This window comes from Photinus pyralis, unplaced genomic scaffold (genome assembly GCF_008802855.1).
Source record: "Photinus pyralis isolate 1611_PpyrPB1 unplaced genomic scaffold, Ppyr1.3 Ppyr1.4_LG1, whole genome shotgun sequence".
In the NCBI taxonomy this organism is placed as follows: Eukaryota; Metazoa; Arthropoda; class Insecta; order Coleoptera; family Lampyridae; genus Photinus; species Photinus pyralis.
Window position 1 is genome coordinate 26,812,946 of NW_022170249.1, and position 72,089 is coordinate 26,885,034.

Sequence of the window (72,089 nt, forward strand, 5' to 3'; positions counted from 1 at the left end):
CACCATTAATTCCTTTTGTCGAAGCGACCGTCGCGGCGGCGGGACCGTAGTGTTAGTGCGTAATGACTATAAGTGTACCGTTACACCGATAAATGTTCCTATTATCAACGAAATGTCGTTTGAGGTGACCGGTGTAAAACTGGTAAATGATAATCTATCATTACTTTTATTTAGCTTATATCGACCACCTTGTAATGACGTCAGGTTGTTTATAAATCAGCTCGAAAAACTTTCACATTATTTTGTAAATAAAAATGCACTAACCTTTATTTGTGGGGATTTCAACATCAATTTATTAGAAAAGAACGCTCAAGCCGACGACTTCATAAACACCTTCTCTTCATTTGGACTGCATCCATGCTTTCGAGAATGCTCACGTTTGCAGGGCCCCTCTAGGACATTGATTGATAATATCATTACAAATCATGATATGACTCAAATTGCTTCTCAAACTGTTGGCTGTTACCTATCTGATCACTTTGCGCAAGTTATCGATGTCACTTTACCAAACCATATAAACCTATATCCAAGTACCATGACGTACACAAAAAGAAACTTTAGGAAAGACACTAATATAGCGCATTTTAAAGAGTTGTTTGCAAGCGAAAAATGGGACTCTGTATTCGCCCAGCATACCTTGGATGACAAATTTTCCAATTTTCTAGAGAAATTCCAATATTATTTGGACAAGGCATTTCCGATTGAAAGCGTGTACAAGAAGGCAACGACAGCATGTAAAACTAAACCTTGGATCACTAGGGACATCATAAATAGAGGCTCCCTTCTGCGTGAAATCTCTCTTATATGCAAACGTAGCGGTGACGCAAACTTAAAAATAAAATACAACTTACTCTACAAACACCACAAGGAACAAATTGAATCTGCAAAGAAAGAATATCACGACTCTATCTACGAGAACGCTCCAGTGAAGTCCAAATGCGCGTGGAAAATAATCTCGCAGGAAACCAAATGCCCTTCTAAGCATAGTGAATATCCGAAAGAATTCCGAGATGCCACAAACAACACTTTAGTTGGATATGCGGCCATCGCGGAGAATTTCAATACCCTTTTTATTTCCTCAGTAGAAGAGCTGTCTAGAACCACAAACCCTACAACTTCCAACATCGCTATCGGCACCAACTGTAAATACACCTTATTCTTAAAACCCATCGATGAATTAGAAACTGAGAATATTATTAGGTCAATCACCAATAAGTATTCTGCAGGAAGTGATGGAATTCCTTGTGCTATTTTGAAGCACATCACTAGCGATATTACACCCGTGCTGTGTCACCTAATAAATACATCTTTTGCAGATGGAACATTTCCAAAAGTACTAAAAACTGCAATTGTGATTCCGGTACACAAAAAAGGCGCCTCAAACGAATTTGGAAATTACCGACCCATATCTTTGCTATCTGCTTTCTCAAAAATTCTTGAGAAAGCGTTTTATGCACGATTAATGAACTTCTTACTACGCCACAAGATCCTGTATCCGCATCAATTTGGTTTCCGAAGAGGATTATCCACCCAAGATGCAGTCCTTTCATCTGTACGCTGTATCTTCCGAAATCTCGAATTAGGGAAAAAAGTCACTGGACTTTTTTTTGATTATTCTAAAGCATTTGATGTAGTAGATCAAAAACTCCTTTTACATAAACTACAACACTACGGAGTCCGGGGTATTGCTTACCAATGGATAGTTTCTTATTTAACCGGACGATCACAAATTGTCTCTATAGCGGCGGAAGGTAGTAAGTACAACTCGTCACGGAAAGAAGTGTGTATTGGTGTTCCTCAAGGAAGTACTCTAGGGCCTTTACTTTTTGTCATTTTTTTAAATAATTTAATAGACTCTTTCAACAATAACATTGAACTTCTGACTCTATTTGCGGACGACACTTCAGCGTTAATTACAGCTGATACGGTACAAGCGTCAACTGAAGGTGCAAACAGGTGCGCGTTAAAAATGGCGGATTATTGTCACCGAAATGGACTTATATTAAACAGTGAAAAAACTAACCTAGTGACTTTTTCCACCCAAGTGCCTAATTACAGTCTTTTAGTCAGACTTGACAATAAATGTATTCGCCAACATCAAACCATGAAGTTTTTGGGTATATTTATTGATTGCAATCTCACGTGGCACTCGCATATTGACTACTTGTGCAATATTTTGTCAAAAAAATGTTATGTGCTATGGCGCCTCCGTCATTCTGTTACTCTTAAAATATTGCTTAATTATTATTATGCCCACGTACACTCTATAGTGTCTTATGGTGTGGTACTTTGGGGTAATAGCTCGAAACTTAACAGCATCCTCATTATACAAAAGAGAATGCTACGGATAATTTGTTACAAACCTTACGGCTACCCATGCAGACAATTGTTCAAGGACTTGCACGTACTTACAGTGCCCTCGGTATATATTTTGCAGTGCGCGATCTATGTCCGTAAACATAAAATTTACCTCTCCACCGATAGGCAGGACAAATACGATCTACGGCGGGACGACCATCTACCGATACCGGCCCATAAATACACCTTGTCGGCAAAAAATTGTTATATCATGCCTATAAAAGTGTACAATAAATTGCCTAGAAACATTAAAAACATTTTATCAGCTTCACATTTTAAAAACTCGGTGACAAAGATGCTAATTGAAAAAAGTTATTATTCCCTTAAGGAATATTTTGATGACAGATTATAAACTAATTCGAATTTGTATGCTCTATTTCTTTTGTTATTTGTGTTTACTGACTGTATTTTTATTGTAATGACTTATCCCACAACGATCAAGTTCAAGGGACGAATAAAATTATTATTATTATTATTATTATTATTTACTATCGCATATATTTGTTGTGCAAGTACTGTGGAAATCATCTCCTAGAAAATATTGCAAAACATTTACGGCGTTCATCGCGCACTCCACACGGATAGTATTATTAATTAAAGTGGTTTTTCGAAATTCAAAATTAGAAGATAGGTAAATTTCCCCTCTCAACTTATAAGTATGCAATTTTGTTGTGCCAGTTGCCAACTGTTTTACTATTTCCACTACTTGAGGTGATAACATCTGCTCCATACAAATTTGCACTACATTGCTATCACAATACGTAGTTGTTAACCCCTGTATTACGGAATCTAACGGACAAGTATCCACAAATCTGTATTTTTTCTTATTTAAATTAACACATTTATGTAATAAATTGCCATTAGTTAAAATACCGATTTTAATTTTTTTGCCTTCGGTGACATGCAGTATTTCAGGTGCTGCTGCCCCATAGTACGACTTTCGTTTCTTGACACTAGTACCTAAATTTCGCCAATTTTCGTATGCATCTGTTTCATCTGCAACAAATATTGTATCAAGTGTCATACTTTAATCAATTTTACACATTACGTACCTTTGATTGTCATAATTTGAAGTTCATCCGGTTCATCATTCTTCTTATTTTCACCCAAGTTTTCTTTATCCGAAGCAACAGAAGTTATAGCTACAAATTCCAATAAACAAGCATGGTATTAATAATTTAAGTTTATATTACATACCTTCACTTTTATTTGGTTCCCTTGTGACTTTTTTTTCATCGTCAGTCGCAAATGTGTTTCCAACTTCATCTGCAAGTAACATCAGCATTTAGTGTGTATAATTTATTAAACATGAATACTTTACCTATCTTCATTTTAGCTAGAGTCATTTGTCCTTGAATTGCCTCATAATGGTGTAAAAAAAATTTATCAACTTCCATTGGCGTGTAATAATTCTTAAACGTGCGATTTTTTAAGTCATTGAAATAACTTTCAACAATGGCAGATGATTGAGTAGCAAATCCATACATAAATGTTTTTCTCATAACACCACTCCATAAAACAAAAGTCTTAAATAAAAATCTTAAGTCAGTAGTCACATTTGGGCAATAATGAAAGTTTTCATTGTCTGTTGACATTGTGCATTGTGTTAACGATTTTTCAAATATGGCATCAAACCAAGATAAAATTTCATAATTTGAATATTCTTCGGACGTTGATTGTAAATTATGTTGATTTGCTTCATCTTCTAAATCACTTGATATCTCTAACGTGGGTAAACCAGAAATTAAGCCTTTTAACTTCAATTTTTGTACTTCACATGGAGTTAAGGTACCTTCATTGTCTGCTCCACTATATTCACTATTAGGGATAATTAACAGGCCTTCTAACAATAATGCGACTTCTTCTAAGGTTTCACATTTTATTAATAATATTATGGCTCGTACATAAAATTCATGTAGCAGTCGAGGTTTTTTAATTGAATCCCATCGGCATATAATATTTATTATGTGAGCATAATCTACTCGTAAATATACCTCAGGCACTTCACAATTTTCATTACTCAACAATTTATAACATATTTTTAAATAATTACTTAACGACATATTTAAAAATGCCCATGCAACTCCCCCTAAAAGTGCTAATGAATGGTCAGTGACTACCACTTTTGGCAAAATACATCCAGTGGCGGCTCGTCAGGTGAGGCAAGTGAGGCCAGGCCTCACCCTACAATATGTCGCCATATCAATTTTTCAACAGATAAATGTAATTCATATATTGAATATTGATATAATATCAGCAAATGAATGCAAAATTAAATCAATTGCGCAGTGGTTTCATGTTTCCATATTATTATTATGCTGCTAAATTGTAGGTAGAAATGAGCGCGCTCATTTTTAACACCAACGCAACGTAAAATCATTGAATATTAGTAAAACTAAGACATGAGGCCTTAGAAATATCGGCCTCGGGTACTGAAAAGATTAAACTACTCATCGTATTGCTCCGGCAAGTGCCGGGCGGTAGTGGGAGTCTGTTTCGTTAACTCATAGAGAGGCCGGAACTTGACTGGCTTCAGTGGTAAAAGATAAATGCGGGCGGAAACTGTAAATATAAAACTCAAAATGCAGCCAGTTAATGATGTAGTAATTTGTCTGTTGGAAACTCCTTTTTCACGACGAAGTGATATTAATAAACAGCAAATAATTACCGATGGTCGACCAACACCCCTACTAACCGTTTTGCAAGAAGAAAATCGTACTAAGAAAACGCGTACTTTTCAACTTTCCTGGTATAACAGTCACAAATGGTTATGTGGAAGTATATTTAAGCAACGTTTATTTTGCTGGCCTTGCTTGTTGTTAGGAACAACAAAAAATGTGTGGTCGAACGATGGTTATATTGATTTTAAAAAATATCTCGTAGCGCAAAGATGCATCTTATATCTAAGGACCATATAAAAAATTCTATAAACTTAAAACGTTTACAAAATAACACTGCAACTATTTTAGATGCTTTACAAGAAGGTGCTTCGCTTTCTAAAGTTTTATATAATGAGGACGTTAGATTAAATCGACTCTTGATGACCAATTTGATAGATGTTACCCTATTACTAGGTAAACAAGAATTAGCATTCCGAGGGCACGATGAAACGTCCACATCGTTGAATCGTGGAAATTTTCGGGAGTTTTTTACAGTGTTAATAAAACGAAATGAAGAATTAACCAAACAACTTGAAAAACATGCACATGTATTTTGTGGCCAATCCAAAACAATACAAAACGAGCTTATTTATTGTGTTAGTGATTATACTTTAGAATATGTAAAAAATGAACTAAAAGATGTGAACTTTATTGGTTTGATAGTCGATGATACCACTGATATTGTCGAAAAGTCTCAGTGCGCCATAACAATACGATATGTAAGAAAAAATGGTGATTTGTGTGAGAGATTTTTAGGGTTTCACGACGTAAGTAACGACCGTTCTGCAAATGCTTTGTTTGAACTTGTGACTAGTGTTTTAGAGCCTTATGACTACAAGGATAAACTTATAGCACAAAGCTATGATGGTGCTAGCGTAATGGCAGGAGAGATAAACGGACTTAAAGCTAAAATTAAAAGTGTAGCACCTTCCGCAATATTCACCCATTGTGCACATCGATTAAATCTAGTACTTCAACAAGGAAGTAAATGTATTTCCCAAAGTAGAATTTTTTTCTCTACATTATCCGGAATACCAGCATATTTTCATCATTCTGCTAAAAGGACATTTATATTGGATTCGATCGTTGGCAAACGTATTCCTACAGCCAACGAAACGCGTTGGTATACGAGGTCTAAAATTTTAATGTTGATTTCAAGTGAATGGGAAAATTTGAAAATTGTTTTTGAGAACATAATCGATGATGAGAACTCTGGAGACGAATCAATACGTGGAGCTAAAGGATTTTTAAAAAATTTCGAAGATTTTGAGTTTGGGTTTTTGACTACTCTTTACAAGGAAATTTTTGGAATAACGGACATACTTTATCAAATTTTGCAAAAAAATCTCTTGATGTTAAATACTGCTCTTCCCAGATACGGCAGACGTACCTTTTTATCGAACAATTACGTAAGGAGGAAAAGATAAGGGAAATCTTTAAAATCGCAAAGAATATAGCTCCACCAGATTTGATGAAAAGGAGGGAAAAAACGGTTACTGAAAAAGATTTTTTTAATAAGTACAAAGTATTGGCTTATGAAATAATAGATAATATACTATTTCAACTAAATACTCGTTTTGCTGACTTGGAGTTATCGTTGAAATTCTTACCTTTGGTAGACTCCTCAAAATACGGTGATCATGCCAAGAGTTTTCCAAATACTGAATTACGTTCACTTCAGGATAGCTATCCGGGAAAATTCAATTTGGAGCTACTCAAGAATGAGCTTTGCTTTTTATATACCGATGAACAATTTAGAAACAGAAGTGTTGAAGAAACTGTAAAATTATTAGTGAAAAGTGACATGTGCGATGTTATGTCTGAAGTGTTCAAACTTTTTAGTTTAGTTTTAACTATTCCAGTCACTAGTGTTTCGGTTGAAAGAAACTTTTCGTGTTTAAAGCGAATAAAAACATATTTAAGGAATACGATTGCTCAAGAAAGATTATCTGCATTAGCAATGTTGTCCATTGAAAAAGACTTACTGCATGAATTATGTTCATCAGGCGAATTCTATGACAACATCATTAATAAGTTTGCTTTACTTAAAGACAGGCGCATAAATTTAATCTTTAAAAAATAGGTATGTATAATAGTACAATAAATATATAGGTACATATGCATTTGTTACTTTTACAAAATAAGTAATATTTTTCTGGGCCTCACCCACAACAAGGGTCACGAGCCGCCACTGAATACATCCCGATTTAACCCAAGTCTTTAACCAAAAAGAAATAGAATTTGTGTCGTGTGCTTCTGACAGCATTTGACAAACGGGTATTTGATTTTTTCCTAAATTGATTACCGCAGAATACAAAAATATATGACCTGATAATTTTTGTTGTGGTCTTTGCAATTTTTTAACCAACCCCCCTGTAGCATCAATCGCCAAAACAGAAACACTTTCAACTTTATTATAATGATTATATAGTTGCAGTTGTTCTATGGTCCAATAATGTAACATAAATTTGTCTAATGAAACTAATTGTATACTAGTCATATATGGAGGAGAATACTTTAAATTTAATAAATTTTCTATAGGACTTTTAAATTTATCTAAATCATTCATTTTTTTGTCGGAAAGTTCTTGCTTACACTTTCTAAGTACATTTAAATTATAAATGGATCTTGAGTTGAATGGTAATTTTTTCTTCTGTTGTTGATAGGCTTCTTCCCTTTGCCAATTTATAGCTAATTTTCCATCGGCCAATTCTTTGCCTACTGTTGCTCGTAAATCGCCTTTTAATTTCCTTTTTTTAATGTTAGTATGCAATTGTTCATTTTTATTGCGTATGACAACGTTTATTTCTAATTCTTCATTTAAAGGTCCTTCTTCATTAATCATTTCTAACTGCGCACCGCATTCGCTGCAACTGCCATATATTCTTAAATATGGTCTTGAAGAAGCAGATATGTAGTGTTTCTTAAACCTCCAGATACAATTTCCTGACACAATAGAACTTAACTTTCTATTAATAATTTCAGTCCATCCAGCCTTTAATTTTACTTCAAACTTATTATTACGATAAAACACTTTTGTAGGTCGGATTTTTTCCCAATCGTCATTATTTACTTTAACCATGTGTTTCTCAAAGCATAGTTCTTCATCTTCAGATGTAGTACTTTCAAGAGAAGGTATTTCTTTATTTTGTTGTGCAATGTTTAAAACTTCATGAGAATTGTATCTATTGCACTTTACAATAGTGTATACGTATTTTGGCGATATTTTATGATGAAGGTATTCAGATACTTTTGACCAGACTAAAGCGGTGGGTCGATTTAAGCTAGATAAAATTTCCTCTTCGTGTGTAAGTAAAGCATCTACTATTTTTGCTTTAGACAACTGACTTTCTTTAGGCATTTTGAACTTACTCTTCAATTCTTGCAAATCCAACCTTTAGAATAAAACAATATTTATACATTTTTTAAAATGCACATATTAATATCCAGGGCGTCCCACAGTTTCGACCTTTATTTCTAGGTTTCTCTTTCTCACACAGGCCGTCGATTAATGAATGTAAAAAAATAGTTAATACAAAAGAAAAATACCTTAAAAGGTAGCACTTAATATTAATTGCATTAGGCCCAGTTGCACCAACTAAATTAAGGCGCACTTAAAGTTAAGTATAGCTTAAAAACCGTGGTAACCATTGTTGAGACAATGGTTGCTATGTATTTTTTAAATTTTATTATGCGAAATTTAAAGAAAACGCAATTTTAAAATTTAAGATGGTAATTACGCCCTCTGGTGATAATTTCCAGAACTTGAAAATATTTTCCAGCGATTATTCATGACCGATTTACCCAATAATTTTTTTTACCCCTAAGTCATACGACGAACAGTTCCCGAGATATGGCCGAGGAACAGTCTTATTGGGTCACCCGGTACATACAGTGTGGCAAGTTAACGACGGGATGTAAGTAATTAACATAGAAATTTTCTGCGATTCCTGCTCCCCATTTCAACAGAAAAAATAAAAACACTTCCGAATAGATCATTAAAATTAACATTAGATGACACTAAAAAAGTGTGCCTATGCTTTTTTAGCATTAAAGTTAAATTAAACATTCAACAATTGGTAAAAATTGGTTAGCAACCTACCGCATTTGATACCTTATTTAACGCATGATGACACTTAAATCAAATCAAGTAAGGTAACAAATGCCGTAGGAAAATCACGGCTAACCAATTTTTAACAACTTTTTGTATTCTGTACCTTCACTTTTTATGCCATTAAAGAAGGGCCTAGGTACACCCTTTTAATATTATTAAATGCCCTTGTTAAATGCCTATTTTCATTATATTTCCAACGGCGTTTTTATTTTTTCTTTATATTAAAATAGGGAGCAGGAATCGCCAAAAATGTATTTTCTCATGATATTTCCCTATGTCCCGCTGTCAACTTACCACACTGTATGCGTATGTTTTACTAATATATTTTTTTTATTTGCGCAACATTTTAATTTATAAAATGAATTATTAAAATAATTTAAGTACCTAAGCTGTAAAATTAGAACATCACAGCTGTGACACGCAATAGTAATAAAGTAATAGCTGATCCCTAATTGCTGCTAACTTTGGGTTTTCTTACAAGGAAAACTACACAAACAACAAAACAAACATTCATAATAAGTGAAAAGTAAAATAAATTCGATACTGTTTTGATTTAATAGTAATAAAGTGTACTACATATTACTTCACGGACTCGAGTGCAAAGTTTGGTTTTCGTAAAATAAGTTGAAAACGATTACAAAACAATTCAATTTTCGTACCTACGAACTACCACGCCCTGGATATTAATAATAAGAAATGTTTTTATGCAATACAACTCCTCACTAAGTTTGTTATTATTGGAACTAGGAAGTTGGCTAAATTAGAAAATATTAAGCATTTTTAATGCATTTCTTATTTAAAGAAAAAGACACTATGATCACTTTGTCGTTTGTCTGTTACTCCGCAGATTATCTCTTATTTAATTAATTTATTTCTTATTTAGTTATTTATTATTTAGTCTACTAAAAAGCTGGAAATAGTGTTATTGTATGAATGCCGCTCGAGGGCCTCCAGGAGCAAACCTGCAAATTTCAGGAAGATCGGCCAGTAGCCTCAACAGTGCAATGGAAATGCACTTCAATCTCTCGAATCATTGAGACCTTTCCCATTTTGATTGTTAATTTTCCTATCGCACTTGCCAACAAAAATACTTCATATTTGTTAATTTGCCAAACTTCGTATATTAAACTGACTTACCGATAATTTCCAATGATGTATTCACGTTATCTTGTATCAGTATTTTTTCAAGGTAATATATAATGAATAAATAAAAATACACACGTCTATACTTTTTAAAATAAAAGAAGTCTTTATCATTCGAATTAGTTAAACCTACTGCACAATCTTGTTGCAACAACATACCAATACCAGTATGTACTACCTATAAATTATTACATTTGTCATGTTACTCATGTTTATAGTTTACATTTATTAAGCAAAACAACCCTATAAACGAAGGAGAATGTTTTCAAATTCTGAGTATATGAGGTTTGTTTTAATTGCTCTTGTTACTACAAAACGTCAACGGTCAACTAAATCATAATGTCTATACTAAGAAAAAAGCGGTTTTGGCGTTATTTTATCGTGTCGTATTAAATTATGCTTAGATGCCATGTAAGCCTGCAACTCGTAAAGGAAATATCAAGTTATATTTATAGAGTCGATAATTACTTTGTGTAGGTCCATATTATTCTTCATAAATAAGTAATAAAACTCAATCTACACTAGAAAACGTATTTATTGCTAACGTGTTTCGACAATTTCCATTGTCATTGTCAAAGCAAATTAAATTTTAATTTTGAAACAAGCATATTTGATTTCTTGAAATTTGGAAAATATGTAAGGTGATCTTTGGTATATTGGTAATCATCAAAAATGAAAATGATATACACCCCTACAACCCGTGATAGAACACGTGCGTCAGGCGGCACAGATTAAAAATCATAATCAATCATTATCAATTGTTGTATAAGTGCAATGTTATGAATATACAACATGTGGTAAAGCATTTACTTCAAGGTCTTTTTTTGTATTTATGAATTTGAAATCCCTCAAGAACATCCAATTTTGATTTATAATTACAAAAATGTAAAAATTTAATATTGTTTTGTGATGTCATAACATGTTTATGTTCAATTAAATGTTTAGCATAGTTAGATTGGTTTATGTTGTGATGTTTATAACAACTTACGTGTTCTTTATACCTAATATCAAAATTTTTTATTGTTTGTCCTATATACAGGGTGTCCAAAAAAAACGGACAGGCAAATTGCGACGCTATGGCTGATATTTTTTAATAAGCAACAGCATGGTTGGATATAGCTTTAATATGACTATAATTTGAGTAATAAATAATTTTAGCCGTACTTCCGGTTTAACCGGAAATGGCCCCTACTTTCGATTTTCAAATGGAAGGTATATGGTTTCTATCTTAAAATTGAATTATCAATTCATTCTCAATACAACGATGTCTAATTTTTAATATTTTATGTAATAAACAAGCAATTAATCGCAAATGAAAAATAGCACTTAAGTAGGACGAACATTGTTTGAATATGATTATTCTAGTTATCCATGACAGGACAACACTACCTGATAAAGCCTCATTTACACAACACCGGCCGGCGCTGACCAGATGGGATTAGATTACATTTAAATACAAATGCTAGCCGGTGTCAATCGTAGTAATATAAACACTTGCATTTGAAAATGCATAAACAATGATGAATCATCGAAATATTATCTGATTCAATCCCGTCGGCGCCAGTCGGTGTAGTAGTGTGAATCAAGCTTTAAATGTCATCTTGACGGATAATGTAATTTTCAGTCAAGGATAACTACAGAATTAAAATTCAAATTCTCAAAATCGCCTACTAACGCGTAATTTTTCTTTTACGACTAATCGGTTATTCGTTGTGTAAAATAAAGAAAATTTGACATCGCTGTATTCAGAATGAATAGATAATTCAATTTTAGAATAGAAACCATATACCTTTCATTTGAAAATCGAAAGTAGGTGCCATTTCCGGTTAAACCGGAAGTGCGAGTAAAATTTTTTATTACTCAAATTGTAGACATAATAAGATCATATACAACTACGTTATACTACTTATTTAAAAATATGAGCCATAACGTCGCTATTTGCCTGTCCCTTTTTTTGGACACCCTGTATACTGCATTACAAGAGCTACAATTTAATTTATATATACCCGATTTTAAAAAATTATCTGTTTTATCTTTAGCATTGAAAAGAAATTTAAATGTATTTAAGTTAGTTTTGTATGCTATTTTATTTGTTTTTGTTTTCTGTATAATTTTTGCAATTTGTTCTGAAAGTTTCCCTAAATATGGAAGTGATATGTAGTTGATGTTTATTATCTATTATGTTACCAAAAATTCGTTAACCTAAAAGAATTAATTTAAGCTGTAAATGAGGAAATGTATTTCTTTGCTGTAATAATTTTGTTTTATCATTTTATATTGTTTTTTTAAACATCTTTACTTTTAATTCTTGTAAAGGTTTTTACGATAAACCATTTCGTCACATATTCCTTTGGAAACTATATTCGCTAAATGAGCAGTACTGTTATTTTTGAATTACGGTTTGTATTTTAAGAAACAAAATGTGATCCTAAAACTCATAATAGAATTGAAAAATAGTGATGCGTGCCAAAAAATTTATTCCTGCACAAATGATTGACACAAACAAATTCGTTTTGTGCTTCCAAAATGGCGTAAAGTTGGCACGGAAACACGGTACCCAATATCTAAAAAATGGGTAGACGTGCCAAAAAACTTTTTTGTGCACAATCAAGTACAAACAAGGCACAAACAATTGACACAATAGAATTCGTTTGTGCTTCCAAAATGGCGTAAAGTTGGTTCGGGAACACGGTACATCATATCTGAAAGATGGTGGGACGTGCCAAAAAATTTTTTCGTGCACAATCAAGCACAAACAAAGTCCAAACGATTGACACATTAAAATTCGTTTGTGCTTCCAAAACGGCATGAAGTTGGCACGGAAACACGGAACCCCATATCTAAAAAATGGGCAGACGTGCCAAAAAACTTTTTTGTGCACAAACAAAGCACAAACGATTGACACAATAAAATTTGTTTGTGCTTCCAAAGTGGCGTGAAGTTGGCACGGAAACACGGTACCCCATATCTAAAAAATGAGCAGACGTGCCAAAAAACTTTTTAGTGCACAATCAAGCACAAACAAAGCACAAACGATTGACACAATAAAATTCGTTTGTGCTTCCAAAATGGCGTGAAGTTGGCACGGAAATACGGTACCCCATATCTAAAAAATGGGCAGACGTACCAAAAAACTTTTGTGTGCACAGTCAAGCACAAACAAGGCACAAACGATTGACATAATTAAGTTCGTTTGTGCTTCCAAAATGGCGTGAAGTTGGCACGGAAACACGGTACCTCATATCTAAAAAATGGTGGGACGTGCCAAAAAACTTTTTCGTGCACAATCACGCACAAACAAAGCACAAACGATTGGCACAAAAAAAATTGTTTGTGCTTCCAATGTCGTGCTAACTTCACGCACCTCCAAGCAGCGAATTAAGGTCTAGGTTATCGCCTACTACCAGAGCAAGAATTAAATGAACATGATAATTTCCACTGCCAGTTTGAATAAAAAGACCATCGTTTTCTAAAACTCTAATTTCTTCTATTAATGAATTTAGAGAAACATTGTTGACCCTATCTTTTGATTTTAGTAATAAAGCAACAAATATATTTTCAAGGGATGATTGGTGATGTTGCGGAATAGTTGGAAAGGTGTAATAAAATGCTGCTAAAGACTGTTCACCTGCATGGCTTCCAAGAGGGTTACTAATTTCGAAATCGTCATAGTATAGTATATACGGTATATACAATACATTGGGTTTAGCTTTCAGCAATTTGGATTTCCACAGTTCTCCATTGATAATATTTTGTATTTTGCTTTGGGTGGTTAATCTTTTTGTATTATTTAAAGTGTCTTTTAAGACATTTTCGAGTTCAAAAAATTTTTGGAATTGAAATCTTAAGGGCATCAACACACCCTTACATTTTTTTTCATCTAAAGATATTTCTGCATGTTGAACGATAGGCCCAATTTCGTTGTTAAACTGAAAAAGCACAGGATCGGCGTATAAATGTTTTTCTTTAATTACTTTCTCAAATTTATAAAATGATTTTATGTTTTTGAAGGGATCCTTGCAAAAATCTAATATATGTAACACTTCGTCTTGATTTCCACCTAACAAAATCACTTCAGAAATTTGGGTTAAAATCACAGAAATTAATTGGTTTGTAATATCTTTTATAATTACCTCAGCATCTTTTCTATTAAAATGCGGTTTACTATATAGGTTAGCTGCAAACGATAAAGCGCAGCTTTCAATAATTTTCTCTGCCAAACTAATGTCAAGTGATTTAGTATTATCGGTCGATGAGAGAAATTCAACATTGAGAAATTCTTGCTCTGGTATATTAAAGGGAACCGATTTATTCTGTTTAACACAAGAACTATTTTTAAAGTGTTTTTTAAAAGCTTTTAAACACTGAAAATTATGGGAACAGTCTATGCATTGAAAATCGTCCGTGGGTTTTAACTGATGAAAATATTTAAAATGTCAATCAATTGATCTAAATTAAAAGTCGACCCGGAATTATTTCCTTTGGATTGCACACATTTAAAACACTGATAATGATCCATTCTAAACTAAAGAAACAACTAAATACTTGAAATATGTATGATGCTTTATAACTATAGTGGCAACTAAATATCTTGCAATAGACATAATACATTTTCGCAAGGATTATCGTCCGGTAAATGTATTTCATAGAAATACTTTTGAATAAATATTCAAAACCCCTCTGCACTCTTTGGATACTTTAAATTTAAAACACTAAATAACTTAAATGTGCAGTCAAAAGCTGCTAAGAATTCCTCAAATTTATATTTAACACCATCAAAATAGACAAAATAGTCTTTAACCTCAAAAAAGGAATTTCCTATACCTATAATGAGTGGTTGAAGAGTATCACCTCTATTCAACAGCACGTTTCGTATTTCTTCCACTTTCACTTCAAAGTCATTATATGTTTGGACAAGAACGAAGAAAGCCTCTTGCGAGTCTTTAATCGTCGACTTGACTGCTACCTTTTTATTGTTTTCCTTATTATAGTGCTTAATCGTGGGTGGAATGAGTGCGTGCAGACCCAAAGCGATGGCTAGGTCCACTTTCTCTAAAAGAAGAAAAACAATGAACTTCAAATGAAACCATTATGCCCACTACTTACTTTGTGTATCATTGTTGGAATTAGTCTCGTTAATTTGTCGAAGTTTTTTTTTTTTTTGTTTATCTTTAATTTTATTATTAAAGGTATGCACTATTTTGGAGTTAAACAAAGACCACTTGGAAATCAAGCCAAATTCTTTTCCAGGGTGGACTCTTTTAAAGTCTAAATCGACCTGAAATGTAGATAGTTCAGTAACATTTTAAAAACTTTACATTTATACTAACCAAGTTACTCCCATTGGTGTTTTTAAACAAAGGCCATTCATTTATAATTTCTAGAATTCTGTTTCCTGGAGACTCCAATATTAATTTTCTTCTAATGGTATAGCTCCTTATCCATTTGTCCTGTACATCGATCCACGGTGAGCAGTTAATCTTTAACCAAGCTTTTAAATTGTTAAGTTCTGCAAAAAGAAATATTTGTCGGTCTACTCTTACAAGTGTATTCACTATACTGATTACCATCTACATTTTCATTTAATTGATCCTCTTCTGGAATTGTTGGAATGGAACACGTTGACGTCACATTTACTGATTTAGGTTCCTGCTTTTCTTAAACGTTTTGTGCAGTTATAATATTTATCATACAGTTTTCCAGAGACTTTCCCATCGGGCCCTTTTTTATAATAAATAAACTGTAAATGTTTGATTTTTTTAATTGATTAAAAATTATTTATATTACTTTGTTGTCCTGGAATTTCTTTTCTATTTCCAAAGAAATTACTTCAAAATCCTCTCTACTGATTCTTTTGCCGTTTTGATTATGCCAAGCCACGACAGCTTCGACTATTAATTTTCTGGAAGTTTCATTTAGCTTGTTTTTTTTCTTAAATTCCTCTAAGACGTATTTTCCGTTAGGAAATGTATTAATTGCACCTAACAGATCCTACAAAAAATAATTAACCCCAATTCGAAATTAAAGACAGCTTACAAAATATTGGCAGTCCGAATATAATGTACCTATTTCCCTCGAATCGGTATTCGAAGCAGCCGAGCATCCTGAGCAGGATGACTGTATTTCCCAACACTAAAAGTTTTAAGACATAGTCATAACGAAAGAGATACAAATAAAGTTATATACATTTTGTTTCTTCCAGGAGTGAAATTGTTGTTTAAATGATAGTTTTCGTCCCAGTGTTTGATCCTTAAACAGATTATCTACATCTGTATCATTAAGAAAACGTATCTTATCTACATTAATTTCTTGATCTGAAATGAAACGCAGTCAAGTAATTACTAAAAGAAGATGAATGTTTACCACTTACCTTGACATAAATAAAAGATGTCCTCCGCATTAGAGCTTGACAGCAGATTAAACAAAGGTAAATCAATTGAGTGTACCTGTCCTTGACCTGAAGCATCCAAGTTTAGATAGTTCACTAGTTCACTACATTATTCATGTCCATTATTACGAATATTAAAATTCACTATTATAAACTAAACATTTAATAACGTTGTTGACGTTACCGTTTTGTTTAAATTACGCATATGGTTTAACGCAACAGCACGGCCATGAAGCCACAACATGAACAGGTAGGTATGGGTAGGTACTTACAGCAGAACAGCGTAGTCTGCATGCGCAGTGCAAAACGCGGACATCGATGCAGCAACAATTTACTGGTTAAAAGTACCGCTGTTCTGGGTAATGTTATCAGGTACATCGGTACCTCTAACTAACAAAGAGTAAAAAAATAACTATACAGTAATTCTAACCGAAAGCCACGGTGCTTCTACTTCTTCCGACGTTAAATCAACTAAAAATTTTTAACAATTAGTAGTAGTTTAAAACAACAGGAAAGAAGTTTAAATTGTAACCACTAGGAAGTTTATATTAACCATTTGTACGAAATTGTTGTAAAACATTTTTTTTTGTTTAGTGTAGCTATCTCATTTCTCTGAGTGTAATCTTAATAATAAATAAACCGAATAATAAATATAAAAATGAGCTTTACTATTTTAACGGATGAAAAGGGTAATTACATATGGGATGAAGAACGAGAAAATGTGTTGATACAAAGCGCCGACGGTAAACATTATGCACCTAATCGCTCCAGTTCAATATGACGTGCACCTCTGGAATTACTTTGGCATCTGATATGTATTTGTCATTTATTACAGGTATGTTGACGTGCTGTTACTTTGATATTACATCTCTATTATCAGGCACAATAAATAAGCATAGACATAAACAATCTTTATTGTTCTCAAAATAAACACATAACTAATGCTTATTATATATATATATATAGACTGAGAAGATAACCTAACCCTATAAACACCACTTATCCAACAGTTCAGAAGTTTCCGAGTTACTCCTAGACAGACGTTGTGCATATAGTCAATTGGAAACAATGTTATTAGTGTAATGTATTGAATTGACTAACCCTGTATATGTAATATGTCTGAACATAGCAATGAATCGAAGAAGACACAAGCACTGTTCTGAAATAGTCTAAGCTGAAAAACTATGTATTCCTTTTTTACGATTATTAAAGTTCTTCGAAGTTCATCGTAGTTTATTTAAGAACATAACAACTAGCCCAATATTCAACTGTAATAAAGGAGAATCACTTAAGTGATGATCTTCGTCTAATTTCAATCGGAAACTCTCATATGTTCTTAAATCTGCATTAACATCTTTTAAAATAACTCTACCATTGAAATAGGATCCGACCACTGAACATTTCTCACAAGAAGAGTACCTGCCGTGTGATTTAATACATTTTAAGTATGATCGCGCTGGCGCATCACAAACGAAACAATTAATTAATACTTTATAATGTTTATTATTAAATTTGAAACCATTTGCTACTAATGAATGGAATTCTTTAATAAAATCATCAAAAAAAAATGCCAGTTGTTTGGGCTTGGATACCCCACAAAATATTGCAACAGCAAATGGTGATTGATGATTAAGATTTTGTACAAGTCCTAAAATTGACCACAATTGCACATTTGAACTCTTAAAAATTGGCAAACCATCAACATTAAAAGTAAGAGATAAGGTACTATCTAAGAAATTGGAATACCTAGACAGTATTTTATGTAAAGCGTTTTGAATGCCCAAGTAAATTAATTATCCATTTTCCAATGCCTTTACATTGAATTTTAAAGGGGTTTTCTAAAGAGTTCTAGCATCAAGAGGTAACTCCGGATGGAAAGGTGCTAATGTATGAAGAAGGGATGTGATCGCTGTATGAGGTACACTTGGATTGGTAACAGCCCAAGTTCTCAGGGCATCTGTTATTGAGTTTAAATTAAGTTTTGATTGGTTAAGGGCCGGTATTTCCATCTTCGGATAAAGTACTAGATTCGTACCTGCAAAATAACTTATACCGCCCGATATCTTCCGTTTATCTATCTGCGGGTATTTCTATCGGCGTGCGGTATAAATATATCCCGTAGATAGCTACCTAACCATAGCCAATGTTGCCGATTTTAGAAGTCTGTAATAGAAAAAGATAGCGAACGGCAGGCCCATATATTAGAGAAAGATAGCCTACTACCTTACAATTTGAACGAATGCTATTGTTTTTGAAAGAAATTAGCTTTACTTATGAGTAGGGGACACCGGGGCGGAATGGGGACCCTAATTTCTGTTTTGGAGTGTGAACGGCTTAATACAACCTTATAAAGATATGTGGTGGTTTATTAATATGTTACAAACATAAAAAACAACAGGAAATAGAAATCAAACAATTAGTTTTCTTTTTGTTTTTAACTTAAAAAAAAAGTGTCATTCACTTCGTTCTGCCCCGCTTACGGGGGCACCCGCGCTTTCCAGGCTCACAAATTTCGCAGACCAGTACCGATTCGTCGTCGTCAGTGTCTATCCCAGCACAAGAATTATGAGCCCACTTTTTGCACTGAACACATGAAACCCACCTTTCAGTTGAAGTGGAATATTGGTCATTACAGTATAAACATAAGATGTCGTCTTCCTCCTCAGATTCTTCCGAGCTTTCTCGAACTTCTGTTATCTTTTTTGGAACAGACTTTTCCTCTATGGTTACCTTCTGTTTCACACCTGACAAATTTTTTTTAACTTTGTTTATTTTCAAACGTCGTTTAACTGTAGTTATAGCGACAGTTTTATGAAGGTTTAAGTGTCACTTTTTTGACACCTATTTTGAGCGGCGTATAAGTGTTATACTCCGGCGGCGTATAACATTTATACGCCACTCTAGTGAAATCAAAATACACACTTAGCATTTACGTCCACTAACTTTATATTTCTATTTATCAAATCAAACAAAACTATACCTTTTCTGAAGAAAATTATTCTACTTGCTGTTAAAATTGAACGTGCAATTATTTAAAGTGGCATTTTGTAACATTGCGCTTGTATTATATTCTGAAATCTTCCCGAAATCTTTATGAATTTTCATTGTATCATGCAAAAGGATCTTGGTGGCAATGTCTTCTTTATTCTATAAGGATGCTTCGATATGTACCCTGCAGCAATTGTATCAGATTTCTATCCTCCATGTCTGTGTTAAAACAGGTAGGTAATAGCACCTCTGCAATCTGCCAACACAGTTGAAGAAGTCCTCCTCCAGAAATAACCAGTATATTCCTTCCCATTTGGCATCTTGAAGTATATAGGACCATCTCGGTACCGTAGACGGAGATAACTGCTTTACAAAAACTAAAATTGTCAAGTTTACTTTAGTGAAATTGTCAGTTTGAGTTATACTGTAGTCATGGATACAAAGCAATGTTATGCTGATATTATTTGCGGTACCTATTGAGTGCATCTTTACCTATTTTCTACATTATATTTAAATGGCGTTTGAAAATAAAATATAGTATTTAATTCGAAGTATAAGTTACTTTATGTGACTCGTATGAATTTAACTCACCTCGCTACGCTCGGCGTTTAAACTTTCATACTCAGTCACATAAAGTTTAACTTATACTCCTAATAAAATAAATGTCTATTTTTTGTGCTTCATTGACTTTTTTCGATTTTGTTATTGCCTCAGTCAGTTCCGCTTTATAAGGAGACTCTGTAATAATGGCGGTTTTACCTCTCTTTCTTTGCACTCGCTTAACAGTTGACTTTAGTTTCGGTAGTGGCATCAAAACTTTAGGAGAAAGGGCTGGAAAACTGGTACCGGTGGATTTATTTATTGGCGCATTAGGAGTGTCAGTAAGATGCGCTTGGTGTCGTTGAGTGAAGTAACAAAATCCAGCCCAAACCGTAATTTGACCGGACTAGAATAACATATTGTATTATTACACGAACCTCAATTCTTTCTCTTAGCTTCCAAGGAGAAGCGCTGCGGCGCGTGTTTCAATCACACTTTTATGCTAGCGTTGACATCGGTTTCCTGTGTGTTGGGAAATGAAACCTGAACTGCACCTGGAACCACCATCATTTGGTTACAATGAAATAACTTAAAAACTGATAAACGTACGTGTAACTACTTTGCATAATTGTAATGTGGAGACAGATTTCTTGTTTCCTATGGTCTCCAAAAAACTGAAACCAATGGCAACATTATTTATCAAAAGAAGACGAAGCATTACGTTCGTTTTTGTGGTAGTATCTCGACCACCAAAAGTAACCAAGTACGAGCTCTGTAAAATATTTTTATGTCTTACTAACCTATAATAGCACATTTTATATCTGTGATACGCGAGCATAAAGTACCACTTTTTGCGCTAGGGCATAGTATCACCATAGTAACTCATTTATACTTAATGACAAAACAAACAAATATTTGCAGGTCATCAAAAATTAGAAACGTCAATTATTAATTGTCAATACCTACTAAATCACAAGATTGGCCTTATTTCGTATAGTTTCTCGAACTTCTTGCTCATTCACGATAAATTGAATTATTTAAAATTAAGTTTGACGTTTGGATGGTTTCAATCACATTAACAAATGGGAACCACGCATAATCGTCAATTGATCAAACATAATGAATTATTTTGTAAACGAATTTTGAGGAAGAAAACTATTTGTACTTGCGTATGTACCACGGGCATAAACTGATGTCTATACTCTCGGGCGACTAAAAAGCTCTCGGGCCATAGGCCCTCGAGATTTAGCAGAACCCCTAAACATTATTGGCAATGAGGTAAGGGAACGAAATGCTATTCCTCGAAATTTAAATTATTATGAGGAAATAATCCCTTAATATTTGGGGGATCTGTTCGTTCAGCACTTTAGGATGTCGCGAGAATGTTTTGAAGAATTAAGTACTGTAATTGGAAATAATCAACGACTACAAAACTCGATAATACCTGCAAAAGAAGATACTGTCTACTTTGTGGGTGTTGGCCAAACCTGAATCATTCTTGGCAGTAGAGAGATCGATTCGGATTGGCTAGAAGTACTGCACATGGCATTTTTAAAGATGTTGTTGCAGTTTTTGTAGAGTTGCTAAATAGATATATAACGTGGCCAAATAATCATGCAATGCAAATAATCGGCAATTAGGGCATTTCATGACAAGTCAGGTGGATTCCCTGGAGTTATTGGGGCTATTGATGGTTGCCACATTCAAATGAAACAACCAACTGCAAACGCTAACGATTACTACAATCGTAAACAAGTGCATTCTGTAATTCTTCAGGGAATATGTAATCACAAAAAACAATGTATGGACATTATGTGGGTATGCCTGGCAGAGTGTACGATGCACGTGTTCTGCGTACCAGTCCAGTATATGGTCATCTGGTAAATAACAACACAATAATGCCACAAAATTGCCATATTCTTGGAGATTCGGCTTACCCCCTAATGGAAAATCTCTTAAAGCCTTTTCGGGACAATGGGCACTTAAACGAAGACCAAATACGTTACAATGTTAAATTGTCAACGAGTTATCGAAAGGGCATTCGGTCAATTAAAGGGAAAGTTCAGGCGTCTGAAATATTTAGACATTGCAGAATCTGACTTCGCAACAGAAATAATTACTGCTGCTTGTGTTTTGCACAACTTTACCCTTATGTGGAGGGAAGAAATGCACGACAATGAAGCAATTATAGATTGAGAAAATAATCACCAAGAAGCGGATGATAACGATGTTGTCGCCGCCCATCAAAATGGCGTAGAAAAAAGGCAATTTTATTGTAAATATTTTACATTAGAACAAACAATGCATGATATACTTCTTTCTAACATTAATTTTAAAATTTCATTCCTTTCTTTTGAATGTCATTACTCTCTCCTATTGCTTTGCGTAGCAAAGTTATTTCCATTATCCTTTCTCTTCGAGTTCGAGTTGTTTTTTTCTCTGCCTGAACAATGTGCTCATTTTATGTGAGCTGCCGCTAGGGGTTTTCGTAGGTGCGCTTTCTGCTTCACTCACTTCAAATGTTTGTGATAAGGCTTCTGGTTTATCTCTTATTGGTGGCATGCTCGAAATTGTATGTGGTATATTTACACTTTCGTCTGCTTGAAATAAATCGTCAAATGATTCATAATGTTCCCACGAAATTCTACCCCTTCCAGTCCTAGTTGTTGTATCTTTGATTCCAGTGTTAGTCCAGTCAAATTAGCGCAATTTTGGACAAATAAAAACATTAATTGGTAAAGATCTGAATTTTGGTATACACATTTATTGGGACTTTCTATTGAACATACTAAAAGTCCCTGTCAAAATCTGTTGCGCTCGAGACGCCATCTTGGAAAAACGGTACACTTTTCCAGTTTTTTGCCCATGTCTCGGCAATTATTACTGACACGAAGAAATAGTTTACATGAAAAATATAGTTTACTAAATTCCCTATAAAAAAGAGTATTTACATTTTTTTTGTATCTCCAGTACTTTAGCTGTAATCTCACGTTGAATACGTCAGAACGCGTTTAGGCCCCGTATCGTAATTATAGGAGGCCGTCTTTTTTATGACTACATCGATAGCTGTAATAGAGCCAAAAAATGAACAGAATCGTCGTGCGATAAAGCATTCTACCAATGACATAATGTTTGATGATACATCATGTTTTTTTCAAAAAGGTAAGCGAAAATGTGTAAAAGTGTTGGAGCAACGAAATGATTTCTGAAGCTGAAGAACGCCCTTATCTGCATAAGTATAACGTGCCTGCTAGTGAGAGATATTAAAACCGACATCGTTATCAGACCTTCAGAATGACCTTGACCCTGTTCGGACACTCAGTGCTCACATTGAAGATGAAAGTTCTATTGAGAGAGAGTTTTATGAGAAACCTTACTAAACGTGTCTCATACCAAGCTTGAGTGCGACGACTTCGCATATATAAGAAATACTGGTAGAATTTTCAATGAATTTTTAATGATTTGTAAAAAGTTGTAAAAAAATATCTGCGCGACTGTTTCGAGAGCTCAGGATACTTGATTCCCTATTCGATGTCCGATTATAGCTAAAGTATTGGGCATACAGAAAAATGTTAATATGCTTTTTTATGGGCAATTTAATAAACTATATTTTTTATCTGAACTATTTTTCCGTATCAATAATTGTTGCCGATATATAGGCAAGAAACTGAAAAACTGCTCCTTTTTTCCAGGATGGTGCCTCGAGCGCAACAGATTTTGACGGGGACTTTTAGTATGTCCAATGGGGAACACTAATGAACATGTGTACCAAAATTTCAGATCTTTACCGATTAATGTTTTTATTTTTTCTTATTTGACTGGACTATGTAGGTTTTCTTTAATTTCGAAATTTTCTGTCTAACATTTCTTCGGTTACCTCGTAACCTTCCTTTAAAAATTGACTTTTAATTTGTGCTTTTTTTTACTATTTACCTAAGGACGTTTTATCACGTATTTCTGGAAAATATTGGGTAAAATTATACTAAATAGATTCACCCAAGAACTTTTATTTTTAAAATATTTCAAAACACTAGATCTAAAACTAAGATAGTAGCTTTTGTTTAAGTAAAAGAAGTTGCAGACGGCTATTATTCTCAAATAGAGGGAATTAGGGGTAAAGAAACGTAATGGTCAATGTTAGACAATGAATAGATATTAAAAGGGCAAACCAAACATTTTGCTTTTACAGAAGAAATAGGGCATATTTCCACATTGTTATTTGATAAATTGATAAAATGTCTTTCATTAAGCAAAATGAATTTGCATTACTATAAGAATTTATTTTAATTTCAAAGGACTCTAATTGAATCATTTTAAATTGTGTACAATTTCGCAAATCACGAGGCAAAAGTCCATTATGATACTTTTGAAACAGTCCTGTATCCATTATATTAGTAGCTTGATAACCTATTTCATCTAATCGCTTACAAAGTTGCTGCAGAGGTTTTGAGGGAGATCTTACTAGACGTTTCAAATAACCAAGATAATTCTCAAACGCAAATGCTGAAAAGTTATCTAAAGAACCGTATAATGCTTACATCTTTAATAATAGTAACTGTTCTGGTATCCAATTTTTCAATTGCATCACAAGACGTACTTGGTCGAACTTCTGTCCTACGCCTACCACGTACCTCCGCAGTTACAGGATTAGTAATATCTGTGAAACTTACACAGTCATTGACAGACATCTCCCTTCTAAAACATAACTGTTGCACAGAAGCAGCAGCAGCTTCAGCTGCTCTTCGGTACACTTGCCTGCGCCCTACAACTTCCTTTCTCTTTCTTTTATACATAACTATAAACTAAATTAAACAGGTAAACAATCAAAAAAGTATTAATATTAAAAAAAATTCTTCAACTGTTGTCACTTCGGCAACAGTATTGAGTGGTAACTGTACAGGAATATCTAGAGGAAGGTGATTCTTTGGTAATGAAGCAGTAGTCAGAGCCACCTGTTGATTACGGAGCAAGCCTATTATTTCTTTATTTTGTTCTTTTAATACAGCAATTTCTTTACTTTGCTCTCTAATCAGCGCCGGTTTAGGAACATTTTCTCCCCTAGGCACAGCCCTTTAAGCGCCCACCCGACACGTAAAAAAATCCTTTATTAAAAAATTAGTCTTTAATAGAAAATAAATGGAATAGTACGAAAGCGCCTAAGGGTCACAAAATTATAATAAAATTATCTTTTCCAATATATTGGAAAAAAATTGAATGTATTGGGAAAAAAATTGAATATATTGGAAAAAAATTGAATATATTGCGAAAAAAATTGAATATATTGGAAAAGAACATATTATTGTCACACACTCAACACTTATGTCGGATATTGCAGAGTGAGTTGCGAGTTTAATGTGCAGTGGCGTTTGTGGAAAATCTAAATGAATAACGTAGATTTATTTGATGCACCTAGCAACGCATTACGATGAAATACTGGCTTTTATCTATTTGAGACATAATGTAGAGATGAGTTTATCAACACTTAACCGTAAATTGAAGAAGTTAAAATTGTATAGAAAAAAACATTATTCGGATTTATCCACAATCATCGATTTTATCTAAAGCCAATTAAAAGAATCTGGTCAATTATGTGGATATCGTTGGATTCATCATAGATGTATACAGAATGGATTTGTTGTGACACAGGCTACAATTATAGTAGGTAATTTTACAAGAATTGGACCCAGGAGGCGTAGAATACAGAAAACGTAAAAGACTACGCCGACGAAAATATTCGACAAATGGCCCTAATTATGTATGGCATATGGACGCATATGACCAGAGACTTATAACTAGACCGCGCGTAACGTAGATTTTGCTATAAACGCATGTTATCAAGATAGGATAGGCAACCAACTGTTCATCGCGGGGCGGACGTATACGTTCTGCAGCTTGCTTTAGCCATGTTTATTCTAAATTTTAGTAGCAAAAAAAGATAACATATCGCACATCTAGTTCAATAGTGCCATAAGTGCAAAAAATTCAAATTTTCACTTAAGTCCATATTGCTGTTCTTCTATGTCTAACGCATGCACTGCAATATAGCCATATGTAACATTTTAATATTATTCAATGCAGTGTAAGATATTTCCCTATTGCAGGTTCATAGTATTGTGGTGCAATAGAGCCGTAACTGTCAGTTGTGGCCATATGATTCTTGAATACTTGCGCATCATGGTGCGCTACCGCCGCAAACAACAGTTATGGCTCTATAGCATCAAAAACTATTTTGCCGCTATAATTATGACGCAGTTGCTTTCCTACCAACAACAGTGAAGTGTGTGTTTGTTTCCGCTGGCAACAGATTAATTTGGTGTTAAGTGAACAAATATTGTATCTTGAGCGAGTATTGCACATTCGTTTGTTATTATGTCTCGTGCAAAAAAGTTAGTAAAGTTGGCTTTAGATAAAGATAACATTGAAAACGAGGATCCGAAAGAGAGTGAGGTTCGAGTAAACAAACGCTTGGTTTTATAATCTCTAGATGTATTTGTATTTTAGAACACCTCTAAACCAAAGAAAACGTATGCTGAACTTCAAAATTGCCAGTTGGTACCTAACGTAATATTACAAGAAGTAAGTCTAAAGCGGGGTTCACATTTGTGCATTTCCATGCTGCAACTGTGATGCGGCATTAAAATGCTTGCATTTTTCCCCTTCACATTATGCATTTTTTCTTGCAATTTTTGATGCGCATGGAAATGCATGCTTTAGACCACGTTCTATTTTGTATGCATTTTTTGGCGCATCTTTAGTAATATTTTTAGGAATATTTCTCTTGCCAATAGCTAGAATTAAGTTTGCAAAGTTCGTTGACTCATGGCTGTTTATGTTTCTTAACCTTACATTTTAATTTTAAACAGTTTGGAATTGGGTTAATTATTTTATTTAGTGTTAAAAATAAACCGTGAAATACGTGCTTTTCCATGGTCGCGTACCTTAGTGGAGGACCTTATAATTTTGTACGAAGCGCAACCCTTATTGTATACAACGAAAATGAAAGAATATAAGAATAAAATGAAACGGCAAAATGCAATACAATCAATAAAAAATGAATTGATGAAAAAGTATCAGGTTGAGTGCCGCAATTTAACGGACCAAGACATAATTAAAAAAGTACACGTAATTCGGACGCAAAATTTTTTATTATGTCGGGGTAATGTCGTTAATTGGGATCGAGTTATAACTTTCTAAATAGTCTAAATAATCATTTCAGCTCAATACCAGACATTAGCTGGAAACGATTCCTCAAGGAGTTTCTGTCACAGCTCAGCTGATTTTTTTTCTGCTGGGATCACTTGCACCTGCTTGATAGACAACCCATCGTACAGACCTCGCTAAATGAATGCCTACATTCGGCACACAGGATAAGCTAGGAGCAATTTCACTGAATGCATAGGGCTTATTGCAAATTTTGGGCACAATTTAGTCTACCAACAGGTCAGTTGGTAAATGCAGTAATTTTTTTAGTAATAAAATAAGTATTAATGTTACAGGTACCTCATCACCTTTAACCCTTTGTGCCTCTAGACTTTGACTAACTATCCCTTAGCCTTTTTTTGTCCAGTGGTTGTTCAGCAGATTCCTACGAACCGAAACTTTGGTGTTTTGACATGCTGCAGTTTTTAAACGAATGCGATCCAGTGAGGGAAAGCCAATCAAATATTGAACCATCAGTAAGTATTTATTTATAAGGTTTTTAAAATAATCACATTGTAATTGATTTTAAGGAGACCCAAATATTCACGCCCAATGGTACTACAGTTACATATGATGAGGATATTGTGTTTGAAGGCACGCTGGAAGACCTGGATGAATATGAAGTTGATGCTTTCAATAACAGTCCATGCACTTCACAAACATCGACATCAAGGGCAACTACACCTACAGTATCAAAAAGCAAGAGGAAAATGCAGAACTCTGTGGCAGACCTAATCCAAACCGCTGTACAATCCCTCGAAAGTTGCAAAAAAAGGCCCCACATTGAAGATGAATTTGATATATTTGCAAAGTAAGTGTTTTAAATAGCAATTAAATAAGTTGCCAGTGATAAATATTAAAAAAACTATCAATTTTTATTATGTTGTAGGACAATCGCAACAGAGTTGAGGAAAGTCGAAGACCCTTACAAAATACGGATGTTGAAGAAGGAGATATTTACAAAAGTTGTTGATGCTCAATATGATTAGATTTTATTTTGTACATTTGTTTATTGATAATAATAATGCTATGCTAAGTCATTTTGCCATTCTACTGCTCCTATACCATTTACATATTGTACAAATTCATTTCGATTATCAAGTGCTGATGCAGTTGACCTGTTGCCTGCTTGTCGACTTAAGGTGTACTTAAATGTGAATCGCCTATCAATGTTCTGTTCCTTAACATCATAACCATTTGGGGACCTTGTTCGCAAAAAATTATGTAGCACAATGCATGCTAGAGTTAATGTTTGGGCCTTACTTGGGTCCAAACTTATAATGTTCAATAATACACGAAAACGATTTGTTAATATCCCAAATGCGTTCTCCACAACTCTTCGTGCTCTGCTTAGGCGATAATTGAATATACGTTGTTGCCAAGTCATATTACGAAATGGAAACGGCTTTAAAATATGACGGGATAATGGAAATGCTGCATCAGCAACTATTACATATGGTACTGGTTTGGTACCCGCTGGCAATGGTCTTTCCTCTGGAAAATTTAATTTGTTTGTTTCAATCGCTGCAGCAAGTGAACTATTCTTGTATACACCCCCATCTGAAATTTTTCCATTTCTACCCACATCGACATATAAAAAGCTATAATTGGCATCAACCAAAGCCAATAGTACGATACTGTGTGTGTGCTTATAATTAAAATATGACGATCCTTCATTTGCGGGAGCTTTTATAACAACGTGTTTACCATCTAATGCACCTAACACATGTGGCAAGTTCCATCTTTCTTCAAATTCATTAGCAATTTTTAACCATTCTTGGGTTGTAGTAGGCATCTAAAAATATTATTTAGTTAAACATCATTTTTATTCATTGTCGAGTGTAGCTGTATCTACCTTTAAATACTGATTTTTTAAATTATTGTAAATGGCAATGCAAACTTCTGGGATTATTCCAGCAATTGTTGATTGTCCCATTCTAAATGAAAAGGAAAGACTTTTATAAGACTCGCCAGTAGCTAGATAGCGCAATGTAACAGATAATCGGTCTTTGGCCGAAATTGCATTCCTGAATTTAGTGTCCTGTTTCTGTATATCATTTTCAATAAGTTTCAATAGATCATTGAAAGTATCTTCATCCATTCTAATAAAATTCTTGTAATTTTCTTTATCCAGCACTGCTAATTCATTGTGCAACAAATTAGAATTGCCTTGACTATTTGTTTCCCGTTGCTCAATCCATGGTCTTACCCACCACCGTCTCTTACGATTTAATAATAAAGCTGCAGATGCACCAATTATAAGTGTTATTAGAACAATTTCTTCCACATCCATACTTCAAGTATTTGAACTTTGAGGGAAAAATTTATAAGAAAAACACTTTTATTTTTTACTCCAGAATGCCAATTGAGGAGAACTGGGTTGGCAAAAAGTAAATTCCCTAACTAGTGATATTTGTAATTGCATCAAAAATTGCAGTAATCTGAATAGCTACGCGCGCATGAAAAAATGCAGCAACTTGATGCGCCATCAAATGCAGCATGAAAATGCACAAATGTGAACCCCGCTTTAATGAATCTGTCATGATTCACGACAAATAATATTGTCATTTATTTGAATTTTTATTATTTTAGTATTCTACGAATCAACCCTTTTTATTGGACTTAGAGGTAGATTTTTCGAAATACAATGATCTCATTTTTGGATTAGAGGCACATAACGTAAGTTGATTTAACTTTAAATAACAATTATGTACTTATTTTTATATTAGAACTCAACAACGCTAGATTTACCAGGATGCTCAGGGAATACTGCAGTGTCAGAGATTAGTAATGGACATGTTGTGACTCCCTTGGACGACCAGCAAGCGGAGGAGGTGACCAGTTAATATCAGAATCTTCCCATATTACACTCATTTGCGTTCTAGATTAATAATGATGCAGCCATTTTTGACTCAGATGATTCCATTAATGATAAAGATTACACACCTTCAGGTGATGATTCTAGTTCACCAGAAAACACAAGCTCTGAAATCGAAGTGAACCCTAATAATGATGTAGAAAAACGGATTATCGCTGAAGCTCAAGATGAAAAGAAAAAACCACGTAAAATAATCGCTAGGCCCGAAACTTGGAAAAGGAACGTGAAAAAAATGAGGGTAAATTCAGGTTTGCCCTATGTGTCTGAAGGTAATAGGGAGATTCCTGGAAAACGTTTAAAACCTCCTTGTACAACAAAATGCAGGTCAGCGTGTACTACTAAATTTACCGATGCTGATAGACTAACTATTCACACTTGTTTTTGGAAACAAGGAGATAATGCTCTTCAAAGACAATTTGTAAGTAGTCACATGGAAACTCTAAAAGTAAAATACCGTCGAGCCATTGAGGGAAGTAATCGCAGTGAAAATTTGTGTTATTACTTGACGCTGCGAGGAATTAAAATACAAGTGTGTAAAACATTTTTCATGAACACCCTGGACATTGGTGATAAGTTTATAAGGACAACATGGAAAAAATCGAATGGTAATGCTCTGATAGAAAGAGATCGAAGAGGAAACTTCAATAAGAGGGAAACAATCAATACTTCGATTAAAGAAAAAATTGTTGCTCACATCAACTCTTTTGAACGAATAGAATCTCATTATCTCAGAGCACAGACGACACGTGAGTACATAGACGGATCTTTAACGATAGCGCAAATGTATCGATACTATAAATCCGAGCAAGAGGCTGAAGGGTTGCCAGTTGCCAAAAAATGTACCTATGAACACATTTTTAAAACCCAATTTAACATATCATTTTTCCAACCTAAAAAGGACCAATGTGCAATTTGCGAAACCTTTAAAAATTCTGATACAGACGAAAGATTGTCGCTTCAGAAAGGATACGAACGGCACATTAACAACAAAATCAAGAGTAGAGAAGAAAAGGCTCGAGACGTCGAGAAAGGAAAACAAGATTCTTCCTTTAAAATAGCCTGTTTTGACTTACAAGCGGTTTTACCGACGCCTTGTGGAGATGTTTCCACATTTTATTACAAATGCCGTTTAAATTGTTTGAACTTCACAGTTTTTGAAATACCATCGAAAAGAGGGTTTTGTTACTTTTGGCATGAGGCGATTGCTAATAGAGGTGCTAATGAAATAGCAACTTGTATATTACATTATTTAAAAACGGAGTGCAAAGGAAAAGATGTCATCTTCTATTCCGACAACTGCGTAGGGCAAAATAAGAACAAAATGATTGTTTCTATGTATCTCTGCGCAGTTAACAAATTTGATGTCAAAAGCATTACACATAAATTCCTTACGGTAGGCCATACCCAAAATGAAGGAGACTCAATGCACGCCAGTATTGAGCGCCAGAAGCGTAGAGTACTAAGAAGTGGCCCTATTTATGTACCGTCACAATGGGCTCCAATTATCAGAGCGGCCAAGAAAGAAGGTACACCCTACATCGTGAATGAACTTGCCACAGAAGATTTTCTGGATTTTAAAAAATTTAGCGACACAATTGGGAAAAATTTTTCAATTAATTCCAAACAAGAAAAGGTTGTGTGGAATGAGATTCAAGTTCTACGCGTAGAAAAAAATTATCCAACGTCGTTTTTTTATAAAACTGACTTTGACTTCCTTGAATATGAACAAATTAACATCCAGGAAAAACTAAGGCGTTGCATTGACATTAGCGCATGTTATCCCGAAAAGGCCTTTGTAAAAGCCCCATCGATATCTCAAAAAACTAAAGAACATCTTGCTTATTTATGTGCAAAAAATGCTATTAAAAAAGTGTACCATGGGTTCTATAATAACATAATTGGTGAAAAGTAATCGTTTAACTTTTTTAGAGTATAATGAACGTGCTTTTATATACTTTTATATATTTTTTACTTTTGAATAAAAAAAATATTTCAGTTAGTAATTTACTGCAATAACGCCACAACTACTAGAAAACTATTTGGTTTTATGCACGGGTGGTTCAAAAGTGGTGGACGCAATATGGCCACAACTAACAAAATTATACTTTTAATTAATCCATTGATAATGGTATAAATTAAAATCAAAGTATCACATTAAATAATCAATGTATGACAAGGCGCACAAAAATCGATAGTAATATGCAATTGTTATGGTTGGATATCTAAACAGCACTAACTTTATTTGCACGTACTCTAACATTGTTGTGTTGGCACTTGCGGCACTATTGAACTAGATGTGCGATATAGCTGTTAACGTATTTAATCGAATTTATTGGTATTTTATTTGAACTAAATTGGTATATAACTGCCTTGCTCTAGTCCTACTTTGATTTATATGTGTATTTTGGTGGTGAACACTTATGGGAAAATATACTCTTAAAACTAAAGATGTAAGTAGTAAGATATGATTATTTAGCGGATTTTGATTCAATATATGCCTATCCAAAAACCCAAATGGGTTGTAACTGTTATTTATTTTTCTTAGACTGCTGATAACCATTTTGTTTACAACGTGGTGTGGTGTGGATTGAATGAAAAACCTGAACACATTTTCAGCAATTTGGCAAATTTTTAATGCATCGCTTGATACGTGCAACAATCCTCCACGATTTTTCTAGTTAAAAGCTTTGAATGATGGAACATTTAACAGATTTAGCTATTTTTCTTGTACAAAACCTGAAATATACTTAGTACCAGTAAGTACTTAGTTACGTCTATACCTAATAGGCAAATAGGTAGGTACTGCCGTTATCTTGCTGGTAAAGGATGTGGAATAATAGTTCTACGTTATTTTAAGTGAATGGGAAAGTCGAAAACGCTCGGTATTGCATTATTGTTTAACATCTTCGTAGGTACCTTTCTAAAATCGGCTTCATTCCCCGCAAATGCACTATGGTGGGGGTACATTTTTCTCTTCGAATGGCTCTGATCCATTTGCCCTTTAAACTTTTATCCGTTGAAAATCAGCATATTATTTAAAAAATTATCGATAGAGTACATGTTGATAGGCACAAGTTAACCTAAGTTTATTGGTTTATTCTCAACAGAATTATCTGTTCACTAATTCGAGCTAATCACGAGAATGATTAATGAACGGAACATCTAAAATAACAGCTTATTTCATTATATTGCATATCATCTCAGCGATTTTTGCCCCGCGGTGCATTGTGTGTTGCATACTGTGTCGACAACACCTTAGATACGTTAAGCGCAGTCTATGGGTGACATCAGTCCGTCCATAAATGAACTGGTGAAATTTAGTACATGCATATAAAATTGAAAGCATTTCTTTTTCGATTTGCGCATAGCGCTTTTGAGTACTAGTGAATGCCTTGGAAGCATACGCAACTGGCTTGTTATTTTGTAACAAAACTGCACCACAGCCCTCACTTGATGCATCACAAGAAATAGTTATAGGATCGTTAATTGAAAAAAATGCCAATACTGGTGCCTCAATTAAAGCTTGCTTTAAATGATTGAAGGCTACTTCGTGATTATTTTCCCAATGAAATATCACATCATTTTTTAATAATTCCCTAAGAGGTGCTGTGACAGTAGAATAATTTGGAATGTACTTATTTAGATAATTAACAAATCCTAAAAATCTCTCTACCTCTCTTTTATCCTTTGGTTGACTCATTTTATATATTGCCTTCACCTTTGTTTCATCAACTTCTAATCCCTTTTCACTGATTGTATGACCAATGTAATTTACTTTCTTTACAGCAAACTTACACTTCCCATAATTATATCTTAACCCATGCGCTTGAGCTAATTGAAACACCTTTTGAAGTCTTAAATTATGCTCCATTTCTGTTTTCCCAAAAACCAAAATGTCATCGATATATACTTCCATCTTGTCCCTCAAAAATGTCTCTTAAACGTTTCTGGAACACTTCGGATGCTGAAGCTATTCCATACGGCAATCTTAAAAATTTATAACGTCCAAATGGAGTATTAAATGTACACAGCTTACTGCTTTCTTCAGTTAATTCTATTTGCCAAAACCCATTTGAACAATCAATCAATAACACTAAAATACTTCGCCCCTTTTAATTTACTAGTTATATCCTCCAATAAAGGAATATAAAAATGTTCCCTTTTAATTGCATTATTTAAATCCTTGGGATCTAAGCACACTCGGATATCTAAATTTTTCTTAGGAACAATCACCAATGAATTAACCCATTCTGTTGGCTCTTGTACTTTTTGAATAATTTGTAACTTTTCCATTTCATTTAATTTGTTTTTTTAATTTCCCATATAATGCGAAAGGTACTTTCCTAGGTGGGTGTATTTTCGGAGCTCTATTTTGTTGTAATTTAATTTCATATTTTCACCTTTTATACAACCAATACCCTTAAAGAGATGTTTGTACTTTTCTAACATCTCAGTTACAGAGGAAGTTAGATTGACCTGATTTAATTGAGTACAGCGTTCTATTAATTTTAATTTCATGCATGCATCAAGCCCTAATATAGCTTTATTTAAATTAATTATTTGAAATTTAAGACACTGAGAAACATCATTGCCTGCCTTAATTTGTAAATTACAGGTTCCAATAGGTTTTAACGCTTCATTTGTTATTGTAGTAATTACACCCTCAGTTTTGTTTAATTCAATTTGATTTAACTTAGTCAGGTTATTATACTCTCGAAGCGGAGTAATATTACAGTCCGCGCCAGTATCTAGCCTAAATGCGATTTTTGTTTTTTCATTTACAATACAATCCTCACACCAGCTTTCTAAATAATTTACTTCTTCATTTCCAACCTCTAAATCTAAATTCCCTATAAACACATCATTATCTTGTTCCCAGTTCAATAGCGAACATCACTGAAACTTTAGAAAGAGAGGGAAGTTCTACACATTGCTATCTTTGTCTACACGTCTACCAACATGGGCGTGCAATATAATCCTAAAGTTATATTGGTACAATGGTTGTAACTAGACGTTCTATAACCTTACTTCCTTGTTTACTTTTGTCCGTTTCGTTTGTATTGTACCTTTTGCACTCGCTTTTACCCTTATAATCTTAGTTTCTGCTTTTACTTTCACACTTCCGTCGCATTTATACCTTTCTTCCTATTACCTATTCGTATTTTTCGCCTTTACACTTCCAATCATTTATTTCCCAAATACCCTACAAAATCTGTCTTTTTGAAGACAAAACTATCTAGTTCACGTCCATTTCATGTAAGTAGTACCTAAGTGTTTTTATCTAACTTGCTAATTAAATTTGTTTAGATTTGCAATAATGGCTAAATGCTTTTACAAGAATTGTGAAAATACGAAACGATCAAAGAGAGGCTGCAATCTTCGTTATCATCCATTCCCGAAGCCATTTCGTAACATGGTAAAATGCTTAGTTTGGTTAAACAATTGTGGAAACGAGGACTTAAACATACATAATATAACAAAAAATGTGTACGTGTGTGAAAGTCATTTTCAAAAAGGTTTTGCTGATCCGGTACCGTATTATTTAACAATTCCCATGGAATTGGCTAGGAAGCATAGAAGTTTCGAAGTAGCGGAATATGTAGAAGTGGCAAATGTTGAAGAACAATCTCGAGAACAACAGCCTTCTTTACACAATGACCACCCATACAACAAGGCTGTACCTACTACGTCACACGTTGATTATACTAAAGCGACTCTTAAGCAAGAACCTACTAATAACTTCATACAGGACTTTTTCCTGTATGCCTCCCTTTCGAAAAGTAAACATTTCAGTTTGTTTACTGGATTGAGCGTGAAGGCTTTTGAAATTTTATATAAATTGCTGGATGAAGAAGTAATGCCTTCACTGAAGTACACATACAAAGTGAGAACTCCAATTAGAAAAAGAAAACTCATGATGTTATCAGATAGAGATAAGTTATGCTTAACACTTATTCGTTTACGAAGAGGTTACACTATTAAAGAACTTTCAATATTTTATAAATTGAGTGAAACTTATGTGTCAGTCATATTTTACACTTGGGTGCGGTTTATTTACCTTCAAACATGTTGTTTTCGTAACGATTTGATAAAGGGATCCCGTCAAACAGAAAGACATTATATGCCAGCTGTAGTCCGAACATTTGAAGACAAAGTTACAATAATTTTAGATGCCACAGAAGTTAGGATGCAGATGTCCCGTAATTTTCAAAGGCAAGGAAATACTCATTCTGCATACAAACATTATAATTCTCTCAAGTTCTTGGTTGGAATTTCATGTAGAGGTGGGATCATCTATAATAGTGAAGGATTTGAAGGTTCCATTTGTGATCCCGAATTAATTCGTTTATGTGATCTTGAAAATTTCTTGGAAGAAGGAGACGTTATTATGGCTGATCGTGGATTTACAATTCAAGAATTGTGTAATGAAAAAAAATGGAAATTGTTGATGCCGCCCTTTTTAGCAGGGAGGACAAAACTGACTGCAGAAGAAGAAATACTTACTAAGAAGATTGCAAAGTGTCGCATCCATGTAGAACGAGCAATACAGAGAATTAAATCTTTCCAAATTTTGTCACGGCCAATAAGAATTTCAATGCTGCCTTTAATATCAAACATATTTAGCGTAATTTGCTTTTTAGTAAATTTTGAAAAACCATTGGCTAGTTAACTTTTGCTTATTTTATTAAAATAATCATTCATATAATTGTACAAGTAAACTTTAGGTCTAATAATGTAATTATCAATATCAAACATGTGTAATTAAAACCTGTTCCTATCGATTTTGTATTACTTATTCTTAATCAATTTCATAACATGGTAAGTTACGAGGAATTTTCATAAGAAACATTTCTGGAACATACATTTTATAATACATCGATTTAAGATTTACTTTTATATCAAAAAGAACTTGTGGATCAACATCCACCATTTTAACGTTAATAACTAAAATATCTACTTCTGACCATACAACAAAATCGCAACACGGTACTTCAAAGATTAACATTGATGTGAGAATCTGATAATAATATGGGTGTTTAGAATACAGCACAACTACACTATTTAGTTCACGCAAACAAAAATTGTTTAATTGTTGTGCACTTAAAACCTTCATAAAGTCTTTTGGATTTCTTCTTTCTAAAATTTTTGGGCACTTTATTTCTATAATTTTTTTATATTCACCATCTTTAACCACAAGTCCATCCACACTACATGCAAGGTGTGGATAATTCTTGTTGGCGTACAGTCCCACCTGTAAAAGTTTTTCATCTTGATTTAAACAGTGTTTTACGTAGACATCTCTTGCAACTGATTCGTTTTTTTTCCATATGCAAAGGCGGGTAAATTGTAGGAAGGCGTTAACAACCACAAATTCTTTTTTAAATAGTTGGTTTTTGCACTAATGCTAGTCAAAGAAATAGCAGTTTTTACATTTGATGCTGTAATAAAATAGGTACGCCATTTTAACCATTCTTGAGACCCCTGTACTTCTGCTCCTTTGATTGGAATGATCCCGTTGTCATGGCTGTTGAAGTAGTTTTCCATGTTCTCTTTGAATAATTGAGTTTGATCTTTCAATACCTTCTTATGTGAAGTGGTGATAAGGAAATCTTGGTATTCGATTTTCAATAATGTCTCAAACATTGTTCCCCCTAATGTCTGCAAGTCAGCAATAAATGAATTTTTGTCTAACGTTCTTACGTAACTAGATGGCCTAGGGTCAAATGTTGCTCTTTTCACTGGATGAAATCGTTTCGTGGGATATTCTTTTCTTGCAACTGCACCTGGATTTTTCCGCTTAGCACCTAAACCACAACTTCTCAACTTGCTTGTAGATGGTGTGCCATCGTAACCATATTCACTAACAAACTTCCACAAAAAAAGTAGTAACGCTGCAACATGGCTACACTTTCCAAGCGCAGATTGTTTGCACTCACATGCACCTTTTAACACACATCCTGACACGTTGTTTAAAGTAATCTCAACATTGTAACTTTGATTTTTGCGGAGGGAAGCGTAGCAACTTGCTTTCAAACTGTACACCTTAGTATTTCTTGCATTCAATAAACTGTGAATGTAATCACTGCTCACATACTGACTGCCTCGTCTAAAAGGCTTTTCTGTTACTCCTTCTGCAGTTTGGACAGTCACATCATCATCCATAGCTTCAGGTCCTGCAATGTAGATGTAGATATGCCCCTTATTGAAGCAAGGAGGCACAGGGATCGATGGAAATGTGGTCCAATTCATGTCATCGATGTTTGCTGTCGAGTGTGATGTAGACGGTGCACTAGTCAACTGCCTTTTTGCGTCGTACCACTTCCCACCATCAACACCAATGAAAATGGAAGTATCTTTTCCTGCATTGATGCAATTTTTGATCCTGAAAGCATATAAATATTTAACTTGGAATTAATAGTTAATTATAAATAAAATATAGGTAGGTACCTGTCAATTAATTCTTCCTTATTTCCCAATTTCTTGAGACCACGACATTCTAACCACCTCCTCAACTCCATGTTAGAATGGTCTTCAATACTAACACCACTGCGAAAGACTGCCCCAGGCACATCTTCTGGATTTAGTGTAACGGTTTCATGAAGATCCATAATGCTAGGTTAAATACCAAACATATAATACATTACTGATTTATTTATTTACTACTTACATGAAATGGACGTGAACTAGATAGTTTTGTCTTCAAAAAGACAGATTTTGTAGGGTACTTGGGAAATAAATGATTGGAAGTGTAATGTAAAGGCGAAAAATACGAATAGGTAATAGAAAGAAAGGTATAAATGCGACGGAAGTGTGAAAGTAAAAGCAGAAACTAAGATTATAAGGGTAAAAGCGAGTGCAAAAGGTACAATACAAACGAAACGGACAAAAGTAAACAAGGAAGTAAGGTTATAGAACGTCTAGTTACAACCATTGTACCAATATAACTTTAGGATTATATTGCGCGCCCATGTTGGTAGACGTGTAGACAAAGATAGCAATGTGTAGAACTTTCCTCTCTTTCTAAAGTTTCAGTGATGTTCGCTATTCATTTTCATCACCTTGATCTACATCAACTAGATTCATTTTACATTTACATGCTGCCCTAAAATGATTAGGCCTTTTACATTTTGAACAAATAAGCCGGTACGCAGGGCACTTATTAATTGGATGCGTACGTAAACAACGTGTACAATTTTTAAATAAATTTTGCAGTGTACTTGCATTCTGCGGTTTCCCCTTTGATTCGTCCAGTCGATTACGATGCTGTTGTGTCGATGGTCCCCTTGAATTTCGGTTGACTTCAGCGTACCCTCCTTGTTTCTTTTTCATCCAGTTCACCTCTGCCTTCTGCTCGCTTGTCATTGTTTGGATTTGTTTTTGTGTCGTCTCAGCAATACGGCAAAGTTCCATCGCTCGTTCCAAGGTAAGTTTTGGTTCCCGAAGAAGTCGGTCCTTAATGTGGATTTCCGCAATACCTAAAATTAGTCTATCTTTAATTAAACTGTCAGTTAACGTTTCAAATTCACAGGTCGCGGAAAGTTTTCTCAGTTCTGTGCAGTATTCGTCGTAAGTTTCGTTGATCCTTTTGCTTCGTGTGAAAAACTGGTATCTTTCGTACGTCACATTTTGGTTGGTATGAACTTCTCATTAAATTTCCCGATGATCACATCACAATCGTTTTTGTCTTCATCTTCTTTAAACACGAATGTATTGTAGATTTTCAAGGCATGATCTCCGATTAAATTTAGTAGTCTATAACCTTTCTTTTCTTTCGTTTCCTTATCATATCCTGCTGCCAGCAAGTAAATGTTAAATTTTTGTTTGAAAAAGTCCCAATTTTCTGACATTATGCCCTCGAAGATTAAATTTCCCGGCTTTTGCACGTGCTCCGCCATTTTTACTTATGCTGCAATAGTTTCCACTAATTTACTATTTCGTTTTTACGACTGCGCCATGTTGTAGTTTATGATTTGTCTTAATTGATTATTATTTATTAATTTAGTAGGAGCGTGGAAAGTAACACACATGTACATTCGTGATGTCATTTAATATTCGTCTCTCGTACTGGTGTCGCCATCTAACATGTATTACATTAATTGCATACATTCAAATCCCAACAGTTATTGTGGTAAATTAATAACTCCTCATCCCCTTCGACCCTATAGATGGTCTCTAGTGGTAAATTGCATTTGATTAATCCCTTACAAATCATTTCCTCTACATATTTTACAGTGTAGTTGTCATCATCTGTTAAAAACAAATATGTAATGTAAATAATGCCATGTAATAATCGCTTATTTGTCAAAAGAAACACATTCTCGTCATCTGGAGGGAAATTGCAGGTGTACACCTCCTAATTAATTTTTAAGGTAATGCTAAACATCATGTCATCTTCCATTCTGAGAATGGCAAACTTTTAATTAGCGAATGAAAAATCTTGTATTTATGTCTACGAGTAAAAAATGAAGGTCAAGTTAGCCGTGCAACTCTTGAGCCGGTCAGTTGCTGATGCAACAGTTGAGTTTATCATTCTAATGAATGATGCATTTGATACATTAAATTCCCACAAGGTAGGTTTGTGGGAATACAAGAATGCTTTATGAAAAGGTAATATTGAAAAAGTTACAGCTTTTACATCACATCTAATTGAATATGTTAGCAATTTAAAACTTTCAGATGGCCAGCTTCTAGTAGTACATTCAAATAGAAGAACTGGTTTTATAGGGCTGTGTGTTGCATTAAAATCTGTGATATCTCTATATCATAAGTTTATTGGTTCTCCAAGCCCCATTTTACAATTTCTCCCTGTTTATAAATGTAGCCAGGACCACTTGGAGTTATTTTTTGCTTCCATTCGTTCTCTTGGGGGGTCACAACGATAATCCAAGTTGTCTGCAATTTCGAACTGCGTATAAAAAGTTACTCATTCGCTCGGAAGTGCGTGATGGTGGCTTAGGTAACTGCATCCCATTAGAACAAATTAATGTTTTAAACTGTGTAGCAGAAAAAAAGATCCAGTTCTCTGTATTAATCAATGTAATGTCATTTATTTAAGTGATGCAGCTATTGAAAAAAACGAATTTAGCTATAAGTGAACATGATTATGCTTTTATGTGTATTCCGAACAACCTGTCTCTATTTGCTGAACATGTCGTAACCTACATTGCTGGTTTTGTGACAAGGAAGTTAAGTTTAGATATAAGATGTGAAACGTGCCAATTAGCTTTATTTAATGTTAGGGAAAATGTACTAGGTAGTTTAATTAATTTTAAGGATAAAGGGGGTTTGTCTTATCTTTCAAAAGACGTTATATTGATTTGTAAGCAAACTAAAAATGCGATTCGGCAAACCCTCAAAGTCGAAGGTATTAAAATTAATAGAGACAAAATCGCACTCGTAGTGCTGGAACGTTGTGGTCTCCAAGCATTCAAAGCGATGAATTTTCATAACATGAATGTTGTGGACGACCACAAATTATTACTGATTAAATCGGTCATTCTTGCGTATTGTAATATACGCATTAGATACATATGCAATAATCTAACATCAAGTGACAGAATTCGCAGTCATTTGCATAAACTTATCCAGTTTAAAGGGCAGTAAAATGTAAGTTTGTTAATCTTAATTATAAGTATTCGTAATAAGTAAACCTGTTATTGTATTTTTCCACATGAATATAGTTTTATGAACTCCACAAGTTCTATTTGTTTGGTTATGAAGAAGAAAGATCCATTGTAAATCTAAACCGAGATCTAAATCATAAATTACCACAAATAGCAGATTAATGCAAAGCTGTGATCCAAAATATAAAAAAAACCACATACATCCCATTGCAAATTTAATTTTACTACGCCACTGCCTACGGTGACGCGATTCCCCCTACATTTATCACTTCCTTTTTTCAACTTCCGTCGCGTACTCATTTATGTAAATAACATAACCTAAAACTTTGGTTTAAACTTTGTACCAACTCTGAGAAAAAAGGAAAAAAAAAGGAAAAAGGCCAACGTGTTTCATTCCTCCGGCACCCCTGACTACAGGGATACCGGAGGCGGGCTGCTCAGGGCTTCCGGGCCCTCTTCAGCCAGAGAACGGGATTGTAAGGATGGGTAAAGTTAGGGATGGGAACGGAAGGAACGGAGTTAGGGTGCTGAGGGGGAGAGTACTGCTCCAGCATTCGCCTCGTAGATTTCAACATAATGCTAGCATTATGCGAAGCTACGTATGTCTGAGGAAAACCCCCTGACAAAACCCCAGACAGAGCAGTCGGCAGCGGGATTCGAACCCACAACCTCCCGAATAGCATCGGTGAGCGCATCCACTGCGCCACGTGCCTCGGTAACTCTGAGAAAGAAATTTACATTCCATTTAGACAGTCTTATTGCAATTCTAAAGCCCATCACACAATGAAAAAAATAAGGAATAAGAAATATGAAATATGGAATAATAATTTCATTTCATTTCATTTATTTTTTCCAAAAAATAAAACGTAATTGACGGTCCCACCAAGTCAACGACTTATCGGTGGGTACCTATATGACATTATATGCAGTTAAAAGAAAAAACAAAAATCATTCATAAATAAAGTGCGTGCGCTGCGTGGGGAAGTGCAGTCAACCATAAAAAAAAACAAAAAGTATACCTATAAATAGAAATAAACAAGAACAAATTACCACTTCTTTTGAAATACATAACACAAAAGACATTGAAAACTACATTTTAGCTATAGTACAATTACAGGAATAATTATTATAATGATATTTTTGTTATGTTTTCTTCTTTCCTGATAGCGTTGACTATTGTGGCCATTAATAGCTATGTTGGTAAGTATGAATTACATACTATCCCTAGATTTCCAATGTGAGTGTGTGAATATTTATTTTATTTTTTATTTTTCTTTAGAACTCTACATAACTTCACCAGACACAGACACTAATCGTTACTTGATTTTAATCCGTGCGATTAGTTAACCAGGCTAGACCTGAGTTCTCACAAGAAACACCGACCATAATAATAGTCTTTATTTGTACATAACTGTATAAAAGTATATACATATCCTGTATTGGTAGTTAGTACAAAAGTTGCGAATAAGAAATAGTGACGCCGTACATGCAAAACCCAATACAAAAATAGCAACAGACTATAAGCCAGGGGTGGCCAAGACGTCGACCGCCAAGATAATTTCGGTAGCCCGCGAGAAAATTCATCAATTGTGTAAATAGGTATGTGTATGTACCAAACAATAGCGACAGTCGGCAACATAGCACGCAAGTACCCTGTAGACATGATCGTGTGACTTGCGACCCACACCCCACTCCCTACCCTACCTCTTTCCTCTTTATACTGGCATCCAAGGAAAAGATAAAACTCTGATAGATATGACAAGTTCTATTAAAACCTTTAAAGAAAAAATTGACATGTGTGCATCCCAATTGAGAAAAGGCCAATTGAAGAATTTCAAGAACATGGAAGAAGAGTGCACCGCAACTTTGAATGTTTCTCCGAGCAACTAGATAGGCTTAAGCAGGAGTTTGGAAGAAGGTTCGCTGATTTTGAAAGTCTCGAAGGAATAATTACTTTTATGGTGTTTCCTTTTGGAGAGGATGTCAGCATTGATAATTTATCAGTTCAGATTGGCCTTTTGATTGACGCCGAGCCTTTTGGGATCGAAGAGGAAATGGTGAACCTGCGGGGTGCCATATTTATCAAATCGAGAGCTTTCGATAGTATCGATTTCTGGAAGCTCTTGACTGATGAAAAATATTCATGTCTACGAAAATGCGCACTCTATTTGACAGCGTTTTTTGGATCTACCTACCTGTGTGAATCGACTTTTTCAACAATGAATGCGATAAAAACCAAGCATCGATCTCGCTTAACAGATGAACACCTTTGTTGCTGTTTACGCGTCGCAGTTAGTTCATATTCTGTGGAATATGAAAAACTTATTCATAATATGCAGTGCCAAACATCTACTAAGAAACCAAATGTATGAATGTTTTCAAAACATGAATTTTTAAGTTTAATAAAGTTTCATGAATTACCACTAGTGGCAGACCGCTGCTTGATTTTAAATTCTATTGTAGACCTGCTAAACCGAAAGTTTGGCCATCCCTGCTATAAGCCAATCAGAACACTCATGCCGTTTGAATTTATGACGCGCCTTACCGAATGCTTACTAACCTCATTGTTTTGTTATTATTACACAGCTAGTAGGTAAGTCCAAACTTGAATTTTTTCGTTTGTAATTGAACAATCTTCTGGATAATAGAAGACTGCTTGACGGGGGGTTGCTAGATGAGGCTGTACACCGTCACTTGTACAAATTGAAAGACTGGAGACCTCGCAACCCCAACGACTAAACGACATTCAAATCGATAGTGATTTATTGAGTATTATTTACAGTTTATATATACAATTAATTATGACGTATTTGTGTTTGTTTGACATAGTGTCCTTATTTCTTATTGCATTAGTTGGCATACGTTGCATTTTACGTATGCAATTATAGTACCTCTTTTTCCTTTGAAACTTGATGCCTTTGTAGTATTTCGCGGCCAGATTGCTGGCTTGCGTTTCACAACTCTTAATAAATTGTTACCTTATGAATTCATGATAATGTAATAACTGTAACCTAGTCCAGTCTTTCAATTTGTACAAGTGACGGTGTACAGCCTCATCTAGCAACCCCCCGTCAAGCAGTCTTATATTATCCAGAAGATTGTTCATGGTCCTTCGAGCCAACACCAGCGGCAAGGAAGTCGATCCAACAACGAAGAGGGCCCAATTCGCGCGCAGCCAATGCAGAAGAATACCAACATCGGCAATTGGAAACTGATTCTTGTGGCAGGAAGGAGCAAGCCCTACAGCTTCCGCCCAACAATAAGAAAAACACACACAGATACAGAAGCTCCAGGGCAACACGACCAGCGGCAGAGAGAACGTAGCAGCAGAAGAAGCAACCCGAAAGCTGTAAGGATTTACGCTCCTCACAGCAACAACATAACCACCATCGAATAGTCGGGTAAGAAGATTTAAAACAAATAAAGGCCGCAAGAAGCCACACCAACGCTGCAAAAAAAAAACACCGTTTCAAGAAGACGGAAACACGCCGCAGGAGCAAAAGGACGCACGGATCTGCAACGCCCGAAGGAAAATAAATTCCCGGCGGCAACAAAGAAACTGCTAGCTGATTACCAAGGTGAGGAATCAGATAATAAGCAAAAAATTTTAGGGAACGAGGAAAATGGAGCCAATGAACACCCTCGCCACCCAACAGCAGGAGCTGGGCCAACAGATGGGAAAACTGTTGGCCAACCTGAAAAAAGATCCAGCGGATAGAAAGACAGCGAATTACATAGCAGACCGGCGCCGTCAGTTACAAGGATACATTTCGGCTGTGAAGATAAACCACCAGAAGATAGTGGAATTAAAAGAACCACAGCACGAGTACCACAAGACCAACTTCATAGGGCAGTTGGAAGACGTTCACCTCAAGGCCAGCGACTACCTGGACAAGATAGAAAGGTCGATAAAAACAGAGGGAGAACACGAAAAACGCGACACCGCACAGGAGATGCGGATTAGGAAACAGGAGGTTCGTATCACTCAGATCGAACAATTATTATTTCAGGTGGAGGACGAACTCAAAAAGCAATCACGGAATAGCAGCCGAATAAAGGTGCTATGTGATAGGGCCGAAAAATGTTGGGACAGAATAGGCGAGGATGAAATAGAAATAAGGGCCAACGAAATAGAGTTCGTTCATGAATACTTTGCCACCGAGAGATACGTAGAAGCACAAAGGCGATACGATGCTTTCCAGGAGCAAATCGCCAATATGGAAATGCAGAATTCGAGCAGTAAGATAAAACTGCCGATAATCAAGATCCCCATCTTCAGGACTGGGTATGAGAATTGGACAGCATTTCATGACCTGTTTCAGAAATTAATTCACTCCAACGACGCGTTATCCAGCACAGAAAAAATGCACTATTTAAAAAGTCATGTGGATGGAGAAGCTGCCAGGTTGATTCAACATCTACACATCAGCGAGAGGAATTACGAAACAGCATGGGACATAATAACCAAGCGGTACCACAACACGAGACTAATTACATCAAAATTACTGGACAAAATACTCGACTTCCCGGTGAGCCATAAAGAAGATGCACATCAAGTGAGGATGCTTCACGATACAATACACGAGTGTCGGGAAGGGATCAACAACATCGGACATGATACAACCTCATGGGGTCCAATAATAACAAAACTTATTTCCAGAAAATGGGACACAGAAACTAACAGGATATTCGAGCAGTCTCTCAAAAATCCAACCGAGATGCCGGCACTAGAGGAAGTGATGGAGTTCATGAAGTCAAGATTCCAATCTCTGGAGGCGTTAGCAATGAAGAGAGGAGATCAACCACCATCATCATACAAGCCTAACTGGGTCGGAAATAAGCAACCAAACTGCACATACTGTAAGGAACAACACCAAATCGAAATGTGCCCAAAATTCGGCAAACTATCCGTTGCCGAAAGAATCAAAATTGTAAAAGAGCAACAGTTATGCTTTAAGTGCATACGCCATAGCTGCAATACGGACTCGTTTAAAAACTGTTCTACATGCAGGTACCCTCACCACTCGCTACTACACCAAACCTCAAGGACAGCTCCAGCCACAAGAGGAAGCCAAGCGATGTCCCACGCATCTACAGCAGCCAAACAAATGGAAGTCAAGGAAGAAGATCAACAAGTCCTCTTGGCAACAGCAATAGTACGGGCCCAAGACATCCTGGGACAACGCCATCTACTACGAGCACTGGTAGACCCAGGATCCCAAGCGTCATTCATCACCGAGCAAGCAGCTCAGCAACTGATGGTACCCAGGCAGAAAACAAGGGCAATGGTATCTGGGAAAGTGGTGTAAAATCATTAAAACATCACATGCGACGAACAATTGGCGAAACAACGTTAACATATGAGGAACTAACAACGCTAGTACAACAAATAGAAGCGTGTCTCAACTCGAGACCATTAGTGCCCATCCGAGAAGTAATGGACGAAGATACATTATTGACACCAGGACATTTCCTAATCGGGAGACCAATACTGGAACCATTGGAAGAAACAGGAGAGGATTTAAAAATAGGCCTCAGTAACAGGTGGAAAATGGTACAGAAAATGAAAAAGGAAATCTGGAAAGCATGGTCATCAGAGTACTTACACAACTTACAACAACGCTACAAATGGAAAACCAAGAACGACAACATAAAAATCAACGACATAGTACTCGTCAAAGATGACAACCTCAGCCCAGGAAAATGGCCGCTAGCAAAGGTGATAGCGACTCATCCAGCAGAAGATAATATAGTGCGAGTAGTAACAACCCAAAAGGCAGACGGGAAAACGTCCAAAAAAGCAATACATCAACTAGTCCCCCTACACTCAGAAGATGCACAGAAAAAATCAGCCGCAGGAAACAACCAAGAGATGAAGAGTTTCAGCATAAAAGCAATTGTTGTCACCATACTAATGATGATGATAGGCACTACAGTGGCAGAGTACAACATCACGCATCCAAACCCAGGGTTTTACATAGAACACATGGGAGATGGAAGGATTGAACGAGGAATTTTCCGGATCGATATTCAATACAAGAAAACACGGATAAATGAAGACATCCACGCAACGCTGCAATCAATTACACAGTTCAAGGAGCTATGCAACAAGACAGCAGAAATAGCAGAAAATTCACACTGTACCGAATTAGTGCAACTTCTCGAGGATCACGAAAATGAAATACAATGGTTAAAGGAAGAAATAGGCAGCACGATGGTTGAACGAAGGAAGCGAGGAATATTGGGGGACATACTTACAGCAGTATTCGGAGTCAACGATGAAGTATATAAGGACATCGCCTCACTGAACAAAAATCAGCAAGAAATTAGCAGTAAAACAAACAGACACTCACATCCACATCCAGGGCTTTTTTCTGGTGGCAGAGATCACAGAATATGTGATTATGAAAATTACATCTATTCCGACCAAAAATTCATTGAAGAGGAACCAGTCCTAAAGGCAGAAGACCACTTTGGGTCCATCATCAAAGAAGAAGCAGAATTACAAAACGACATACACAACACCATCTGGCGTACGGTTACGACTAAATCGGTCGCAACAAGCACCATAACTATACTTATCATCATCAGCACCATTGGGGTCATATTTGGACTCAAAAACATGGAAAACCAAACACAAGGAGGCAACTAGAAAAGAAGACCCAATGACGATGGAACCTTTGGACATCGTCGACACAGATCCATCGCCGAGTTGGCAGAATGTTTAATACCAAAAGATATTAAACAGAGGAACAAGGAAGCTGCGGCAAATACATCGCTGTCGCAATAGCATAATTAGAACTAGGTTACAATTATTACATTATCATTAATTCATAAGGTAACAATTTATTAAGAGTTGTGAAACGCAAGCCAGCAATCTGGCCGCGAAATACTACAAAGGCATCAAGTTTCAATGGAAAATTAGGTACTATAATTGCATACGTAAAATGCAACGTATGCCAACTAATGCAATAAGAAATAAGGACACTATGTCAAACAAACACAAATACGTCATAATTAATTGTATATATAAACTGTAAATAGTACTCAATAAATCACTATCGATTTGAATGTCGTTTAGTCGTTGGGGTTGCGAGGTCTCCAGTCTTTCAATTTGTACAAGTGACGGTGTACAGCCTCATCTAGCAACCCCCCGTCAAGCAGTCTTCTATTATCCAGAAGATTGTTCACTTACATTTATTTAACCTTATCTTAATTACCTATTCATATTTTAGTTAACAGGTATTTGAGTGCTATTATTCTACCCCCTTTATGTAGGTATACACAGTTATTACAAAAAGAATTAAAAATAAACAAAATTCATTTTATGAACTGCTGGCCCTGTTACCTCCGAGGATTAATAAATCTTATGGGGCGAATCCTAAGGTAGCGGAATCGCCGGGGGCGAATCTTCTAGGAGCGAATTTGTCGGGGGCGAACTTGCCGGGGGCGAATTTTCCGGGGCGAATCTTACAAAGGCGAATAGTCCGGGGGCGAATTTACTTGGGGGCGAGTTTTCTTAGGGGCGAATTTTCCGGGGCGAATCTTTCTGGGGCGAATCTTACGGAGGCGAATAGTCCGGGGGCGAATTTACTTGGGGGCGAGATTTCTTGGGGGCGAATATTCCGGGGGCGAATTTTCAGGGGCGAATTTACCGGGGCAATTTTCGGGGGCGAATCATCCTACAATCTATTCAACCATATCATAATACAAAAGCACTCTATGGAAAAATTTTATCTTCAAGGCATTAAGTTACTCCGCGCAATCGACTCACCCTGCACATGCACAAGCCTGACCTGGGAGCACTACCCACTAACACACGTAACTAGTATTCTGATTCTAATGGTGGTTTTATTAGATAGTCAAGTAATAAACCTTTTTATTTACCGTAACTTGTAAGTTGTTTTCTTGTTTTCAGAAACCCTTACGAGAAATGAGGTTAAAACGCTTTTGGTCGTCTGGAAAATCCTCAAGCTCTTCGCAATGCGAGCAGGGGTTTGCGGATAGTTCTATAGAAGAAACCAAAGTAACGTCAAACACGTTGCCATTGTTGCAGGTAAGATAGTTGTTAATATAAGCATTCGATTTATTGCCGAACAAAATTCAGTTCCAATTAGAGGAAAGTAATACAAAGAAAGTATATAAGCTGCATATATTAAACTCGCCGACACGATCCGATCTATGGGCCGCATTACTTTTATTCTGGAGCGATGTGAATGAATGAAACTACATTTCGTCTTGTAATTTTATAGTGACCAGTGTCTATTCCGTCTATATTGTTTAAGATCCATCCGTGAAGATCAGGTTGGAATGCCACTTCCGCATCAACGAAGATTGTGGTAGTTTTTCCCTAATATGGATTGAGGTGTGAGTGGGTGCGATCGGCCCTCTAGGGTAGGCAATCGCCTTATCGCCTCGCCCAGAATATGGGAGAGTGGCCCAGTGGCCCATCTCAGTATCTCTGCTAGTTAAAATCAACTTGTTTTTTTGAATTATGGGAGGTAAGGGAAACTTAAAGTAAAGTAAGATATGAGGAAAGAAGGGTAAAGAGAGAAATTAGAGAGGTGGCGGAGAGAAAGGAAGTAAGATGCGGATATAGAAGACGGAGAATCCAGATGGAGTAAGAAAGAAAAAGGACTATTGAATATAGAGAGGAAGAGAACGGGAGAGGAAAAGGTGGGATTTGGATGAAGAAATTAACAGTAAAACAGAAAACAGGGTGAGAGTAGGGTGGGGGAAGGGCAGAAACAAAAACAGAAGAAAGTAGCAAACCAAAATGAAGATGATTTGGAATGTGGCGGAGGTAACAAGTAAAGAGGTACAATTTTTGAATGGACAGGAAGAAGAGAATCGGGAGAAAATAAAGAATAGGATACCGAGTGAATATAAATGGACGAAAGGGGATAATATAAAGTTATGAGCAATAGCAGGCATATTAACAGGAGTAAAAAAAGTGGTAAAGGAATGGGAGAGGAAGTGAGTAACGGAAAATAGGTAAATATTGGAAGAGAAACAAAGATCGAAAGTTAAGAGATAAAGAATGTAACATAGAGGGAGAATTATTATTGGGATTAACAGAAAATAGATGGACTATATTAAACGGAAGTATTGAGAGAGATAGGCACGGATCATATACAGGTACCACTACTATTAATCGAAAAAGTGCTAGATGAAATAAAAGAATTTAAGGTAGGAACAAGGATAGAACCACCAGCCGATGGAAATAAGTTTAAAAGGAAAGATAAAAACACCAAGAAATGTAAAGATACAACGACGAAGGGATATACAGGTTTGGCCAAAAGACACTGTGGAAAGTTATAAAAAGAAACTAGACGAACAAAAAGAAAAATAAATAATAAATAATAGTGGGAAGGTATGAAGGAGAGTATTGAAAATCCAATAACATTGAAACAAGTAAATTAAGTGAAAGAGAGAGATAAAAGAAAGGAATGGTGTGCCAAAGAGTGTACAGAAGAGAGAAACAATGATGGAAAAAGAAAGAAAGGGATATATAGAGGAGAAGGAGTTGAGAGAGTAGAAAAACAGGTAAAGAAAAATGTAAGGAAAAAGGATGAAGAAACAAAAAGAATACGAAGGGAACTAAAAACAAAGAGAGACTTTCGGAAGATGATAAACAGAGAAACAGGGAAAAACACAATAAGTGGGAGAGAAATACAAATGGAGGACTGGAAACAGCACTTTAGTAAGGTACTACAAAGAAAGCAGGAGAAAGAGGGTGTGGTAGAAGAGGTGGAAGGGGACATCAATATCAAGAGACAAGGTTGAGCGGCAATTAACCAGACTGAATAAAAGGAAAGCAGCAGGGAGGGATGTAAGAAATGAGGCAGAAATTTTCCCCACAGATAGTATCAAGGAGACGCTAAGGCAACAAATATACAAGATAATATAGAAAAGAAGGAGCATTACCGGAATAGGGGAAGGGTAATAGTGACGATTCACAAAAGAGGTGATAAATACTATGGAAAATTATAAGGGAATCACAATAATGCCGATACTGTGCACAGAATATAAGCGATGATGGTTAATTGGGAAAAAATACAATAATTGAGCTTCTTTTTATGGATTTAAAGAATGGAGAATGGAAAAATAGATAATAATTTAAAGAATAGAATCACGGATTTGTATGGAGAGACAAGAAGTACAATTGAATTCACGAAAGATGAACCCTGCTATACCCTGCTACCATCTCTTCCTCGTTCATGTGTTGACATGTGATAGAGAATAAAGACCTCGCTTTAAATTTCAAAAACTTGTGACGCAGGGCTCACCTTTTGTTAATTCCACAGTAGGACAAGGATAGGAGGGAAGAAGTCTGAAGTGTTCTGGACAATAAAAGGACTGGGATAAGGATGCACACTTCGCCCAACCCTATTTAACATTTACATAAGAGCTATGGAAAAAATAAAAAATATTAAGGCAAGAGAAAGTGGAGGAGTAGATGAGGGGAAAAGTAGGAAATAGTAGAGGAAGTAATAAGAGAATATTAGGATACTAGATGCAAAGAAATAATGGGTCAAGCGCATAAAAGGTATTACAAATATGTACTGGGTCCAACTAAAAGGACACATATTAGAGGAGCAAGTAGAAATGGAGAAGGTACGGATAGAGTCGAGACGGGTCGGTAAAATTCTAGGAAAGGGGCGAAAGTGAAAGTGAATGAAAGGAAAATAGTGGAAACGGATGGACAGAGGCTGAAAGGAGGAGGTAAAGAGAGAGCAAGAAGAACTTCCAAAAAGGTACCAAGGTATGTAAGTGCAGCAACAGAGAGAGAAAATCGAGGATTCACGAGGAAACAAAAGCTATTTAGAATGAGTTAATGGGGGTGCCGAAATATCAAACGGAGGGAACGAAAAACGTCAAAATAAGCGAGGTACAGATGCGGAAACGAGGAAAAAGGGAAGTATAAATGGAGAGAGGAAAAGAAATGTAGATTATGAGGCGAGAAAGAAACATTGACTCTCTAATATTGGAATATAATTATATACAGTGATATTCATGTAGAAGTAGACATCATTTGCATGATAAAAAGTCTCCTGGAAGACGCCTAATTTTATGCAACCAAAGTAACTACCTACAACAAATGAGGATCTGCCTGTCATGTTAATTAATTTGAATATTATCACTTTGACTTCCCTATTCTAATTTCGGTTCGTGTGGGATGTATTCACCTAAAGAAAAAGTTGATATTTCCAAATGGAATATAATAGTACGGACGACAGTTAAAGGAGCTTGAGATTTATTTTCTGTGAAGCTAAAGCAACAAAATTCAAATTAATAATTAATATGCCAGCCAGATCTTTATTTTGTTTCCATAAGTTATTTTGGTTGCATAAAATTAGCCGTCTTTCAGGAGAATTTTTATCACGTAAAAGTAGACATAGGAAATTCCTATAGGAAATCCCTATGTCTACTTCTACATGAATATCACTGTTTATTCGAATGACAATTACAATCAGTACCTATTTATAATGTTAATATGGTTCTTAAAGATAATAAAAAAACAAAGGAAAGCAGAGAAGAAATACTGGACTAGGAGGAAAGAGGAAAAAAATGGATCATTAGGATAATAGAAAAAAAGAAAGAAAATTCAAAAAGAAATTATGTAGATACATTTAGTGCAAAAAGTGTGCGTCAAAAGGCGTCAATAAGGTGTCATACAGATACATGGGTGGAATTAACCCCAGTATGAAAATTATATTGTTTCATGAACATGACGGACTAATTCCGTAAATCGATGCGGTTTGAAAAATAAAGTAGATTCATCAAAATCTGGACAAAATGACAATGACTAGATGTATTAATTTTAGTCAACCGTAAAACCACAACAAAATCCTAAAGTGTGAGACCTCAATCCAATGAAATTTATTTAGTGTTTCCACATATGCATTTAGTTTGACTGTTGGGGGTAGATTAAAACTTTGGCTTTACTCTAAGAGCAGTACTAATTGGTGTGTTACCATTTATAGGCAAAAATAAGGTGTGCGAAGTAAACAACAAAACTGTAAAAACTGTGAAATTCATAGGTGAGAATTATCCATTTGCTATTCATCCGTGTACAAAATATTACCACTGGGCGAAGCGAATTGTCCGCTCAACCTCTTCTTTACAATTTTTTGGTAACATTATCCACACCGCGATATTCCCACGTCTCCAGAAACTGCATCCATTTTGTGAAGCCAATGCAGCTAGTCAGTTGCCACCATCTTAGGTCAAATTTCTAAAAACATCACTCGACGACACCGTTACTGACAGATAACTCAGAGCCGAAACTACTTGGCGTAGAAATCTGAAATTTGGCATGTAGGTTTCTTGTGTATTGCAGGGGAGTACTAAATTCATACGAAAATGCGAAAAAACGGGATTTCACGTTTTACAGTCGACACTTCTGAGGATAGAGACTTGACATTTAGAACGTGGGTTTCTTTGTGTACTCCAAAAGCATTTCCCGAAATTCCCAAGGGAACGGGGAAGAACGGAATTATAAAACATAGGATAAAGTTTATGCGCGTATTATAAACGGAGTTTCATTTGGAACCCTTAGCGTCTCTTGAAATTTTATTCATTCCTACTCAGAAATAACTTGTTTGGTTTACGGCATGTATAAGGTTGTTGTACTAGAGGAGTTTAGGAATAAAATCGTTTAAGAAATTCGTAATATTTAAACGGGCTAATTTATTTTTGTCTTAGGTTTGGCCAAGCGCAGACTCTCCGAGAGGTGAAGCAGATGGTCAAAGTTTCGTCTTTCCGGATTATGCAGAGGACAACATCTCCCAGAATTCAACCTTCGAAATTAATAACCATAACGATTCGGGCATCGATTCCACTCAGGTACGTAGAACTATACAAGTCAGTTACTAACTGTAAAGATTCAGATTTCTCCCTCGCCGTTCGCTTGCGGTTCCACGGTTTCTCCATTACCATCTCCGACACCCAGTCTTCGTAGGCCAAGTAGTGCAACGTTATTACATCCGGATCACGCGAGAATTTTACGATTACACCCGCTGTCGTCACCAGAACAAACTTCGATAGAAGACGTTTCGGAAGCCCAAAATGGTCCCGCAATATCGGCTTCTTCAAGCACATCCTCGCTGGCATCAGTAGCTGCCGCTGTTGCTTATGTTGGTTCGCGGACAAGTGACTCTAGTGACAGTAGACGAAGATCCTCAATCCTAACCGCCCGTTATTCCTTATTCGACGCTCTTGATTTGGAATACGCACTACTACGTGCGGCGGCAAGGGGCAGCGTCGGCCCCTACTCCCTTAGTGAAAGCTTACACAAGCTGACCTTCACCCAAAGTTTAGCCTTTCCAGCGCTAGCGCGCGGTTTGGCCAGCAAGGGTCGACGTACAAGACAGAGCAGCACTAGAAGACCCCTGCATCCGAGAGAAAGTGGTCTAAATGTATTCGCGAAAGTGGTGACCGCGTTGGTTTTGGTTCTCGTAAGTATTTTAGTATTTGCGGTCGTTTACAAATTCGTAAGGACGTGAGGAATACTTCTTCCCCCTGTGGGGGCAAATTATTCGATTATATCAAGTGGAAATGTGTCTGCAGCGTTTACAGGGTAAGTCCGTGGAAAGCTGTACGAAGAGATGATTCAATCGAAAAATGGTTGTGATACTACGGAATTGATAACATGAAGTTATTAATCAAATCTTTAACATTGTTGAGTCAAACTAGATGAATACAAAAAAGCTTTAACACAAAACCTATCATTTTTATACTGTTCGCATTGTGCATTCCATTTCTTTTATTATTAGTTTTTTATTTGAATTTGAATGTCAATTATTCAGTAACGGATAGTAATCCCAAACACTAGAATTCACTATGTAGCTCAATCCAAGAGTGGGAGGACAATTGTGCGTAGACCAGAATAGCTTGCCATTGTGCATTTCTTTGATTTCATATTGTTCTTAAGCATGTATTATAGAATGGAGTCATCTGGAAGGTAATTTGGACGGTTGAACAGAATTTAGAACACATAATAGTAATCGTGAGTAGGATTTTCCTAAGTTTGCACGCACGTTTTCGGTGTATTACAACTGAATTAGGTTTGTTTGCATAGTATCTACAATCAATAGAACAGAATAAATTTGTAGGAAACCATACTAACATGCGCTACATTGCTACTATGTAAACATACCTAATGCAAATGTAATACACCGATGACGTGCGTGCAAAAAAATACACAATTTTCCAATGTCATAAGGAAACAGGGTGGTTTTTTCTTCAATATGGATTCAAGCGATCGACCTACACTAACGGAATTTAAAAAAACCTTTTTCCGTTTTCAAATCATAACAGTGGCGTACGGACACACAAACCGGCTTATAGCTCAGTGATAGAGCATTGGACTATAAATCCGGAGGTCGGGTGTTCGAACCTGGTTTGAGGTGAATTTTTCATCTGTGTCAGAGATGGGAATTTCCTTAGATCACTTTCGAGCATTCTGCCGGCTACTCCGAATTAGGTTTTCCTGCAGTTTTCCTAATTCGTAAGGTAAATACCGGAGTAGTATAGAACAACTTAAGACCTTCTGCAGGGGCACCTCTAAAAAGCATTATGCGGGTCACTCTGTAATTCGGCGTAAGCCTGTTGAGGGCCTAGAACAAGAGGGACAATAAATAAATAAATAAATAAAAGTTTGATTGAATAAGGATGCCCAACCTGAAGCTTTTCACCGCTTGGGAAATAAATATGAATAAATATAATTCGCTCGCAGAAGATTTGCCCCCAAAATATTCGCAATTCGAAGAAGAAATATGCACCGCACAGAAAATTTAACTGTCATCGTTTTGTGGATCCGTCACAAAGCACAAATATTGCCATTCATTGAGTTAGAGGAATGTAGGGCATTGATCAAGGATCGCATAAATAGAGCTACTCATTATAATTATTTGCAATGCGCGAATTATTTAAGTTGCTGGTTTCTGAGCAGCTGCATCCTGCAAGCGTCTACTAATAATAATAATCTCGAATTTATCTTCAAAAAATCTTTCACTTTCCGATCTTTAACTTGAGAATTTTTAATGACTTCGGTGTACGTAGACGGTTCAGCTTCATAAGCTATTATGGTGTAGCATTCTGAGGTTCCACTAACGGCATAGTCCTTCAACTTTCTCGACATCTTCAAATTTGTGCCTGTCTCGGAGTTTCCACTGTTGTTCCTCCATTTTCCTCCAACGAGTCTTAATTCCTTAGTGCCTTGAATTTTGAGGTTGATCCTGGTGTCAACAAGCTTCCTCATGTCCTACTACTGGAAGAGCTTGTTCTGTTGGTACTCGTGCTGGTGTAGGGTTCTCCTTAGTGACATCACGTATGAGTATACATACCTTTGGTGCTTGTGGGTACCGAATACTTTAAGATGGCCGATCGGAGGCTTTTTCTTGCACCAATGTTCCGATGGCGGTATTCTAAAGAGGGTCCTGTTCGGTTAATCACCCACGCAACTGTCATCACAGCCTCAGCCCAATATTTCTGTGTCCAGTAGCTTCTACCTACCATAGTCCTCCATTTTGTTGTGGCTTATATGGGATAGATGTTCGGTGGCGAAAACCATGCTCATCTGTAATCTTTTGAACGTCCTTGTTCACACATTCAGTGCAATTATCAGTCAAAAGCTCCTTCACTACGTATACAAGAGTTTTCACTTCCGCAATAAACTGTTTTAACTTCTTTATCTTTCGACTTTTCCTTTAGTATGAAAACTGAACGATACTTTAGTGACCTCGTCCTTTGAAAACGACATAGAAGCGACTTCCAGAATAAACCACACACCCTCAAGATAACCCTTTTTAGCCTTTGACAATCATTTTAATGTTGACAATACCCTTGCCAAGCGCCTTCATTATGATTGGCCCTTTCCGACTTTAACGTACATTTCTGGGAAAACACCGCAAAAGTAGAAAACCAATCCCTTATTGTGACTCTTTTCTATTGACTGTCCAAATGTCCAGGGACAAAAGTCGCCCCCACCCTTGAATGCGCAGATCGACAATTAACCCTTCTGAAACGCCTATCTTGCTAGAGATGTAAGTCGAAATTCTTTCCTTCAATCAAAGCATGCACTTTTTGAGTTGTTGCGTCTGGAGGAAGCAACCTTTGTTTCAAATAATATCTAGTATTTTTTCAAAAAAGTATAAAGATAAACTACAGTTGTACATAATGATTAAGTGGAATCAGTGGAATTTATAAATACAGGGTCCTGCAACAGAGCGTCGGTTTTTCCTAGCTCATACCTGGTAAAAAATATCAAAAAACCATTTGTGCAAATGTCAACCATAGATGGTTGCGCATCTACAGAAATTATTAATATATTAATACACAGCTGATTTTTTAAAATGAAACACTCTGTATATATTTAGCTGATTGGATGTCATTTTTGACCTCTGCATGGGAACCTATTCACTATTTGGTTTTTTGTCAGTGTTACCAAATTATTAATTTTTTTCCGAATAATTCTCTATAAGCTTTGATAAATCGTAGCGGACTTGATTTTAAGAAATACATTGATCAATAATGTTAATTTAAATAAAATTAATAATTGGGTAACATTGACAACAAACCAAAAAGTGAATAGGTTTCCATGCAGAGGTTAAAAAATGACACCGAAACAAATAAAAATATACAGGGTGTTCCATTAAAAAATCAACTGTGTATTGACACCGTACAAATGGGACACCCTGTATATTCAAAAATAATTTCTGTAAATGCGCGACGCATGGTTGCAGAACCCTGTATATACTGTCCAGATACGTTCCAGAGGGGCAGGCACGAACTCAGTTAGTGATCCTCGGGCAATAACAATATGCGAATATACATAGAAGTATTCAGGGACATATGGATGAAAATTGGTAGGGCAATATTATAGTAAGTATACTGTGTATTATGTTGCTACAAGTTCCTTAGACAAAAAGTATCGAATTCCATATTTTTGTAAAAAAAAATGTTCTATTAAAAATTGAAATAAAATATGGGCTGCTCCTTTACAAAGTTTGAAATCGATGTTACTTCCGGTCAAACCGGAAACTCAAATTTGTTAAAAACAGTCACAGCAAATGCACAATTTACTATAATATCAACCTAGCAAATTTCATTCTAATTAAAACTTCAAAGATATTTACTCGGTTCCACACTTTTACCCATCTTACGATCTGTGACCAAACCTATGTCTCAATTGTGCCATATCTAATTTTTTAGTTTTCATATTTTTTACTTATTTACTTGTTTAGTTATAGTTAACATGTTTTATATTTTCGTTTGTATTCTATTTCCGTATAGGAATTGTTGCACAGTAGATGCTTAGAAAATAATATCTACTCTTTCCTCAGGTTCAATTACATTTTTTGAAACAATGAAATGCCCTTTTTAAGAGCTACATAGTTTTCTCAAAAGCGTTGATCTTGAGCTCATATTCAACTGAAACAATGCCCTACGAAAACTGAAAATTTAAGGCCTAAAAATGACATTGTAAATTTACTTTGTAGCAGAGAGTATTTGAAAATGTAGTAAACGTTAAGTTAGTCGTTTATTTTGTAATTTAAATGTATGTAAGTGCGTATAAATGTAAATAATATTGCAAAATGAAATATAACTTTGTCATTGGACCAAAGTCTCGACATATTTTTAATAATCTAAGTAATAATGTGTACTTATTCGTTACAATTTAAAGTTGGAATGCTCTGTTTTATGTTGTAAGAAAACTGGCATTCACGTTCTTGTTGCTTATATATTACATATATTTTGTTAATAAAATAATGATTCCCTAAGCAGAGTTATTCTTGCTATGGTAGAGGGACAATGCAATAACTATCAAGGGTCGATTGGAACTACTAAATTAAGTTTTTGTAGTCACACTGAACACACAAAGTTTTGAAGGTTGCGGTGTAGTGAATACATGACTGCTGATGTTCGGTGCTTTAGTTGTGGACTCGCATAAAATAGTTAGGAACAACTTCTTTTTCTCAAACAGTGTAGCTTCTCATAACTTTAGGTAGCAAAGATTGTTATTTAATGCGATGAATTCTAATCTTGGTAGACAAATGCTGTGTTCAACACAAGGATGAACCACTCGCAGTCAGATGTTGGGAACTATTAAGTTTTACCTTGTTTCGGAAAGATAATAGTAATAATTTTTATTTTCAGACATAACCAATTCCAATTAACAAAGAAAAAGTAAATGATCAAACGATATCAGAATAAATTATTTATATCCATCATATATAAACTTATCTATATAATTAGCTTAAAAAAATTATTGTCAATTAGGCAATACAGATATAAAATCTAAAATTACACCAAAATCGCGAATTGTAAATGTGATCATATCCTAGAACATTGCATTGGCTGATTTTAGTTAGTCAATGCTAATTTAAAATTAAGATTGAAACCGGCAAGGTCTCTTGTTTACACGTAGATAAATGCCATAAAGTAACTTGTCGCATGATCAAAAAATTGGTCTTACTGGACTACCGAATATCAACCCGGCCCGGCCATTTGAGTGAACAGGAAAACCGGTAGCTAATCAGCTGTGTTGCAGAAAACCTAATCTGATTAGATTGCGACGCTATTATTCGATGACCCTGTGGCGATTGGAAAACTTTCGAGCCCTTCATTAATTTGCCGAAGTCTATAAAAGATAAAACCGTTGTTTATAAGGGATCTTTTCTTTCTGTAACTTTGAATTAAATGTCGCGAGTATGCGTTTGATGTTTTTCTTTCTGTTAGGTATTAAAAGTGGAGTTGTGTTCTATTTTCTTACATTTTTTCTAAGCAGCAGCAGATAACGCGAATTAACTTGTGCTTTTCTTACCTCTTGGGAAATCTCTACCGTGTCTGTGTGCCATAATTTTGTTTTACTTGTTTCCCTGGACGTTACCGCCCGCCGATCTCTGGATTTTTCAAAAACCCCGAGACAGCATCACCACCAAGTCTTGACTAGAAGAAAAGCTGTTAATCTACTGGTGGCGCTTGAGCAAATGCGTACTGTGGCAAAGTATTACTACAGTTCGTAAATTAGATAGATACCATTATAATAGATAGTTGCATTCTAATTTTAGATATTACTAATTTTTATTTGTTCATTCACATGCAACCGATTTGCGCGGATTACCGAAGGTCATTGCAAGCGTTAAAAACAGAAGATGTATCTGAATTAACTTTACTTAAGGCCAATCTTTCCATCTCTCGATAATTTAATTTGGCAAATGAGTACCTTGACAACGATTGGATCAACAATAGTATTGAGGTATGGCATTTATTCGGGGAATAAAGTCATTGAGAAGTGGAAAAACTAGGCATTATCCTTGTGATAATCCACCCTTATGATTAGGCAACACACTTTTACATCTGAAACAAAAATATGATATGCTCTGTATAAAACCAATCGACCGTTTTTCGCAGATGCCGAATACTAGCGGATTTTCGTAACGAAGCTTGGGGAGAATGAAGAAGATGGCGACGGGGTCGATGGAGGGCATCACGCTTTCCTGGGTTTTCTTCTTGATTTTTTAGTTTGTGGTGTTTTGAAGGTGTATTTACAGGTAGTAACCATTTTATTCTTTTTTGTACTTCCTATTAATCATTGAATTTCTTGTCACAATATGATATTATTTACATTTTGCTGATTTTGCATAAACTACGATATCTGAATCATGGCGTACTCCATGTCTTTGTTTTGAGTACCGTTAGATGAATCGTGTTTGTTATACTGTGCAGGTGATTATGCCATTGTTTTGTTTAATTAAGTATTTATTTCTGTATTCACGCAGAGTTGATTGTCAGTGCGATGTTGCTCTGTTCGATTGATCCGTAACTATTCCGTGAGGGAAGTACCTAATACAGTTTGATTGTTCGCTGTATCTGTTACTTTCTGATTCGTGGTGCGCTGCAGTTCTTGTGCGTTAGCTATACGAAGGGGGGCTCTCTTATTTGATGTTTTGATGGTTGTGTGTGCGAATGGTTCATTCTGTCTCCATGGAGTAGGTACCTAATACAGTTCGATCTTTCGCTGGATCTGTTGCCTACTCGTCTCGTGCGGATTACAGTTCTTAGCGTCTTTGCAATGCGAGTAGGTGCTCTCTCATTAACATTTCAACTATTTAAAATATGTTCTGTTTGAGTGATAATCGATTTTCACATGAATACTTGCTATTGGCATTCTCACATGTGTTAAATAAAATTATGTTAACTGAAGGCTGGCGAAGAGCCACACCATTTACATGTTTCCTATGTACAATACCATTTATTATTTTACGAGTTGTGTTAGCTCAATTGATCGTACAGGTATTTTGATGTGTTTTTGTACTGAATTGATTTATCAGGTTTTCCACTACATTTATGATGTCTTGTGTATTTTGTTTTTATGAACTTGTTTAATTGCATTTGATTTGATTATCTGATTTTTATCATATAATTTGAGATGATTTATTTGTGTGTATTTTCTCTTGCATTTTATTGCTGTAGGTGATTTATTTCATGTATTTGTGTGGCCTATGCAAGGGTTTTAGTCCCGTAGAAAGTTTCACTGGCATGGTCTTGTATGCGTAATATATTAATTTATTTGTTCTTGTCAGTTCTTACTCATAAAAGTTCTGTCCTTTTTGTCAATGAACTCTTGTATTTTGAATTTCATTTTTTAAATAAAAAAACCAGTAGGTTGAATGAAATTCAATGAAATTTATTTTTCTGTTATGCGCGATCGATTTCGGCCTAAAGGACCCAATTACAATTTTATTATATGACGCTACGCTTGATGATCAATCCAAAATCCCATCCAAATTCAAAAATGCCGCGAAACGTCCATCGTTTCTACTTGAAAGGTAGGTGGCTCTGCTTGAATTTTTTGCCAGAGTTTCCAACGGTAAGTATAGGGTAAGTCAACGTTTCCAGTGTCGGCTTGATAGACTCCTAGGAACATTGCATCCTTTCCACAACAAACAGAGTCAATAGAGTACTAATTATTATTATTATAATTCTCAAGGGTGGTTCATGTCAGGTCCTTATAACGCGTCCTTAAAGTTTATTGTATCCCCTAGTTTGGGACCCATTTTTTTCTCTTCCTGGGACTCCATGCAAAGTGGGTTTACTTGGAAGCTCATATTGTGGAGTTGTCTACTCGACAAAAAAAGGTATATAAAATGATTCGTACTAAACTTTAGCAGGCGTTTAGCTCTTTGGACGAAGGCTATATTTAATACTTAGAGATTGTGTGTTTCTGGCCGAAGATGTTCTTCCAGGACTTTCGTCGCTACCTATAGAATGACTTTCATTTCATTTCCCACAGTTATATGTTCATACCGTTTGGGGTCCTATAAAGAGGATCTGTCGGCCTTCTCTGGCTAGTTGGTCGGGCATTTCATTATTCGTAATAGCAGTGACCGTCCAGACCCACTTCTGCCGTTTTGAAGGATTTCTAGGGGAATTGTCCTAGAGTCCTGGAATTTTTAGCAATAGGTAGCCTTACCTTCATGGTGTGCAAGACGGTCATTTCCCAGCCTTAAAGGGGAGGTCCCCCATTGATTGTTTCCTGAGATGCTGATTTTTATAGTCAAATGTGCATAACTTTTACATGCGACAACCAATTGGTCTCAACAGGCAGCCCAATTACAGAGAGGATATGCGAGCACGCACACCGATGCGGCGGTTCGCACGCATATATACCGCTGTAGAAATATTTCCCGCATCCGTACCGCTCCCGCTCCCGCGTCCGCATGTCCGCGTCGGTTTGCGTGGACCTTAATGCTTTTTAGAGGTGCTTCTGCAAAAGGTCTTAAGTTGTTCTATACTACTCCGGTATTTACCTTGTGAATTAGGAAAACCGCAGGAAAACCTAATTCGGAGTAGCCCGCAGAATACTCGAAACTGGTCGGGTAATTCCCATCTCTACTACAAATGAAAAATTCACCTCAACCCAGGTTGGAACACTCAACCTCCGAATTTATAGTTCAACGCTCTACCACTGAACCATAAAGCATGCATGTAATGGTTCCATTTAAAACTTTTGTAAATTGGCGGTGGGGGGGGGGGGGTTGTAAACAAACGTTCTTCCTCTCATGGTATTATTATGAAAGGTCTCATCGAAATAAACAGGTGTGTAGAAACTATAACTTTCCCGCGCGACTCTTTTTTTAGATCCGCGGGTGATAGGACCAAGGGGAGGAGGGATTAAAAATGAATTTTATCTTTCATGGTATTTCAGTTAAAGGTCTCAACAAAAGGTGCGGGTTTCTACTAACTACCGCCCTTCTTTCTCACGCCTTATCAAAAGAGGGGGTTGCGGGGACTGGTTTTATCCTTCATGGTACTCTAATGAAAGCTCTCAACGAAAGGAATTAATTTCTACCAATCCTTATCCTCCTCGGCCTCTTATCGTGATCGAATATATTCCATATTCCCTTAATTATATCTCCAGGATCGAAGAGAGTACTCACGAAAGGAAAATGGAACGTCAGGAAGGGACATCTATTGGTGATGTCAAAGCTTTCAGTGTAAATATCTGCAGAATGGATTGTCGGAAGAATTTGAGTATATGCCAGGCGGCCTTTAAATGTTTATGGGTAAAGAGCCTCCTCCCCATTAATCATCTACCAAGACAGTAAACATGGATAGCATGCTACTACTTTATAACCCAACCATTTACTACGCTATTTCGGTTAAAATCGCTGTATCTACGTTTTTAGTCTTTTGGTCGGTAGTTTACAACCCAATTTTATCTAAATAACCTCACAAATAATTACTCCAGCAAACGTATGATTAATCTTTTGCAAACAACGAAGATAAGATATGGGTAGGGAGGCAAAACTGTTACCTACACCTGTACAGTTCTATTCTTAACAAAATAATACTGCGTACATAAAATGAAAACCGCCATCGGTGCTGTGTTTGTAATTATTTTTGTTTTCCACGTTAAATTGCATCCAATTGGGTATAATAATACCTGCGCAAAGGTGGAATGCCTTGACGAAGAATCTTGTCAAACATTTGGCGGGATGCCTTTTGAGTATGAGTAAGATGCCAACGGCAGGTTATGTTGCTATTAAGTACGTTACCTTCATTTCAGGTTACCATGTTCGATAGACAACACTTCCTGCTGCTTTCTGTAACATTTACCTACTATTAATGTCGGTACAGCGTTGATTTAGTGAAGACTATAAGGAACCAAATAAGTTAGAATTAGTTACTGGTATAATGTTACTAATAATAATTAAAAAAACGCGACACGCAGCCTAAAAATGATGTCCTTTAATATTGTTAAATCGTTAATGGCCAATGAAACCAAACCATTGTCCTGGGATCTTCGTTCAAACATTCATTGTAATTTAATGTTAAATTATGTGTGTAATGGACGTTGAGAAATGAGATTTGTATCGCTATAAATTTCAGAATGAATTTTAGAGTGTTCGGAGGTTTTTAAAGACCTGTTTCAAAGTGCTTCCAGAGTTGCGCTTAGAGCACTATTATAGAGAATTCGATCTCCCTCCCAGGTCGTTTTTAGCGCATTTCCACAAAAATAAAAAAAAATGCGCTATTGTGGCCACTTTGTCCGTCCGTCCGTCCGTCCGCTAACTTTGCGACGCTACTAGTTCTTTATCTTAAGAGCTATTGTTCTACTTTTTTCGCTATTTGGTTCGTTATGGTGTCGAGTCTTGTACCAAGGAAGGAATTTTTTCTGTACCGCTTACAAAAAAAGTTATTGTAAAAAAAACAAAAAACCGTTTTTTACATGTTCCATAATTTTACACTTTTGCCGTTTATTAACGATCCTAGAGATCGTTTATAATTTTGCATTACTATCTGTCGTCTGCCTGTTGGTATGTCCGTCTGTTCCTTTGTCCATCTATCTGTCCGTGTGAACGATAACTTTGTTTAGAAATGTTCGATCGCTTTTACATCTCCGTTAGTTATGAACTGAATTGCATGAAATTCAATATGGGCATATAATAGATTTAGCCATATGATACGCAATGCCAAAAGTTGATCGAATCGATTCAAAATTCACAGTGCCCTTTTCGCATCTCGACCATTTATAAACCGAATTGCAAACTTTTTTACTTATAAAAGTATTTGAATGAAATTTGATACATAGGCACTTTGGAATAAAGGAAAATCAAACGCCAATTTCAAAATTTGGTTTTGCGCATGCGCAGTGCCAACTTTTTTATTTATGGAAGAATTTAAACGAAATTTGATAAATAGGCACTTGGGATAAAGGAAAATCAAACGCCAATTTCAAAATTTGGCTTTGAGTGCCAACTTTTTTATTTATGGAAGAATTTAAACGAAATTTGATACATAGGCACTTGGGATAAAGGAAAATCAAAAGCCAATTTCAAAATTTGGTTTTGCGCATGCACAGTGCCAACTTTTTTATTTATGGAAGAATTTAAACGAAATTTGATACATAAGCACTTCGAATAAAGGAAAATCAAACGCCAATTTCAAAATTTGGTTTTGCGCATGCGCAGTGCCAACTTTTTTATTTATGGAAGAATTTAATCGAAATTTGATACATAGGCACTTGGGATAAAGGAAAATCAAACGCCAGTTTCAAAATTTGGCTTTGCGCATGCGCAGTGCCAACTTTTTTATTTATGGAAGAATTTAAATGAAATGTGATACATAGGCACTTGGAATAAAGGAAAATCTAGCGCCAGTTTCAAAATTTTATTTTGCGCATGCGCAGTGCCAACTTTTTTATCTATGGAAGTATTTAAGTGAAATTTGATACTTAGGCGCTTGGAACAAAGGAAAATCTAACATTAGTTTTAAAATTTAGGTTTGCGCATGCGCAGTTCCAACTTTCTTATTTGGAAAAGCATTGAAATGAAATTCTTCTCATAAACTGAAATTGAAGTAGCACGTCAACAATGGATTGCCCATGTGCAACGCTATCTTTCATATTTGTGGCCGGATTTTACGATTTTAACAGAAGTTGCATCTTACAAATGGGAAATGAATGCAAGTGGAAATGCGCTTTATGTAAATCGTTTACGATTACTTTTTAACTTGTTAAAAGTTTATGTCACTGACAGGACGTTGCAAACTCTCTACAGAACATTTTGCGCTCTTCTTTCTAGGAGGACATTTCAGAGCCTGTCATATTTACCTCGCCCTATAAATAATCTAACACATCTCAACTCTCTCTTCATTTATGGTCATTTATAGTAGAGCTAGGGACTTTCCAGAAGCTTCTGTGCTACATCGGAGTTTACAACGTATTACCACTTTCTAGTACTTAGTTTTCAATGCTTTCTGGACGCAGCTGTTCAAAAGCGCCTAGGAAAGTCTAGAACTGACCTAAGGAGACGAGAGGTTTTAGTAAACGATATAGAAATCGGGAAAATTGCAACGCCTTTCAATGTACTTGTTCGAGGACTATGTAGGCAATAAACTTATAACAGGATATCTTCCCAGTGTATGCAGGAACCCTCATCCAATAGCAGCAGGGTAATTTTCCAGAAACGTCTGTAAATTCGTTTGGAAAAATTCTTGGAAGAATCTGGCAGCTGCATTACGAAATAAATGTGTATAACTTATGGAACATGGAACTACGGCCTTGTTTGTCTATTCTGCTTTTCTTAAAAACAATAACAAAAAAAAAAGTTTAGTTTATTACTCCTGTTTGACAAGATGAACAGCCATAAAGGAAAACTTTTGAGTGAATATGTCGTGGAGAGGGTAGTTTGCATTTAATTTTATTATAAAACCTTTTTGGAAAAATCTCCACTTTTGGTGTGCATCGTGTGATAATTATTCTTCAAAGTTTGAAATGTAGTGTTAATTGCTTTGAAAAGTAATTCAATTTTTCTGGCGAAAAAATTTACACACCCTATTCGCTCTAAATCACTTTATTATTTATAAGCACTGGTGGTGACCTTCAAATGGATTGGAAATCAAAGGTAAGTTTTAATTTTGTCACCTTGTGCATTGCTCTCCGACCGGCGATTACCGATAATTAAGGATGGTCAATTTACAACTTTGAGTGTATGTTCCGCAAAAAATTATATTGATCCGCAGTATGTCTTGCGAGAAAAACTTAATTGTAACTGAATGAAAATAAACTTACATATAATTGATAACATAAATATGTAACAACATGAACTTCAAAAAAGTTAATAGTATATGACTATATTAACATGGTTTGCGAGAAATGACCATGATGACCATATGCTTGCACAGCTTTTGGTAAGTGCGGCACATCGTGAACGGCATGTCCGGATTTAATAACTTCGGCATTGAAACCACTCTTGTGATCCGCTGAATACTTTACAGTACGTACTGTTCCATCGGGTTCGTGCAATGAGTATTCTCCCTTTACGACGTCTCCATCGCGTACTTCGTGTTGATTATGAAAATCTTTCGTGTGTGGGTCGGCCACGCCATATTTAAATTCATATTTAGGATGACTCTGTATATGTCAATTTATGTACAAGTTGCACTTCTTGTTATCCTACAACTTACGTGATGATGAAGGTCCTCATGTTCGTATGCAGAAAGGTGATGTGCAGCTTGGTGACCTACGTTGAGGGATGTGTACGATGAACCATGCCCATATCCATGTTTGTGTTGTGCATAACAGATCGAGAAATAATAAGTAATTATACCAACCGTCTAAAACAATCTCTGTGCCAACCATTTATACAGAAAGTAATACTTACAATTACAATCATTTTTTAACAAACTACTGAAGGGTCCTTCACGAAAGCGTACAGTACACACACTCGCATATTCTCAACAAATCGGCGTAATTTATATGAAACCGTTTCATTACTTAACCATGCTATAACCCAAAACTATGTCATAATCAAGGAAACAAATCAACACTTACAAATCTTATTTTAGCTAGAGCAGCATTTAATTGCATTAGTAGTGCCTAATAAACGCGCTAATCAATTGGGAACTTTATGTAACAATGGTTGTTAGGACCGGAATTATCTGCATTAGTGGTTCAACTGGTGTAATAAAGTAATAAACCGAAATCGGAAAGAAATTAACATAAATGCAAATACAATAACAATAGAAACGTAATAACATCAGCGGTTTGTTTTCAATTTCAGGCTTTTAACATCCCCATTAGCGCTATTGAATGACTGTAGTGGAATTACATGTTTCTACGTAACTTATTGTATAGTTCGTTAGTTACAGAGAAAGCTGAAGTTAGTGGGCGTTCTTCAATAAATAGTGTACAAGGTACCAGGTAAGGTATTAACTAATTATTATTTTAAATTCTTTCTATAATTTTAGCCAGGGGGAGTGTCACGTTCTCTGTAAAGTAACTGTACCATTGGTTGTTTGAGCTGAGGTAGAGTCATCATTTATGTTATCGACATTGCGCCCTAAGCACAACCCCAAAAAATTTATACAACCTAACACTTTAAGCACGAGGGCGTCTTTTTGGTTTTCCAAATAACTACGAACCAAATAGTACAATCTTCAACAACATTATTCCTTGACATAACCGCTATCTACACGAACACATTTAGTCCACCATTTCTCCAGCTGTTTCATTCCATTAAAAAAAGAATCATTTGTTTGCGCTGTAAAAGTCCTTAGATTCTGAGGGAAATTTGCAACCCCTGAGGTATTTTTTTTAGCGGCATGGTCATAAATATGGGCTGTATGCGGCAATCCTGTGAAGACACAGTTTGCGACAATAGCTTAAACATTGGCGAGCCTTGAGGATCATGTAATTTTTGTGCAACAACGCAGTTCTATCGTAATTGTTTTAAGGTCCCTTTTTAAGCATTCAATCTAGTTTCCATAAACTTCACCGTAAATTGTGGTCCCTTTTGCCATGTGTTCAGTATGGAAAGCGCCATGGAAGTTTCAAAAAGATGACTGTAACCAGTTTTCCAGACAAAGACTGGGATTTTGCTTCTAAGTGAAGGGTCCTTATGCTCTTGACAATTTTTTCCCTGTTTTAGCTCAGGAGACGGATTAAGCAGACACTTTTTCATACCCATCGTGTATAATCTTGAATATTGTACTTTCACCGACACCAGTTTGTTTTGCAAGCAATGGGATTATTAGTGGTCGATCGGATAGTAAGTCTTAAGCAAGTCCTATTGTTTCCTCGGTTCTTTCCTTAATCGGTTTTTGTGATCTTGGGTCGCCGTGAATCGAATCTCGACCCCCTCGAAGTCGTTTTGACTATGCTCCAAGTTAGTTCACACCTCCAGAAAAAAATGGCGTCTAATGCAGTGTGGTGGATACTGAGCAGTTTTCGTTTGCGTTTTAAGAGGAGCAATTCTGAGGATTAGGCTTTTATTTTATCTAATTTAATCGAAAGAGGAGAAGAAGAAGGAGAGATAGATGTGAGTTTATCGGTTCATCCAATAAACCCTCTCTCCAAAAGAGCAAATCAGCACTTTCCCTCCACACAATGTTAACCCTACTACAAACCCATGATAGCACCTAGATGATAGATCGTACTATGACCCCCCTCGCCCCCAAACAAAAAGAAAACAGGAAAGAATCGTGAGGGCTCTGGTGTTCGAGCAGGAAGATGTACTCGAAAAGAAAAAAAAGTTTAATATTCTTCCCAACATGGCCGTCTGCGACGCCTTTTGATTGCCCGGTATCATCAACTAGTCTGTAAATCAATGGCGAAATCTTTATCTTTATAATAAATGGTCCTATGTACTTTGGTGCAAATTTGCCCGTGAAATTTCTCGCCTTCTTCGAATTATTGGAGGCGCAAAGAATATTTTTGGTACGACTTTGTCGTGAATGATGTCCTTTTTCATTTTCGGCCAATAATAACGAGCGTTCAAATGTCTTATGGACTCCGGATTTACCTGCAGTTTGGTGAAGGTAAGACACACGTAAGATTTCTAAACGTCTTATTTTTTGTAATTCGAACTTGTCTATATAAACGAGGATCCTCTTGTCTATACGTTTGATACTTGAGATGCTGGGTTTCCACCAATTGCAACATTGTCAGATACCATTTGTCTCTGATTGGTGGCTTGTCAGGTAGATTGGTAATGGTGGCTATTTGAGGTTGTGATCTTGAATGAAAATCAGGGACTACGTGCTCCCTGCCCATACGATGAATGTCTTCAAAATCGCATTGAGAAAAGTGCGAATCTACCATTTGGCTCTTTCAGCTTATTGAGTCAAGGTAATGAGCGATGACCGTGATAACGAAATATTTATAACTCATGGAAGCATCGTATTTTTTAATGGCCCAAATCACCGCTTGGCACTCACGTTCCGTTTCTTTCGGTGCGTAAAAGGATCCCACTGAGATAGCATACGACTTGTTCTCCATCAGCGTCAATTCTCTTGACTTTCGCTACTGGCACATGCCAATACGCCGATTTCATTTGGAGTTGCTCAATTTCAATTTTTGCTGGTTGACAAATGTGGAAGCAAGCGATTTATACTTTTAAAGTTGTAAACCTAAAGATTTTGTTAATTGAAATCCTTTGCATCTCACCACACTTCGATTGGTACCGGAATCTAATAAACCTTTAATTTTGTGTCCTATTCTAGAACTCTCACTTCAATATTTTCGGCACCTTCCGTATGCGAAAATATAAAATTTGAAACAGTACTTATTTAGTTGGTGATTGATGTAATATTTCTATTTCCTCTTCTGCTTTTGGTTAAAGTTCAATGATTGAATTAAGTGGCACCCTTGGCCGTTTCCCGAACACGAGAGTAATCACGTAAAGTAACGTTTGGTTTCCCGCACTAATAACAGTGGATACGTTTAGGTTAAGCACATGATATGTACATTGAATGATTAATTCTTTGTAGCTTTATTATTGTTTGATTGAGAGTAGTTCAGTGTTGACAATTATCACCAGTTTATACTCGTATATTTAAAAAAAACTTATGTAAACATGTACCATGTGCTCGAATATCTGAATAACCTAAGAAACGGTCCTTTTTTTATTGACCATAGTAATTCTGTGAAAAAATGCTTCACACTTGGTAAGTTAATCGACAATGTATCTCTAATAATAACATACTGTATACTATGTACCTACTACAGCCTATAAATGGTGAATCAGATAGCCTTGTGGAATAGATATATTTAGGAACATTAAAAAATGAGACTACCGACTCTCCTGCGTAATATACGTAGGTACCTAAAATTACAAACAATAGTTTCACCTTTATTACAAACCAACACTCAAAATTAAAATTTTTATTTGCATTGCTCTGTACA

The 72,089-nt window shown here is 35.8% G+C and overlaps 5 protein-coding genes across 7 annotated transcripts; 3 read left to right on the plus strand and 2 right to left on the minus strand.

Annotated features, from left to right (window-relative positions):
* The first annotated feature begins 27,481 nt into the window (after window positions 1-27,481).
* Window positions 27,482-28,431, plus strand: LOC116158980. Its single transcript, XM_031471861.1, has 4 exons — window positions 27,482-27,631; window positions 27,688-27,867; window positions 27,922-28,202; window positions 28,281-28,431. The coding sequence occupies exons 2-4, from the start codon at window positions 27,805-27,807 to the stop codon at window positions 28,378-28,380; spliced, it is 444 nt and encodes a 147-aa protein (XP_031327721.1). The 5' UTR covers window positions 27,482-27,631; window positions 27,688-27,804; the 3' UTR covers window positions 28,381-28,431.
* Window positions 28,367-29,912, minus strand: LOC116158979 (protein ANTAGONIST OF LIKE HETEROCHROMATIN PROTEIN 1-like). 3 transcript variants are annotated; one of them, XM_031471860.1, is made up of 3 exons: window positions 29,687-29,912; window positions 29,247-29,632; window positions 28,367-29,186 (listed from the first exon to the last, which is right to left on the minus strand). In XM_031471860.1, exons 2-3 carry the CDS (start codon window positions 29,490-29,492, stop codon window positions 28,419-28,421), a joined length of 1,014 nt encoding a protein of 337 aa, XP_031327720.1. In that variant the 5' UTR covers window positions 29,493-29,632; window positions 29,687-29,912; the 3' UTR covers window positions 28,367-28,418. The 3 variants fall into 3 exon arrangements, with proteins under 3 accessions (XP_031327720.1, XP_031327719.1, XP_031327718.1); XM_031471859.1 differs by having other exon boundaries at window positions 28,367-28,596; window positions 28,655-29,186; window positions 29,247-29,912; XM_031471858.1 differs by having other exon boundaries at window positions 29,247-29,912.
* On the plus strand, window positions 29,750-32,564 carry LOC116159158. The gene is made up of 4 exons (XM_031472094.1): window positions 29,750-29,770; window positions 29,984-30,070; window positions 30,121-30,225; window positions 30,277-32,564. The coding sequence occupies exons 1-4, from the start codon at window positions 29,750-29,752 to the stop codon at window positions 32,179-32,181; spliced, it is 2,118 nt and encodes a 705-aa protein (XP_031327954.1). The 3' UTR covers window positions 32,182-32,564.
* A 17,171-nt stretch (window positions 32,565-49,735) lies between these two features.
* On the plus strand, window positions 49,736-56,233 carry LOC116159165. The gene is made up of 4 exons (XM_031472104.1): window positions 49,736-49,759; window positions 49,812-49,949; window positions 54,602-54,742; window positions 54,787-56,233. The coding sequence occupies exons 1-4, from the start codon at window positions 49,736-49,738 to the stop codon at window positions 55,399-55,401; spliced, it is 918 nt and encodes a 305-aa protein (XP_031327964.1). The 3' UTR covers window positions 55,402-56,233.
* An 11,791-nt stretch (window positions 56,234-68,024) lies between these two features.
* Window positions 68,025-68,664, minus strand: LOC116160358 (cuticle protein 19-like). The gene is made up of 3 exons (XM_031473546.1): window positions 68,569-68,664; window positions 68,372-68,521; window positions 68,025-68,318 (listed from the first exon to the last, which is right to left on the minus strand). Exons 1-3 carry the CDS (start codon window positions 68,578-68,580, stop codon window positions 68,037-68,039), a joined length of 444 nt encoding a protein of 147 aa, XP_031329406.1. The 5' UTR covers window positions 68,581-68,664; the 3' UTR covers window positions 68,025-68,036.
* Between the last annotated feature and the right edge of the window lie 3,425 nt (window positions 68,665-72,089).

What these genes read in the sequence shown, in the direction of transcription:
- LOC116158980 (XM_031471861.1), top strand. Translation starts at nt 27,805, where the DNA reads ATGCTGCAGTTTTTAAACGAATGCGATCCAGTGAGGGAAAGCCAATCA. An exon ending in AATCAAATATTGAACCATCA is followed by an intron (nt 27,868 to 27,921) that starts GTAAGTATTTAT and finishes ATTGATTTTAAG; the next exon opens with GAGACCCAAATATTCACGCC. An exon ending in GAATTTGATATATTTGCAAA is followed by an intron (nt 28,203 to 28,280) that starts GTAAGTGTTTTA and finishes ATTATGTTGTAG; the next exon opens with GACAATCGCAACAGAGTTGA.
- LOC116158979 (XM_031471858.1), bottom strand. Translation starts at nt 29,684, where the DNA reads ATGGATGTGGAAGAAATTGTTCTAATAACACTTATAATTGGTGCATCT. An exon ending in TAAAAAATCAGTATTTAAAG is followed by an intron (nt 29,187 to 29,246) that starts GTAGATACAGCT and finishes TAATATTTTTAG; the next exon opens with ATGCCTACTACAACCCAAGA.
- LOC116159158 (XM_031472094.1), top strand. Translation starts at nt 29,750, where the DNA reads ATGCCAATTGAGGAGAACTGG. An exon ending in TTGGATTAGAGGCACATAAC is followed by an intron (nt 30,071 to 30,120) that starts GTAAGTTGATTT and finishes TTTTTATATTAG; the next exon opens with AACTCAACAACGCTAGATTT. An exon ending in ACGACCAGCAAGCGGAGGAG is followed by an intron (nt 30,226 to 30,276) that starts GTGACCAGTTAA and finishes TTTGCGTTCTAG; the next exon opens with ATTAATAATGATGCAGCCAT.
- LOC116159165 (XM_031472104.1), top strand. Translation starts at nt 49,736, where the DNA reads ATGGTGGTTTTATTAGATAGTCAA. An exon ending in TGGTTTTATTAGATAGTCAA is followed by an intron (nt 49,760 to 49,811) that starts GTAATAAACCTT and finishes TCTTGTTTTCAG; the next exon opens with AAACCCTTACGAGAAATGAG. An exon ending in CGGGCATCGATTCCACTCAG is followed by an intron (nt 54,743 to 54,786) that starts GTACGTAGAACT and finishes GTAAAGATTCAG; the next exon opens with ATTTCTCCCTCGCCGTTCGC.
- LOC116160358 (XM_031473546.1), bottom strand. An exon ending in ATGAGGACCTTCATCATCAC is followed by an intron (nt 68,319 to 68,371) that starts GTAAGTTGTAGG and finishes TGACATATACAG; the next exon opens with AGTCATCCTAAATATGAATT.